Below are 72,089 nucleotides of genomic sequence, written 5' to 3'. Positions count from 1 at the left end.
TTACACAGGGCAAATATCTGTTCAAGTAAATATTTTAGTGATTGTTCTAACACTGGTATCACAGACATATTTGAGCATCTTTCAGGCTTTCTTTCAAATCAACTTTTTATTAAGAATCACATGCTTCCTATACATAGCCTCAAGCCTCAAATTAATTATCTACGTTGGTTAGGAAACTTTTGATTTCATGTGGGAAAAACCTACTCAAAGTGTCTTGACACAAAAAAGGTACTGATTGGGTCACAAGACTTACCCACAATCTAGCTGATTTTAATTTGGTTTGACCCAGAAATTTTAGATATAATTGGGGTACCAGTTCAATGGCCAAGCAGCTTTTTCACACCATCCTTCTCTGCCTTCAGACTTTCTTTATACTGTATTTTTTTTTTTTAAAAAAAATGTCTACAGCAATGACAAGCCATTAATTCCCCAGTACCAAGATTCACGGAAAAAATTCTACTGTGGAACTCTCAGCAAAACACCTGAGTACCATAATGATTGGACAGGATTATATCATATACCTACCTATTACAGAATTATTAGGTGAATGTAGATTGATTTAACGCAATCTGGACCCACCATAAGCCAGGTGCAGAATCAAATTCACCTGAACTGAATGGCTGAGAACATGGAAAGTTGGAGAAAAGGTCATTTCTTTCCCTTTTTAAAAATTATATGTGCATGTGTGATTAATTGGTATTACTTTCTATGATATTTTTGCAGGTATAGAGATTCTTCCCCACCCTTCCTCTCTCCCCACTTTCCCTCCCCTCCCCTTTTATCACAGTAATATAGTCTTTCAGTAAGAGTTACAAGTTTAACATTCTGCTATTTAAGTGGATCATGGCAAAGGCAGAAAATTCAATATCATACTATCAAGGTATATTTAACTGACTCATTGAGAGTCATTTCTAAAGAAAATTTAGGGCCAGAATTTTGGTACAGTGAGCTAAGCTGCTGTCTGTAACAGGGGCATCCCTGGCTGGAGTTTAAGACTGCTCCAATTCTAATTCACTTGACAAATGCAACTGGGAAATAAACCAGAAAATGACACAACTACTTGAGTCCCTGCTGCTCACTAGGGAGGGTCAGACGGAGTTCCTGTTGCCTGGCGTTGGCATGGCACAGCTCCCAGCCCCAGTCTCAATGGGCATTTGAGCAGTGAACTAACATATGGAAGATAGGTGCCTCTTTCTTTCTCTCTCTCTCTCTCTCTCTCTCACACACACACACACACACACACACACAAATAAAGCTTTACAAAAATAAATTAAGGACATCCAGAAAATGTTATTATGTAGTAGATGAATTTGGGAATGTGAAGTTTCCCAAATCATTTTGCCCTTTCCCCCTAATCTCAGTGTTTTTGAATTTCTGTGCCTCTGTAATAACTGGTATCCTGGTAACCAACAGGTCTATGCTAGTATTCATAGCTCTGTTATACAGCTCTTTAGTTTTGGTATACTCTTGTCTATAAACTCAAACAAGCAACTGGGGAAAGAGAAAACAGGGCAAGCAGAGAGAAAGTAGTAGCTGTGTGACTTTGTGTATATGTCTCCGTGTGTCCTACTGACACAATGGTGAATACCTACCGTGGCACCATCAATGTGCAATGTTCCTTGTATATTTCTCACCACCACTGTGAGTAAAGGATCTATCGGAATCTAGATCTACTTGCTCTGAGGTATAAGCCCTAGGTATACAGCTATATAAAAGAAAACAAATAAATACCATTTAGTAAATCTAGATACGCACTATGTCACTTCTTTAGCATATAAGCAACCTCAATCTCTCACACTCTGTCTCTCTCCCTCCCTCCCCCTTCTCCCTTCTTCTCTCTCTCCCTCTATCAGCATTATTTCTCTTACTAGATCACGAAGTGAAACAATTTCACAAGTGAATTTCCTTTCTTCACAAAGAAAATATACTGTGAATTATTCTTATTAGAGATTGAGTTAACACTGAATATAGTACCTTATTCATTAACAATAAATCTTACAATCCAACAAAAAAAATATAATAAACTGTCTTCCACTTTCTGCCACATATTTACAGGAATATTAGTAAGTTTATTCTCACTTAAAATATTTTTCCAATAAAAGCTGTTTAATACTGTTTAGGGTGATTATGCCATTTACTCAGTATTCATTCACAAATATTCATTTTTAGTAAATGTGATTTCAATCTTTGTGTCATCAAAATACAAAGGTACTTTATAAAGCCTGGAAATGCAAAATTAAAAGAAAAGTTTGTTTAGACATCCATGCACTGCTTTCTCATGATACAAATTCCCACAAAGCTTTTACTGTTTACATGGATTTCAATTTTTTGCACCAAAATTAACTTGTCTTATAATTTCATCATTTCATAAACTTTCTGAACACTATTAATCAGAAACATCATTAAAAGGCTTGACTTATACTTGAAAAATGGTTTTAATTATCTAAGGCATGTTAGATGAACTAACATGAAAATTGAAAAGAGTTGACCATCTTGATCCACCAAAAGGCAATTTCTTAAAATAGCATAAAATGCACATATGACATACATGTGCACACATATACATGCACATACTTATACAATTACATGTTGGTAATTAAAAGTACACTACTACAGTGTGGAAATCTGTAAATGCCAATTTTGTTATGGTATATGTCATGCTGGGGCTGATGTAAATGACAACAGAGGTCACATTCAAAGCTACAATAAGAAGGAAATAATACACTATAATCCCTTTTATTAGAAAAAGCACTTGGAAACTAAACTTTATTGTTTCCACTGCATGGCATTATCTTCTTTAAATTCAAACCTGCCAAAGTAGTTTTTGTGGTTTCTTTTCAATATACTCTCTGAATGACCCTAAATAACCCCTGCTAACACCCTCAATTTCCTTCCCTGTCAAAGCTGATAGGCAGTCAGCAGTTGATGACTGGGTGACTTTCTGACCCCAACAACAGAACAACAATCTAGTTTTCTGAGCATGGCCAAGCTGACAGAAAGGAATCATTCACATTTGTCTACTAGAGACAAACAGAAACTACCAACACATATCACAAACCTCTTCCACTACTAATGATCTAACCAGAATTGGACTTGAATGAGAGACCCATATTCTGCCAACTATGTATGTGTGGTGTTATGTGCGTCTGTATGTGTATGTGTGGAGTTTCTCTCCCTCTCTCACACTCTTTCTCGCTCCCTCTCTCTCCTTCAATATATATGTGCATGTTTATTATGCTTATATTCTAAAAACATAGTGCACAGTAAATATTTTCAAGCAGTACCAATCCTGAATGAGCCTGCCTCTCTTGCAGAACATTCCAAAAGAATAAAGTCCTCTGCATACTGTTAGTCATGAGACCTTAGAATATCTATGATTTCTAACGAGAAGGAAGCACCAATCAGGTTCCATCAGCTTAGGAAACTGCTGACCACATGATGTTTGCTAGAATCACATGAGTATGCAATGTAGAATAATACGTCCTATCCAAAGTTTCAACATGCAAAGATGTACAGATGCATGCACAGTGTTCCTGTCTTCTCCATTGGAAATGCATCATGGCGCTTTCCTAGTCCATCACTACCTTTTCCATTTACCCTAACATGCCACATGCCGCATTAGGCTTTATGGACATTTTCTGGAGAGTGGAGAGTAGGCATACCATGATTCTAACACTCATTCAATTTCACTGATATCTTAGTCTAGGCAAGGTTGTGGCTGACTTTATTATTTAACAACCACTGTAAGTGGACAGAGGGTATAAAAAGCTGTATGCTGTTATTCTTGGAATAAAAGAGCTAAAAGTCTATGACTAAAACTTGTATCTGATTTTATTTAAGAGCTGTTTGAAAAAACTCTTTCATTAAAGAACAGGCCCTTAGGAAACTGTTCATTGTGTAAATGACATTTTTATATTTCCAAGAGCATTAGGCTACAAATAAAAACAGATTGACACAAAAAGCAATATTACACCATTTCAACCCCTTTAGAGTTCAGATAAAGATGGACATAGTAAGAGAAATATGAAGGGAAAGGGTTTTCATATACCAAAACCGACAGGGGAACTGATGGCTGAAAACACAGTATAGATCCCAGTTCTTTATAGCAAAATTATAGATAGTGAAAATGCTACCTCTACAACTCTTATAAAAAACCAAAAAGACACTACATGACAGCCTCTATATAAAATTTAAATTAATTTCTTATACTTTAAAGGAGTAGCTTATGAAAGTGACAAAGCATGATATGCTTCTATGGAACTCCTTTCAACTCCATTCTGAGGCCAAGCAGTGGATGAGAAAGAAACCTGGAGAATCACCATGAATACAGCCTAAATAGGAGAGAGTCCATTGAAAAATTCTAGGCAAAGCTCAAGGTGAAATGGTCAAATCTAGGATGCCTACAAACCATTATCAATGATTCAGCAAATGAAATCAAGAACTAAGCTCAGGCAAGGAAACCCTGCATTTGGGGGGGAGTTCCACAGTGAATTTTATTTCCCAAAGTGATAGACTAAACACAAACGTAAGATTTACTATGGATACTTAGAGGGAACAGAATTCAATACATCAGTAAAGTTCCATTCAACAGTGAACATCTCCCATTCTGTTTACTGCAATCTTCCATGATTCATTACTCAAAATATATTTTGGAAATGCTGAAGTATTACATGTGATAGAAAGGAAATCATGAAAGCTCAAAACCTAATGAAGGATACGAACAGACGATACAATGATAATCATGCACAATGTGATATGAAAAGGAATAGCATGGCAACCAGAAAGCTTTTTAAAAATAGCAAATAAAAGGCCTATAGCAAGCAGAGCTGACAGGGTCAATTCTCATTTAAGCTCCTTTCAAGTGCTTTCTAACATAATTATTTGTGTCATGAGATTAATGTGAATTTTCCCAACAACCAGCACCTGAGTCTTATTTTCTGTTCCTGTCCTTGGGTTACTATAGTCCATATTCTGTATTCCAGCAAAAATTGAAGCAACTAAAAATGTATTGCTCTCTCCCATCCCAATTACTTTGCAGTATAGTGAAGGACTAGTGAATCAAAAGAACATGAAAGCTTTACTCAAATGGACTTGAGCTAACTGTAAAGTACAGTGTTCATTCCAGAATCTCCTGGCAGCACTAGGCAGAAGTTATTTTCTAAAAGGTTCTGCCTTAGACACAGAGTCAGCTGGTTTATCTCCCTTCCCCTCGTGCTCTCCTTGGAATTTTCTCTGGAATAATGTGTTCCTTAAGAGATGACTACTCAGGCCCAGCATGGTGGCCTAGCGGCTAATGTCTTCACCTATAAAGCACTGGGATCCCACATGGGTGCCGGTTCTAATCTTGGCAGACCCTCTTCCCAACCAGCTCCCTGCTTGTGGCCTGGGAAAGCAGCTGAGGACAGCCCAAAGCCTTGGGACCCCGCCACCCCATGGGAGACCTGGAGGAAGTTCCTGGCTCCAAGTTTCGGATCAGTGCAGCTCCAAAAGTTGTGGTCACTTAGGGAGTGAATCATTGGACAAAAGATCTTTCTCTTTGTGTCTCCTCCTCTCTGTATATTTTACTCACTGTAAAATCAGATACAATATGTTCACCATGATACAGAAATGATGAGGAAATAAAGAAAAGGTTTATGAAGTATGTAGTACGCCTCATTTCAGAACCACTGGATGGGCCCAGCACATTGGCTCAATGGGTAAATTCTCAACAGGATCCCATACAGGTGCTGGTTCCTGTCCTGGCTGTTCCCATTTCCCAACCAGCTCCCTGCTTGTGGCCTGGGAAAGCAATCAAGGATGGCCCGAAGCCTTGGGACCCTACACGCTCTGGAAGTGGTTCCTGGCTCCCAGCTTCAAATTGGCTCTGCTTTGGCATCGTAGCCACTTGAGGAGAAAACCAGCTGATGGAAGATTTTTCTTTCTGTCTTTTCTTCTCTCTGTAAATCTGCCTTTCCAATAATGTTTTAATTTCCAATTAAAAAAAGGAACCATCACTGCAAAAGGGACTCATCATCTTTAAGAGCTCAGAGAACTCTTGATTAGCTCCACACGCTGTCCACAGTTGCAAAAGTTTAACAAAATTCAAAAAAAGTATTCTGTAAGAATCAACTGTTCACATAAAACTTAAAATGTTTAATCTTGCATATTATTGATTTTAAATTGTCTTACATACCATATCAGTGAATTTCATAATGTACACACTAAGTATTCATTTGCATGCTTTTTGAACAACCTATTGCTAAAGACTAAAGCACAGTGAAAAAAATTTAATGTCACCAATAACTAATAAATCAGAAAAGTCAAGAAGGGTTTTTACAGTGTGGGCCTTTAACCTAGCAGTTAGGAAGTCCATACCTCACCCCTAGCCCCTGGGTTCAACTCCCACTCCTGCTGCTAACTATCTTTCCAATAGCCTACAGTCCTGAGAGGTGACATTCAATATAAGCTAATGGGTGGTGCTTTCTGGAGTACACAACACAAAATATTAAAAGAAAGAAAATTTCCCATGAACACTACACAGCATAAAAGAATTTAATAAGAATCTAATTTCAATAAAATAAAATCTCAGAGACAGGAAAATAAAACATCAGTTTCAGATAACAAGGTAGATTAATAAAACAATAAACAAGGATCAAAACAATGCACTGGTGAAACTAATGAACATTAATTTTCCACAGCACAGACTAAACACAGATTGAAATCTAACCACCAAAGAAGAGGAAATACCCATGATAGCTGCAAGAAATCCAAAGAAAGAAGATAAATAATAAAGCAATCAGAAAAAAGAGCAGTAGTGTGCGTGTGTGTGTGAGAGTGAGTGAGTGAGTGAATTAGGCAAAGACAACAAAATCAGGAAAACTTAAAAATTACATGTTAAGATACTTCATAAAGTTCAAGAAACAATGGAATTAAAAATATTTATTTTAATGCAAAAATGTTGAAATGCTCAAAAGTTCAAGGAAAATATGTACAAAAAAAACCTTTGTGGATTTCAAAAATTTTACACTGAATTAAATACATCCTTAAACTCAATTTATCCATAAGCTCTAATCAGACTGTGTGTGTAAAATGATGAGAAAATTTCTCTGAATAAATAACTGATTCTAGGGTGGGTATAGCAATTAAGATAACTACATCCCATACTGACATACCTGATTCCAATCCCTAGATCTGGCTCCTGCAAACCCTGGGAACAATGAATGATGGCTTAGATACTAGCCTGCCACTCACATGAGACTCTTGTACTTAGTTCCCAGCTTCTGACTCCCACTTTAAATTAGGACTAATTACTCCCGGGGTAAGTATTTGGAGAGTTAACTAACATAGCTGAGACATCTCCATCTCTCAATCTCCCTGACTCTCAACTAAATACAGCAAAATTTGAGAAATGAAGTTGATTCTGAAGGAGCCACCACACGGTTGGGGGCAATGAGAAGGGACATAAGGAGCCCATGTTGTGGATAATGCTGCCATCTGCAATGTTGGCATATCACATGGGCACTGGTTCAACACCCAGTTGCTCCATTTCCATCCAGCTCCTGCTAATGTCCTAGGACAGCAGAGGATGATCACAAAAGTAATTGGGCCCCTGCTGCTCACATGGGATATGTGGATGAAGCTTCTAGCTCCTGGCTTCAGCCTGGCCTACCGGTCATTATTGCCATCTGGGGAGTGAAGCCATGGATGAAGTTCTCTGTCTCTCCCCCTCTCAAACACTGGGTTTCAAATTAAATAGATTTTTTTTTAGGTGAGGAAAAAAAAATCATGTGGGGACTCATATTGAGGTGTTGAAATATTGTGTCACTGGCTTTCATGGTTAAAATAATAGTCATCATTCAAACACTGAGCAGATTATATAAGAGAGAATGGAAGAATTCGTAAGGCTCACATCAAAATTCTGCAGAGTGATGTTCAGTGCCAGATGCTACTGTTAGAGTGATGACAAAGATCTTGTTTCTTTCCTCAGGTCAAAGATGTTCCACATGGAAAGGAATAAAGAGCAAATCAACAATTTACTGATTAGTCTCCTGCCATGGCAGTCAGGAGGGAAGACTCTAACAGAGGAGTTTCCCTGGAAACTCCCTGGGTCTTTTACACACAAGAGTGGAAATCCAGTCAATCCATAGAAAACAAAGTAACAGTTACCAATCAGAGGCAAGGACAAAACCAATCAGAGGGTTGACATTGTAATACTGTATTGCCTGCTCAGGATCAAACTAAAAAACCCCTCAGAGGTATGTGGACCAGTACTCTTTTATAGGCAATTTTTACATTAACAAAACAGACAAAAAACTAAATGTTCCCAACAGCAACCTCTGAGAGGAGGTAAACACTTTTCTCTACTCTAAAAGGGAATCTCTACCTTTTGAAACTATAATTTCAAGAGTGACGAGACCTTATCGCCTAATCACCTGTTTAACTCCTTAAAATGATAAAACATTTACAATGTTCACTATGAAACAAAGGGTAATTCAAGTACATGACACCTAGCCAAGTTGCCCTTCAGAACTGGTCAAAGTCTGTCAAGCTGGGGGAAACTCAGAAACCTTGGCAACTATTTGTTTCTGCAGGAAAAAAATACCTGAGGACACAAAATTCATTTTAAAAAATGAATAAGATTAAAGATCTCAGGAATCTCAACAATGTGATAAAAGCATTAATTGTGAAAATTAAATAAATAGGGCCCGGCGCAATAGCCCAGTGGCTAAAGCCCTCGCCTAAATGCACTCAGATCCCATGTGGGTGCTGGTTCTAATCCCGGCAGCCCTGCTTCCCATCCAGCTCCCTGCCTGTGACCTGGGAAGGCAGTTGAAGACGGCCCAAAGCCTTGGGACCCTGCACCCGTGTGGGAGACTCAGAGGAAGTACCTGTCCTCTGGTTTTGGATCGGTTCAGCTCTAGCTGCTTCAGCCACTTAGGGAGTAAATCATGGGATGGAAGATCATCCTCTCAGTCTCTCCTCTCTGTATATCCGCCTTACCAGAACTGATTCTTAAATTTGTATTTAGACAAATAGATTGAATTACCTACTTAAAACAATCAAGGTATCCAATTTGCCAAAGAGTAGAACATGAGAATTTCTTTCATAATGACTGAGGCTTAAATTCAAAATAACATACTCATTCTACCAAGTTTAAATATAGGTAGGAGGGGATTATTTTAGGTATGCTGTTACCTTTTATATAATGAAAAGCCTATGTGACTTCATAGCACAGGGGATACACCATAAATTTAAAAATTACATAATTCATGCTATCCTGACCATGTTTCCACTTGATCATGTAGGATTTCAATAAATATCAATTTGATTCTTCCCCTACTATAGCCTCACCTTTTCCCAAAAGTAATTATACTAGTTTGGGGCATACAAATTGCTAAAGGTTCCTTTGCATGTATAAATTCCTTCAACAATCGCAATAATTATATGATTCAAAAAAAAAAAAAGAGGCTCAGAGAGGTTATGTAAGGGAAAGGAAGGAAGGAACTCAGATTTAACTGCATTGCTTTGCATTATGAAGCATCTTGTCCTCATTGAAGCTACTGATATCAGGGTCTAAAAGGAACTGACCTACAGCAAATGCTCTCACCAACAGATCTATTAATTCTCCAGTACTCCCAGCAATTGAAAAGCTGTATAAATGATAATCCTGGTGCATGTTAAATTACTCTATGCATTACCCAAACATATCACAGATGCCCATGGAGTTGTACCTGTAATAAAAAAGGACACAGAATAAGGTCACAAAAATTAGAGTCATTACACTGAATTTATTGTATACCACTGCATTTGCTGATTTAACATTCTATAAGTCATCGTCTATATGTATGAAAGGTTTCATTTTGGATATTGGCACATACATATATGCATATGTGTTTTGCGCATGCCGGTAATTTCATCTACTGCATGACATGGATGTATTTTTGCTCGAAAATCTTCTGAATAATCACCCGGTGGGAGGTGCGCTAAAGATTTTCTCAACCTTGGTGCAATGAAATTAATCACATCTCAGAATTATCAAAACTACGCAAGTAACAGCCTGGGAATAATCTTGCACTATTCTTGTCAATTTTATATCCAGGTACAATAATCTGGATTTCTCAGGGTTGCTACAAATTGACCCATGCACCTTAGCAAAAATGGGACAAGAGTCGCTTCCTTTTCCATGCTCTGAAAGTTCAGAAATGAGAAAAGGTGGAGGATAAAAGAAAAAAAAAATGTATACACGCTTAAGTTAGGGCTAGGGAAGAGAAAATCTCATTCCCTAATTAACTCTTTCTCAACACTTCAGTACAGGAAAGAGTGTTTCCTCAGCCTTTATGCCTAGCTGAAGTAGAAGAGGTGACACAAAACTATCCACTGGCTCTGAAGAAGAGCCGATATTAGAACATTACAGAAACAATACTGTAACCCAGGAAACAGACCACAGCCTGCAGTTACGAGCCCAGAGGAGACTAGTTTTTCAAATGCAATCTATTGAGTCAGAAACATTTCCTGTCATACTGTCTCCATCCTCCAATTTGTCACCAGCATGGAATAAGTCAGTGAAAAACACCTCAACCTCACTTCTGCCTACAAAGTGACATGACACAGTAGGTGACTATCTATATACACTGTTCCACTGTAGTGGAACATAGAAAGAAGAACAAGTTTTATCTTCTAAAATACCTTTTCTCTCATGCCCCCTGGCTCAGCCTGCCTTGAAAACTGAAATTAACATGAGCCCCACAATATTTAACACCGACTTTAGATGTATGCACATTTCATCAGAGTTAAGGCAATATATCACCTAAGATGTATAATATCTTAGCTAACTAAGTTGTAGAAACAAATTTACCAGGCAAGAGGCAGACAGCACAACTCTTGAATGACTATTTAACACTGTGGAAAAAAAAATAGACGAAGGACATACCCAGAAGACAAAATTCTGCCTAAGCTGAGACAAAAGGAGGTTCACAGAATTCTAGAATCGGAATGAGCCCAAGTCATAGAATATTTTCAAGGGATCATATATGCATGGCAAACAGACACATGAAAATGCTCGCCTTGAACAGCCATCAGGAAAATGCAAATAAAGACCACAGGACACTAAAAATGGCGATCTTCAAAATACCTAAAAATATCAAATGATGGTGTTAATGTGCGGAGAAAGGTACAATTATTCACCTCAGGTAAGAATGTAAAGTGCTACAGTCATCACTAAATACAGTATGAAAATTGCTCAGAGGTCGGAGAAAAGATCTGATCGACCAATACGGCACAACCTTCCCACTCCTGAAAATTGACTCAAATTAAATGAAATTAGCATGAGAGTTAGCTGCACTCCTATGTTTATTGTACCTCAATTCAAAAGAGCTAAGATATGTGACCAACACAGATACACATCAAGAGATGGAATAAAATATTTTGTATATATAATACGGAATACTACTCAACCACACACACACACACAAAAAAAAAACCCAAACATTTCTGTCTTTCACAACAATATATACATAGCTGGAAAACATTATGGACAAATATTATGTTTTCTCTGATAATACAAAACACACAAAAATGTAGGGAAGAAATGGTCACTTTGGAATAGGACTGCTGTTTTTGGCCTATGCATATACTCTAGCGGAAATGTGATTCTGTGGGCATTTTATTTTTCACTTGTTGAATATCCTGATTACTTCCAAATTAAGCCTGTGTATATAAAGTGCGTTAAAATTAGCTCTGCCAATGCTGCCAGAAGGAAGGAAGAAAGCAGAAGAGCAAGGGAAGTGTGATCATCTTCTTAAATTATACATAGAGAATGCATAAAATATGTCCTTTATATTAATAATAATTTAAAATTTGTAACAAAATAGAAATGCACAATTACACAGACTGAGACAGAGATTGAGAAAGACAGAGTCCGAGGTCTTTCATCCTTTGGTTCGTTCCTCAGATGGTCCTACATAGTTACTCATCAGGAGCCCAAGTACTTGGTCCATCTTCCACTACCTTCTAAATTCATTAGTAAGAAGATGGAAGCAGAAGAGATGGGATTTAAACCAGAGCTCCTATATGAGATGCCAATGTCCTTAGTGGCAATTAAAATGCTACACCACATCAGTAGTGCTATCCACAGCTGAGATGATTTCATATGTTTAAGAAAGTCTTGACCCAAAACTATGTTAAATTGTTTCCTATGCGTTCCACCTTTTAAAACTCATTCTAAGTCTCTAAAGAGGCCCAATTTAGGAATTAAGTCAGGACCAGGAATGATGCCTCAGTGATTAAATCCTCATTTGAATAGACCAGGATCCTACATGGGTACTGTTCCATGTAGCTAGCTGCTCCCTTTCCCATCCAGCTCCTTGCTTGTGGCCTGGGAAAGCAATGGAAAATGGCCTAAAGCCTTGGGACCCAGTACCTGCATGGGAGACCCAGAAGATGCTCCAGGCACTTGGCTTCAAATTAGAACAGCTCTAGCTGTTGTAGCCATTTGGGGAGCACACCAGCAGATGGAAGATGTTTCTATTCCTCCTTCTCCCTGTAAATGTGCTTTCCAATAAAAATAAATATTTAAAAAGAGAAATGAATCTATCATGAATATTTCTATATTGCAAAGCTATAAGAATTCTTTATATTGGAAAGTCAGATTTACACAGAGGAGATACAAAGAGAAGAATCCTTCCTTCTCTGAACTCCTCAAGTCCCAGCAATGGCCAGAGCTGAGTTGATCTGAGGCCAGGAGCCAGGAATTTTTCAACATCTCCCATGTGTGTACAGGACCCCAAGGCTTTGGGCCATCCTTGACTGATTTCCCAGGCCACAAACAGGGAGCTGGATGGGAACTGGGATGGCTGGGATGGGAACTGGGACATAAACAGGCGCCCATATGAGATACTGGCATATGCAAGGTGAGGAACTTTAGCCACTAGGATATGCGCCAGGCCCAAGAATTCTTAACAGAGAATTAACACTAAGATATTTACACTAGGAGCTGTTGCTGTGGTATAGTGGATTAAGCTGTCAGTGCCTGCAACCTGTATCAGACAGACAATTCAAATCCCTGCTGCTTCACTTCCTATCAAGTTTCTTGCTGATATGCTTGGGAAACCAGCAGCAAAAAAAAAAAAAAAAAAAAAGGGCACATGTACCCATCTGGAAGACCACCATACGGTTGGTTCCTTGCTCCTAGCTTTGTCCTGGCTGAGCCCTGGCTATTACAACTATCTTTCAAGAAAAGCAGTGGATGGTAAATATCTCTATGCCAATCACTTTCTTCCTGTTACTCCGCATTTCAAAATCAACAAAGAAATAAACACATATGTAGTAAATGTTCCTGTAAAAGATGCAGAGCATACAAGGAAACAATACTAGATTGATGTAAGCAAGATTTGAACAATTCAACTGGACAAGAGGCAAGGGTATGTATTTACAATTGCTATGTTATTTGTTAATTTTGAAAAAATAACTAGAAGTATGAAGGTCACCTGACAACTGATAATGTATTTTGAGGTAAAACTCTAGATATAAATGTCTTCAGCAAAAAAGTTATTAAGCAGAGTCTTCAGACATTTATCAAATCAGTCAACGTGTCACTTAAAACCCATGTTCATTTTACTTCACTTTTTTCCACCGTCTTACTTTGCATATTTACTGACTGTTACACTCAGGGAGCATGTACGTTTGGAAAGGAATATGATAACCCCAGTGAACTATAGAGTGATGCTACCTAGACTTAGCTAACTAGGCGCTTATGAACTTGTATGACAGTTGTCAGAGAATATATGCATCCAAAAGAATAAATCAATGACAGCCTGTACAGAGGTCAGTTACAGCTCTTATCTACTCCATCATTAACTTGAAGGGGTCCTAGAAAGTTCACTAATTGAACACTGTTACAGATTAACTAAAGCAAAAATAGCTACCCAAATCTCAATCATAATTCAAAGAAATTTTGACAGAAATTATACATGATATACTGTAATTTAATAAGGAATAATTCTGCATTTAAAAAGAAAAAAAATCCTGCACACGTGAAAATGTGGGAGTCTTAAGAAGCCCTCAGCAATTTATATTGGTCAGTTTCAGAATCTGGTATTCAGATTTGGGCATCATATTGCTAGAACATAACAAACATCAGAAAATCCAAACAAGCCTGATCATTTAAAAAATCATGACAAGTAAAGAGTATCTGAAAATATATGGGTGAAAAAATCAAAGAAATGTAAACAGGTTGAGCAGGCTTATAAGCGCCTATCTAAATGATTAACATGCAGAAGAATACAGATGCATATTTTATGTAGCTCCTGGAGTAGAATCCGAAAAAATGGGGAGGAGAGGGGGAAATCTCAGTTCAATGTAATGAGCTTCATGGCCAGAACAGAAAGATCACTTGCATATTACTGAATGTCTTTCCTCTGAAAATGTTTAAGTAGATAAAATTACTACCTATCAAGGATATAATGATGTCAATTTTTGCACTCATTTGAAACTAAAAATTAGATCAGATGATATGTAGTTTCCTCCAAGAAGAAATGACTTTGTGATTCTATAAGTCTAGGATTTCAACATGGTAACATTTTTGAAAATATCCTACCATGAAATTTGATCAGCAAAAGAATCTTAGGGGTTTGGTTTTGGGGGTACAGATTCCGTTTGTGAATGGGCTATTGTTAATTGTCAACTAAGAGTTAATCTTTAAATGAAGCACTTCTAGAAAAATATTGAAAGTTCAGTGGTGAGAAAAAACATGATTTTCTCTAACAATATTTGACTTAAAGTTTGTAGAAATATATGAAAAAAACCACATTAAAATTCTGCATTTTCAGTTATACTACAAAGAAAATACAAAAAGAGATGACCTTCCCTATAATTTCACTCTTCTGTATCCAGAGAGTTAGCAAGCATATGCAAAATCGCATTTGCTAAACATTAGGTATTGGGCAAGAAATTCAGTAACAGGACTCCCATATTGTACTTTCAATGGAGCAAGAATATTCTGCACAAATACAAGTTATTTCTTTTAATTTAGCTATTCAGGAGAATGGGTAATTTTTATGTCTATAGTAAGTTCTGAGATCACCTGATAATTATCTAATATGATACAAGATTGGGTGTGTTGATCAAATTCTGATCTACTCTGAGATCAATGGTAACTCATGTGGAAGTGATGCAAATAGCCATGAGAAGGATATTGTGATTGAGAACTCTATTCAGTATGATAGCTTGCAGGCCTTAGCTTGCAAGTTCAACATGGCTTAGCTTGCAGCTTCAGGTCTGAGTAGACAGTACTTGGAATATACTAAGTAGATCCAATAGAAGCACTGCTGCCATACAGTATCTAACAGTACAAGGATTCCAGTCAATTTCTATCTCCTTAATGCTTTAGGGGACATTTTAATTTTCTTTTTTCCTATGACGTCAATCACTTATTATCACCAAGATGAAAATCCAGCCATTGCTAAATGGAGGAGTTTTTATAGGAGTGGGTTGTATTCATTACCAACTTTGGAGAAGGCAGAAGCACTAAAACCCAGCAGAAAGCGGACTATCTTATAGGTAAGAACATGGATATGCACTCAGACGATGTCCCAGTGCACTGTTTGTATTCATTCAATTTAAGATAGTTAAGAGTGGATGAATGAAAAAAAGTGAATGAATGAGTAGAAAAGATGAAGTAGTGATTCCTACTGCTACTATTTGTTACCAAAGAGCTATCTCCTTATGATAGTCTGATTAGTGACATCCAAGTGAGTATTTAGATAAGCAAGATCATTTACCAAGTTTTATACATTTGCTTTGTACTTATTTTAACGGAGAGAGAAAGCAATATGCACCTCAGTGATACTGATTCACTACCCAAATGATTACAATGGCTAAAAGGCAGTTGAACCAAACCTGGAAGCTGAGAACTCCAGCAAGCTCTTTCACTTGGGTGGCAGAGATCCTTACCCAGTTATTGAGCCATCATTACTGTTTCCTCAGGTGTACATTACCAGGAGTCAGCAGCCATCTAGAGGCAGGCCTTGAATTCAGGCACTCCAGAATGGGATATGGGCATTTAAAGCAATATAATGATGACTAAGCCAAATTACCTGTCTTTTACAATGAACTTTTTAAAATTTTCATATAAATAGTTCTGTAGGAGACTCTTCAAAATATTAAGATTTACCTAATATCTTTCAATATCCATTCTTTTCAGTTAGAATGCTTTATGAAAACGTTTTTTATATAGATATAGTCAAATGTAAGCTGTATGGCTAGTCATACTTCTTGAAATCTACCAGCTGGAAAAAACTTAAAAAAATAATCTGCTTGGCTTTCTGTTTAGCTTCTATCAAGTAACTTTTTATCAGCATCCATTTATGTGCTAAGAGTGATTATATCTAATTGTCTATTGAGAGTAAACACATGTAATCATATAATTACAATGTGCAGTTACGTAATTATGATGTATAATTAAGTATATACCACTGGAATGATGTTGTAAAGATCTTCAGAGAACTGTTAGATGCACATCAGTTATTAGAAGCTCTCAATGTATAATTTCAATGTGTGCATGTGCACATGTGTATAAAACCATACCTCCAAAAACTGGCGGAACATGAAATTAAAAGAAGTTTATCTTTATGCAAAACTAAATTTTAAAATTCATAGTTTTCATATCAAACAGTTTCCATAAACATTGGAGACCTATTCTTTATATGATTCCAAATATTTTATATCAAAAAGTCTTCTGTTTTTATAAAAAGAAATGTTTCTTGAGGGGCCAGTATTATGGTATAGTGGGTAAACGCATTACTAGCAATGCTGACCACCCACAGAGCTGCCAAGTCCAACTCTCAGCTGTTCTACTTCCAATCCAGCATCCTGAAAATGGCTATGAAGCAGTGCCAATTGGCCCTTGCAACCCATGTAGGAGAAATGGAAGAAGGCCTGTCCCCTGCTAACTCAGCACTGGCCACTGCATCCATATGGGTGGAATGAACCCACTAATGAAGCTCTTTCTCTGTGTATAAATCCTTCTCTCTGTAACTCTTTAAATTAAATATGCTTATAAAATGAGGATTTTTAAAAGATTTATCCACTTAAAAGTAGGAATGACCCAAAGACAAACAAGACAGGAAAGACAAAAAGACAGAGGGAAGGACCTTCTCACCACTGGTTAATTCCTGAAGTGCTCACAACAACCAGTTCTAAATACTGGGTGCAATTAACCTGTAGAAATTATTCTCTGATTTCCTCAAGATTTCAACAACAAAAGACCACATTTTAGAGCACACACTCTCTAACAAGGTCTGTATGGTGTTGAAACTGTGGAGCTGCATGGTGACTGATTTTCAAAAAATGCCAAATTTTGTGTTCATGATCTACTGTGATGATACACATTACCACAAGAACTCTAGACTTGCTATAAAAGGAAACCAGACACCCATTTCTCCAGAAAGTGATGCTGAAAGAGATCCTACTGCTGTGGAGAAAAGATCCTTCTATTGCCAAACACTTTCTGTACAAAAAAAATATATATATATTTTAGTGGACCTAAGCCCCAAGAGATGGCATAAAAGATGTTAAATTTCGACAACTCCTTTGCATGTTCCATTTCCTTTCCATTGTTTCATAAATGGAAATCATGGTAGTCGACTTTTATATTTAGGTGAAATATAGCCTTTTCACTGAATCTAAAGTAACAGGCAAAACTGATTCATCTTTGACAGGATTCTGCAAACTACATAAATTATACCATCTTGCCTCATCTGCTCCCAGCAAGGTTTTTATTACCTGCAAATGGCCAAACTCCATCGTCACAAACTTAGGGAATACATGTCAGACCAATAGCTAAGGGATGTTTGGCTCATTGCTTGCTTTCTCTGGAACTTAGGTGAATACTGATATCAATAAGATTTACAACTATCATATTGGGCCACACTGTGCTTACGCCCTGTATAGATTCACATTCCTCATCCCATATATTTAGAGCAGCAGTAATTATCAATAGGATATTGTGGTGCTTTACTGTATAATGTATAGAATTTCTTAGTGCCACAATCTCAGTGCTAACTTTAGTTCATTCTATCCAACAAAATGGAAAATACAGGTTTCCATAATTTGCTGTGCACTACATGCTAATACATAACCCACTTGCTGAGAAATTCATATTTAAGTTGTCCAATCATTATGGATCACTTAGTACTTTTCAAATTTTCACAGGTCATTCTGTTGGTAAACAATCATTTAAATAAGCACAATTGGCCATATATCTAAACTAAGTGATTTAAACCTCGACAGAATCTCACATTGTTCCTCTAACCTGCCAGTGTGACACTTTCACAATTATATTCAATTAATGTGAGCCTTTCTGAATATGTGTTCACTGTAGGGAGATAAAGCTCCTTTTCATCTAACAGCAGCAATAGTCTTGTATTGTGCAATGACACAACCCTGTCATTTCATATGGCTAATTAACCTCATCTTATTTTCTTCAAGAAGGGAAGCCAGAATGTATACAGTTAAAGTATAACATGAACTCCTAATCTAGCTTTAACCAAAGGGGCAATTCCACAGGAGACCAACCCATGAGAACAACCTGCTACATGTTTAAACTAAAGGTGTCCTGCAAGGGTCTCAGGCGTAGACCACGCTGCCAGGGAAAACAGTACAGCAATGGTATTCTCAAAAGAGAAGTACCAGAGACAGTTATTGTGAACAAGAGCATTTATTAGCAACCAGGCACAAGCATATATAAACTAGAGCCAGGGAAAATAAATCTCAGTGTAGTAACAACATTTCTATTGGATATAAGTATCTATCATATATTATAAGCCTAGCCAATCAGTACAACCATCATGTACTTTGCGAGGTGGCACTGTGTTGTCCACCATAATTGATGTAACCCAACCACATCCTGGAGTTATTACAAGATTATCACAAAATTACCACAAGATGGGTGTGGGTAGAGGTAGGCAGAGGGAGGACATGACCAAGTACCTCGAAAGTACAAAAATCACTAAAAGAGGTTGAGGGCGGAGGGAAATACCTGGAAGGCCCTGGCCTCCTGCCAACTGCATAGGTCCACGGGGTCTCAAAACAGGAGAATGGTCTCTAGCCATATGCCAAAACCAAAGTGAGGGGCATCTCAATGAAACCATGTTCCCACTTTCCTTTGCATAGGCCAAGGCAGCCAAGACCCATCCTGGCACTTGTTCTCCCACAGTGCCCCTCTCCTTGATCCCCTCCAGTGCAGGATTAGATCATTGAAAACACCTGTTAGTTTAATCTGTAGAAGGCAGTTCTGCTCATTGAAAACTAAAAATTAAAATAGGTTTTATGTCTTACCAAAGCCTCACAGGGACATTTCAAATAATAGACAAATCATTTAGTAATTCTTAAGCTCCCTGCAAAAAATACTTACACTTACCATACTGACATAAATATTTCTATCACAAGTCCAGAGAATCAATCTAGATCTATATTTAGCCCCATCATTCTTTACTGTGTTGGCCAAAGTTTGCCCAATGGGAAAAATTCACTTACACAATCAACATGTGTCAAACTACTATATAAGTTTAGATCAATTACAGATCTTTCTAAGCACAGGTTTTAAATCACAGTGTCTTCAATGTGCCCCAAGATTATCCATTTCTAATATGTGTTCCAGTGATATTAATGATACTTGTCTACTGACACAATTTTCCTATAAAGCTTGACTATTTTCCAATGTGATTCTTCCTGTATACATTATCACCAAATGTATATGAGAGGTTCTTGGTGTGTGTGACATACATTTTGTCACAGTTACTATGACAAGGTGTTACATGTTTGTTCATTTTGACCATCCAATCCATCTGTTGGGCTTTTGGTAAATTAGTTTTATAGCTACCTCATGACAAATAATGTTCAACACCTCTTTTGGATGCTGATTACTACCTTTTTGTATTTTTTAGTGAATTGTCTAAATTCTATGCTCATTCAGAGGGATAATTTAATTACTGATGTAAGACACTTTGAATTTTATGAAACTTTCTTCAGAAGAATCTGCTTTAAAAGTATTTTCCTAGGGGCTTGGCGTGATGGCAAGTGCCCGGGATCCCATATGGGCGCCAGTTCTATCCCGGCAGCCCCGCTTCCCATCCAGCTCCCTGCCTGTGGCCTGGGAAAGCAGTTGAGGACAGCCCAAAACCTTGGGAACCTGTGTCCACGTGGGAGGCCCGGAAGAGGCTCCTGGCTTCGGATTGGCTCAGCTCCAGCCATTGCGGCGCCTGGGGATTGAATCATGGGACAGAAGAACTTCCTCTCTGTCTGTCTCTCCTCTCTGTATATCCGCCTTTCCAATAAAAATAAATCTTAAAAAAATAAAAAAGTATTTTCCTTCTGTCTACAGAATGTCTCTTTATTTCCTTAATGCCATTCAAAATGCACAAGATTTTAATGATGACATCTAGTTTAAAAAAAAATTCAAACATCATTAGCTAAGAAAAGGTCTATTCATACGAAGCCAAAAGTAGTTATACTATACTAGGCATGTTATTACTTAGGGCTTACCTTTTAAGTCTAGTATTTTTTCAAATATATTTTTCCCAATGAAATCAGCTATGCATATATTAACTCATCACCAACTTTTCAGCTTTATTGAAGTGCAACTGATATAAACACTATAAACCAAAGGCACATATGATGTCAAAGGTGTGTATGATGATTTGCAATGACAATAATTACTAAATGGTTACTACAATGCAGGTTACTAAAATCAATAAAATTAATGTGCATCACATCATATTTACTTTTTCGTTGTATGTGTACTGAGAAGAAAATGACTAGCACTAATTTTTAAAGACACTATTCCCAATCCATTATCTTTGCAATTTGTTGAAAATCAGAGGAATATATGTGTGTAGATTTCCTACTTGATTACAGTTACCTTCACTTATCTAGATGTGTATTAGTCTGACAATATCACACTAACTTGATTACATTTAGATTATGCTTTCAAATCAAGAACTACAAGCTTTGGAATTTCTTATTTTGAAACTGTGTCAGTTCTTTCAAATCCATTATTTTGCCAAGTATTTTAGAGTAACTTTGGTATTACCTCTAAAATAATCTAAAATATTAATTGTGTTGGTATTGAATCAATAAATCAATGTGTAAAGAAATAACAGCTTAGGGCCCAGCGTGGTGGCCTAGCAGCTAAAGTCCTCTCCTTGAACACGCCAGCATCCCATATGCACACCAGTTCTAATCCCAGCAGCAACACTTCCCATCCAGCTCCCTACCTATGGCCTGGGAAAGGAGTCGAGGACAGCCCAAAGCCTTGGGACCCTTCACCCATGTGAGAGAACTGGAGGAAGTTCCTGGCTCCTGACTTCGGATAAGCACAGCACAGCACAGGTTATCCACTTGGGGAATGAATCATAGGACAGAAGATCTTCCTCTCTGTCTCTCATCTTCTCTGTATATCTGACTTTGGAAAACAGCACACAACACAATCTGTTTAAATTCTCTTTGTTACTTTAGCAATTAGTACTTTTTTGCCATGAAGGCTTCACCTTGGTAAACATATATCTAATTAACATTTTTTTTTAGAAGTGATGGGGCAAGCACACAAGTCTGGCTCCCCCATTAGAATTCCCAAAAGCAGTCTACTCCAGGACCTTTGCATTACATTTCAATAGATATTTTGCATCTGGCAGCCATTGATAAGATCAGACCTAACCTTACTGCATTTCCTCCTATCATCCCAGGGGGCAAAACCCATCAAGTATGAAAGTGCCTAAGAAAAGTTATTGTAGCCTGTGCCCATGTCCCCATGTATCAGAACACCCTCACCTCTCAGAACATTCCAAGACCTTAAAATCTATAAAGTCTATAATTAGACTAACCAGTTGAAAAATTGGGCTTAGCCATGTGCTTCTTATAAGTCTGTACACTGGTAACTAGTTACTGCTCTGGATTTATTTCTTAAAGTCTAATTTGGCTGTGAGTCTAATCCCCATCTCTTCTTTGGCCTGCATATCCTTCCCAACAAGGACAGTGGTAAGGTACTATCTAATGTGGTACAGATTTTGTTTCATTTCTGTAACTGAATATGAAGTTTGAACATCACTATACAATTGGCATGTCACTTGGTACACAATTTGTATTTTTAAATATAGTTTTATTTTGAATTTTGAATTATGTGGTACAATTTTATATAGGCTGGGATTTCCCCCAAAATTCCCACCCCCTGACAGATTTTCCCCATTTTACTACAATGGTACAGTCTTTCATATGGAATCATAATTCTATCAGTCTCTTATTTAAGGCTACACAATTTGTTTATTGGCATTATTATATAGTAAAGTCATTTTTAGAGGCGATAAACTTTGGCAAATTTCAGGGCTTTTCCATGGAAGCAAATGCATCAAATAGCTGTTATTAATTTTTTATGTCAAAACTCTCAGGTTCTTACTGGCTTGGCTACCTAGGCTAATACTGAATAGGAAAGCTGACAGTAAATACAACATGTTTGACCTAAAGAAAAACTATTCAGAATTTAACCATTAAGTATGATATTAGCTTAGGTTTCTTTGTTAGAGCTGTCTTCATTTCTAAGAGATTCTATTTGGTAAAAGACTATTATTGTGAATAGAAACTTATTTCATTGTATTTGTTAAGAAAAATATTTTTTTCATTTTTCATCTGTGACTTTAAAGAAATCCATTGAGAGATTTTGAAATATGGAACAAAAGTTGCATCCCAAAGATAAACTCCACTCCACTTGGTCAAAATATATATTACTGTATATTGATGAACTTGATTTATTGTTTGTATCAGTCTTGTTTCTATGATTATGTCAGCTACTGATACATAATTTTCATAATATATTTCTCCCTCTTTCAGTATTTAAACTAATGGTGACAATATAAAATGAGCTGGGTGTAGTATTTTCTATTTGGGATTGAGGTATTTTTTCTTGGCAGATTTTTCAGGATCTTATAAATAGGTATACAGTCAGGTGCTATTTATTTTTTAGTGAGTATTATTTGTTTCTTTCAAAGAATAGGAATACATCACTTTCAACTAAGCTGGCACTTTGTGTAAAATTAACTGCATTATTCATTTAACATATTTGAATGTCTATAGCATCTTAGGTAAAGTTTTGTTACTGATAAATAATTTGTGTCTTCTCATTTTGTCTGGATTACCCTGACTAAAGGTTTAGTAAGTTTAGCATTTAGTTTTAATTGATTTTTCCTACCTTTTTTTTTTAGCTTTAGTTGTTCTCTTCAATCATTATTTTCTTTAAAAATGTTTTTTCTTATAATAATTTCTAAAACCCAAAGATTGTATCATTGGTTGGAAAAAATTTCTACTTAAAAAAAAACTATTATCACACAATGTTATGACACTTCCTGTGAGACATGACTTAGCATTTTTCCTCCATCACAAAAGGAGACCTATTTCTGATATCCTCATTCCTCCTGGATATTCATTGGTCACTCATGGAAAGAGTTTACAAATGTACGAAAACAGGACCCAGTGTGGAAGCCTAGCAGCTAAAACCCTCACCTTGCATGCACCAGGATCCCATATGGGTGCCTGTTCTAATCCCAGCAGCCCCACTTTACTTCCAGCTCCATGCTTATGGCCTGCAAAAACAGCAGATGACAGCCCAAAGCCTTAGGACCCTGCACACACATGGGAGACCCAGAAGAAGCTCCTGTCTCCTGGCTTCAGATCAGCTCAGCTCCAGCCGTTGCAGTTCTTGGGGAGTGAATCAGTGGGTGGAAACTCTGTTTCTTCTCCTCCCTGTATCTGACTTTCCAATAAAAATAAATCGATCTTAAAAAAAAAAAAAACCCACAAGTATGGAAACTATTATTTTATCTAAGAATTTCAAGTATTCTACTCTTTCACAGTAGCCCATAAAAGGCTTTTCCTAAGCTCTTCCGGTTTTTGCTAATTTTATTTATTCTACTCAGTTGTATGGTATCCCACATGTTTTCCACAGTGATTTAATACTTCCATTCTGTTTCACCTTTTTCTCCTTTGAATACACTTCCTTAAATTTCATGTTATTACGCTTTTGATAAACCTCAATGATCTGATGAATGGATTCAAGTAAATTCATGATTTAGTAACTTATCTTTTTTTCTGCTTATTTGTTTTTAGGTTGCAAGCAAATCTGTGGTTTTCTACTTTCTGAACATAAGCAAATTGTTTCATAGTAGATTCATCATAAATAAGGAAACCCTCAGTCTTCGAAGCAAATATTCGCAAATACCGAAATGTCATAACTACCAATAAGAGAACGTAATGATTCACATTTGATTGAGTTCTGCATTAATTAAATCATTTTTGCTAAGATCTCTCTCTATACGAACATTTCATCTTAGTTCAGATATCTGCGTGGATTTCCTACTACAAGTTAATTTAAGATGCATTTTTGAAAATGACTATTCTCTGATAAGCTCACTATCTTCGCACAAGAAGAAGTTAGGAGAGCTACCTCTTTTGCATGGAAAATTGTGAATTTTTTGACCAAATATAAAGCATCAAATGTAATCATGTCTTTCCCTGGCACATAGCCTGGAGGCTAATTTCCTTGCCTTGCATGCGCTAGAATCACTGATGGGCATTGGTTTGTGTCCCAGCTGCTCCACTACCTGTCTAGCTCCCGGCTTGTGGCCTGGGAAAGCAGCAAAGGACAGCCCAAAGCCTTGGGACCCTGCACCCACACAGGAGACCCAGAAGAGGCTCCTGGTTCCTGGCTTTGGATCGGCTCTGCCCGAGCCTGTTCAGCCACATGCTGAGTGAATCAGCAGGTGGAAGATTTTACTCTGTCTCTCCTTTAGTCTGTAAATTCGATTTTTCAATAAAAATAAATAAATGTTTAAAAAAACTAATTATATCCTTGGTTCAAACTAGCTTTTCTATTACTGCAGGGGATATAAACACTACACTTCAATGTATTTCCATGATAATGTTTTGATGTTGGATTATATATGCCGACCTGGGGATTGACAAATATACTTTCGGTATGGATACTCTGAATTTGTAAGAATGATTATAGCTTCTGATTTAATTCCATCCAAAGAAATTCTTATAATTGTTTTCCCATGTAACTTTCTTCACAGATGTTCTAGAGATATGAAGCATTGATCACATGTTGCCCAGGCCTTTGAGAGTAAAAGCTGTTCTATTCAAATATTTTTGAGTTTCACTTAACAACGCCATGGTTTGCTCAAGCTCTTTCAGTCACACCAGCTCAGTTAGGCTCCACTTTTGAATTTAAAACTGGGTCATGGGATGAAAGTACAGACAGTATGACCTACTTAGTTTATCAATATGAATATGTTCTGTTCCTTGCCTAACCCCCACTGAATTTCTCCCAAACTTAGTAATATTTTTAAAAGATTAAATCACTACCATTATGGCTTTGCCAGCTAAATAAATTTACAAATACGAATCATTGATCTGTGATCATGAATATTTTTACTCAAAACAAAATTCATGCATACTCTCCAAACACAGGAATCATCCACAGAATGCTCTGCTCTCAGTAATCTCATATTACTAATTTTAAATGTAACATGAAGCATGATCCTTCCCTGAAGTAGTGTATGCAATTATAAAAAAAGAAAATGAGACCTATAGACAGGAACATAAAAGCATAAAACATAATTACCACCACACTGTCATGATAGCAAGTGTTTTGAGGATCCAAACATTTATATAATACTCTAGGGACAATTCTGATACAGTACATGACCAAATCTGGTCTTTAGATCTATTTTGTTTAGTAAAACAATGTCCTTTTTATGTATAGCATTATTGTTTTGATTGTATTCTACCTTTTTCAATTTTTCCAATTCTCTAAAGCATGCATGTTTACTGATTACATAAATGAATTTCCAAGGTTTACCAAATGTTAACGTCATATCATTGGCCCTGACGAATTCATGAGCTCACATGCATTTTCCTTCCCTTTGTCCTTTCCTTCTTTTCCCCTTCCTTCTCCACCCTTCCCTCTCCCTTTCCCCCTCTTCATCTCCCTGTTTCCCCCACCTACTTTCCTTCCCCTTTATTCATCCCTTATTACTTTGAAGCAAATTGGAGTCATAATAAACATTTTACCTGAAAATCTACAGTGTACATCTACCAAGAACATACAAGGACAGTCTTTGGAAACTAACACTTACATTATTTGAAGTTAATATTAAAGAAATCTCAAAAAGAAAATTGTTAGTGACTGTACCAATCAATTCAGACACAAAAGATGATAGTAAATATTGACCAATTAATTGAATCTATTTCAGACTATTTGGCATTAGCAAAGATCAAGTTTATTTTCTAAACATGAACCTAGAAAATTGGGCAATTGTTTCTATGTGTTTGCCATGCAACAGCATAAACCTGAAATTACTAAGGAAGAAAAACACAATATGCTCAATAAGAGTGCCATGGTTCAACTTAGAGAAAACTTTCTTCAAGATTATACAGAGAATCCTACACAGCCATTTAAAAGAATGAAATTCTACCATTGCAGCAAGATGGTCCCAACTAGAGACCATTATGCTCAGTGAAATAAGCCAATCCCAAAGGACAAATATCATATACTCCCTCTGATACAAGGCAACTTTCATTTAAAATATAAGATTAATAGATGTATAGGTAAACATGTCTATTCATATATTCATCTAGAGGAACTATATAATGGAGACAAGCATAACGAGAAGTGAAAATACATGGCATTAGGCATCTCTACTCCTGAATAAAAGATGGGTTCCCAATGAAACTGTTAAATACGTCTTGACAATAGGATGCTGGGCTTTCTACCATTGTCTATACCTACAATGCCAGGATACACTCTAATAGTAAAATTATGGACTTATGACTGTTTTTGATAGGCTATACTAATGTAATGGTATGGGGAAAACAGTGTGTGGGAGACGGGAACTCAGGAGTGAGGGAGGGGAAATCCTTGAGCCTATGGAACTGTATCACTGAAAAGCTTATGCAGAGACTGATGATGTTCCTTTTTAAAGAGGCAGAGATCAGAGTCCAAAGCAACTAGTAATGCTCAAAGAGGAAAGTCAGAATATTCTATGCAAGAGGGAATTAAGCAAGAAATTTCCTAAGTCCATGGAGGTATCTCTTTTAAATTATAATGCAAACTTATACAAGAGTAGATGATAAATGACCAGAAAAATGGGAAACTTAGAAATTTTCAGAGCTTGATTAAGTTTGGAATCATTTGAGTGCCAATTAGCAGAAGCAAGTAAACCTTTAATCAGAGGGATGTCCAGGGAGATAGTACAGTACAAGTGGTTCTGGAATAAAGGCTGACTGGGACTTCCTGTAATATTAGACAAGATCATTCTATACTGTTTATGACTATACTTATATAAATGTGATAACATAAAATACTAACAGAATAAATTAATTTTATCATTCACATACAGGAAATAATGCACAATAGAAACTCAGGATTCATAGCAGGCCAGTTCCAGTAAGCATAGGAAAGCCATCAATGGAAGATGGAGTCTCATCTCTGTATGTTCCATGTCATACTGTGACTGAGAAAACTCAAACAAGGTCTCTACTGTGATTTTATGCTTCAAGAGTTAACCTGGACCATACTATTGTAATAATATAGGGGAAATCAGTAGAGGAGGGGATAGGATTAAGGGAGGGGAGAAAGGAAATCTCAGAGCCTATGGAACTGTATCATAAAATAATAAACTAAACAACTTAAAATAAATAGAAATGAAGCTGCTCAGACCTTGGGAAAAAAAAAAAAGTAACCTGGATCACAGGGCAAGTGTGTCATGGGAATCTCTGTTCTAGCAACAGAGGCCACATTGTTCTGGATCACTTCAAATTATTACACAATATTTTATAGTATTAGAAAAAATACGTGGGGAATAAATGAGTTGAGTCAGGTCAATGTCATTTAGTACTTGGTCCAGAATCCAAGAATATATAAAACAGGCATTTAGAGGACCAAACTGTCCTTAAAGTAACTGATTAATAACCAAGACAGAATCCTATTCTTTCCCAGCACTGTGACATAGTGGGGCTAATCTTTACCTTAGGCTCCAATATCCCATATGGATGCCAGTTTGAGACCCACATGCTGCACTTCTTATCCAGCTCTCCGTTTATATGCCTGGAAAAGTAGTGCAGGATAGTCAACTTGTTTGGGCAGTTAAATTAGGAAAGAATATACCTCAGTAAAATAAATGCCAAATTTAACAAATCCACTTTTTATAACATTTTCTATAGTGAAAAGTTGAAATTTTTCTTCCTAGATAAGGAACATGCCAAGGACACAACTTTATCCACTTGACTCAACATAGAACTGCAAACTAGCCAAAGGAACCAAGAAAAAGAAAGGAGGAGGTGTTGGTAATGTGGCAAAGCTTACACAGCCAGCATCTTAGAAGGGTACCAGTTGATTCAGTTCTGCTTATGACCTGGGGAAGCAAAGGAGAATTGCTTACTTGCTTGGGTCCCTGCCCCTATGTGTAAAACTTGAAAGAAGCAAGAGTTGTTCACAAAGTAGGTAAGACACTTCCTGTGAAACCACTGTCTTCCCAGAATGTTGGTTTCAGTACTAGCTACTCTGCTTCCAATCCACTCTTGTGTACACACACACACACACACACAATTATAATGGAAACAGTGATTTCTATGCTGGGTGGGTAGGTGGGACTATAGCTAGGAATTAAATGTTGAAGATAGAGAGTAATGGTTAATAAAACACAGTACAAATAAAAATAGGATAACTATATCTCACAATGCACTATAATGTTCTATACAAAGAAATGGAAAAGATTGGGTTAGACATTGTGGCATACTGGGTTAAGCCACCACCTGCATTCTTATCATTCCATTAGGTACTGGCTAATGTCCTGGTTGCTTTGCTTTCAACACAGCTCCCTCTTTGCTCTTAATATTTTCAATAATACACAAAATAAGAGTATTATAAATGAACATCCTTATCTCTTCCAGATCTGAGGAACTTGCTTTTATATTTTCCCCATTAACTGTTAATATTTCCTATTAACTGTTGGTTAATGATTTCCATAAATGATCCTTCTGTACCTAATTTGTTCAGGGTTTTTATCATAAAGGGGTGTTGGATCTTGTGAGATGCTTTCTCACCATCTGTTTCAATTATCATATGGTTTTGGTTCTTCATTTTATTGATGTGATTTGATTGATTTGAGAATGCTACATCACCCTTGCATCTCGGGTATTAAATGCCACTACATCGTGATGTTACTTTGAAACAGAGTTGGTAGTGCATGAGTGGGTATGCAATTCTTCTGAGATACCACAAATCTTCAGCTGTTTGATAGGACCACTGATTATCTATAATACTGCTTGTAAAAGTCCTTGAATTTCTACATTTGTGCTCTGTGAAACTTTGTTTCGAGATGAACTTCAATGCAAGTTCTATATATTTCAATACAATACTTCTCACAATTCAATCACGTGAGCATTCAAAAACATAAGGTTAATGCTCTGCAACGAGGCTTTGCACTATTCTTTCCTCAAAAAAAAAAAAAAAAAAAAGGTTGACTCAGGCCAAGAAATTAAATAACTTCACAATCAGTATCTTTTTAGTTTCCCTTATTTTTTCTTTTTATTATTGGAAAGCAAGTAGCAGATTTTTGATAAGCAAGTAGCAGATTTTGCATGTGTATAGGCTTACTCACTCACACTGGGTCCATGAGGGCATCTGTTCACAGTAGGCAATAAACCATCAATTTTGTATGCAAACAATTTATGATGCAACTAAACTCAGCCACAAATTAAATTGATGTTTGTATGTATATGTGTCAGAAACACCTTAAACCTCTAAGTTATAGCAAAATTTTAAAAACTCCCTAAGGGTAATCAAGAAAAAGCAATTTTACATAATAAGTTATTCAAACATAAATCAATTTATCTTGCTTTTTTATAAACAAAGTTTTTAAACAAAAATTACACATGTTTTTCTTTAAAATTCATGACTTGCTATTTCAGAGCAATCCTGATCTTCAATCAAAAAAATTGATCACAAGGTATTCTTCCCAGTCTTACCTCTCTTGGGTAATCAAGTGAAACAACTAAAATTTTTTTAAAAGTAGAGTGAAGAAATAAAAAATATAGAAATTTTTACAGAGAAGGTGGAAATAAATGCAGATCCAATGAATGAAGTGGGTCAGAAGAAAGAGGAGAGAGAAAGAAGCAGAGGTTTCATGGAAAAGAAATGAAGGTATATCATCAAGATGGAAGAATAGGAGTTTTATACCATGAAATATGCACTAAGCACCTCTTTTGGCCATGGCCCTCAAGTTAGAGTACTTTCGTGAGAGTCTGAGAGTCCAGTGGAAAAATTCCAGCACAACATAGGAACAAGCATTCAATGCATCACTGACTGGGGCAAGAATCACAAAGTGACATAGACCATATCTCATCGAGCCCAAGCAGTCCAATTCAGTTCCAAGAGATTCCTCTTGCCTATAGTTCTCCCTGCAAGGTGAGTAAGTAACTCGATTTTCCTGGTTGGATACCGCCCCCAAAGAACCACTTCTTAGTTACCTTTTCTAGAATAATGAAGAATGAACATAACTGAGTGACTGCAAAAGGCTAGGAGCACATCCAGACAGATAGAAGCTCATAGTAATCAAGGCTCAAACTTCAGCAAGCCTGGATGTCTTATTCTTTTACTCTTCAAGGGGAAGAATTTGGATACCTTATTTATGGCCACTACCAACTTTCACACAAGGGCACTCCATTTTCTGCATACCTCATCTGATGGCTGTTGGCTTCCTGTGGACCTTACTTAGATTGTGAGTGAGAGACTTTGCAATGGGATCTTGAGCATGGCAAGTCTACTGGGTCAATTGTATAGGATTGGGATAAAGTATGGTTGGACACTTCCCTAGGAAGGCTCTCAATATCCAGAAACGAAAGATCGATACTATAACACTACATAAACACAAAAGGGTCATAAGAAACAAATGTTCAGGTAACTACACCAGAAAATCTAAATTTATGTAATTTAACTGATGAGGGGAAAAAAAATATGCATTCTTGAAACGGCTGACACTATGGACCAAAATCCACTAAGAAAGCTTAATTCTTTCAGAGATAAATATGTTTATAACCAGAGAAATGGAAAGCAAATAGAAGCACCTTGATTGGCTAAAGTTGAACATTTGTCTTATTTGGACATTTTTGGTAGCCTTTAGGCTTTGATTGGCAGAAGGTCCAACAATGTTGGAATTGGCTGAGTCACCCCTATCAATGGTAGAGTATAATTCAAAGACCCAGTACCACAGCACAGAGGGTGAAGTTGCCATTTGTGATGCCAGAATTCCATATCTGAAGGCTGCTTCATATTTTGGTTGCCCTGGTTTTCATCCAGCACCTGTAAATGCACATGACAAAGCAGCAAAAATGGCCCAAGTACTGGAGGCTCTTACACACCTGTGAGAGATCCAGAGAGAATTTAGTTTTCTGATTTTGTTGTTCATCGACTGAAGTCACAAGAATGTCCCTGTGGACATTTGAGGGTGAACCAGTAAATAAAAAAAAAAATTGTCTCTGTCACTCTGCTTTTCAAATTAGAAAAAAAAATCTTAAAAAATGTTTATTTTCTAATTAGGCTGCAATTAGTTTGTTTACATGTTACTTTTATTACTGTTTGCTAATTAAACAGGCAGCATTAGGCCAAACAGCATAAACTCTCAGTATTATGAACAATGAAATGGTAACAAATAGATAACCTAGAAGAAATGTATAGATTCCCAATATTTAAGAGGAAAGAATTCTCCCAAACTCACATTACAAAATCAGTATTGCTCAGATACCAAGAACAGATAATGACAACAGACCAATATTGTGGCATAGTGTGTGAAGCTGTTGCCCGTGGTAATATTTTCCCATATCCTAGAGCCTGCTTAAATCCTAGCTAATGTACTTCTGCTTCAGCTCCCTGCAAACATGTCTGGCAAAGCAAGAACCTGCCACCCACATGGAAAACTTGGATGAAATTCCAGCCTCTTAGCTTTGACCTGGCCTGACCAAGACCTGGCCATTGCAACTGAATGAGGAGTGAACCAGCAGATAAAAGCCATCTTTCGCTCTCTGTAGGTCCGTCAATATGCCTCTCTGTAATTCTGCCTTCCAAACAACTCTTTTAAAAATGAAAAGGAAAGAAAGTTACAGCCTAATAACCAACATACCATAAATGTTTGAGCAAAGAACTATGAAATTTAGTTAAGTAGCACTATAACTAATTAATTTCATCATAGGGAAATTTAATGCAAGAAATAAAACAGTGGTCAACATAAGCAAATCAATAAATGTAATATATCGTGCTAAGAGAATAAGGGATAAAATCACATGATTGGGCATGGCATGGAAGCCTTGTGGCTAAAGTGCTTGCCTTGCATGTGCTGGGATCCCAAATGGGTGCTAGTTTGTGTTCCAGAGGCTGGGCTTCCCACCCAGCTCCCTGCTTGTGGCCTGGAAAAGCAGCAAAGGACAGCCCAAAGCCTTGGGACCCTGCACATACATGGGAGACCAGGAAGAAGCTCCTGGTTCCTGGCTTTAGATCAGCTCAGCTCTGGCCATTTTGGCCACCTGGGGAGTGAAATCAGTGGACAGAAGATTTCTGTCTTTGTCTCTCCTCCTCTCTGAACATCCGACTTTCCCTTTAAATCACACGATCATTGGAAACTCATGAAAAATAAGACAAAATAACCTCCAAATATGAAAAAGTTATCACAGACACATAAAGGGGTGGGATTTGATGCCCACATCCTGTAGCGAAGTGCCTGTGTGAGCTCCACATGCGTCTTCATCTGCTACGCACTCTGAAAGGCAGCAAATTATGGTTCATGTGCTTGTATCCTTACCCTCCACGTGAGAGAACCAGAATTCCTGCTAGATTCCTAGGTTTTAACTGGCCCAGTCAGAGTTATTGTGAGCATTTGAGGAAGGAATTAATTTAAAAATATACATCAACAGTACAGTGTGAAATAACCTAATGCCTGTTATATCAGGATCATCCTTAGTATCAAAACATCAAAATACAACAAAAAAAGAGACAAAAACATGGAAGAAAGAGATCCTTCATATCCAGACAGTGAAACTCAAATGGAAACTATCATTAAGAAAAACAAGATGGAATTCCCCAGAGTTCCCAAATGATCCAGGAATGACACTTGAGTACCTATGCAAAAGAAATGAAATCAGGAACTGGAAGACTTATTCTCTCACTCATGTTCATGCCATCATTATTTATAACAGCCAAAATGTAAAAACAACCAAAGTGTCTGTTAGTAGAGAACTGGTTAAACATAATGTGTTATCATTACATGCCAAATATTTTTGCAGTCTTCAAAAATAAATATGCACCATTTACAACAACATGAATGAATTTCAGGCAACGTAATGCTAAAGCAGATAAAGCAGAAACAGAAAAATACTGACTGATATCACTTACACATGAAATGTGAAACATAAAAATGTTGAATTCATAAAAATATACAGACTGGGGAATACCAGGAACTGGGGAAGCAGAAAATAGAAAAATGTTCATCAATTCAGTTGTATTATTAGAAAAAATATGAAAAGCTAATGACCACAATGGTTAAAATAGCTTATGAGATAGTATATGCTTGAAATTTGTTAACAATAATCCTTTTTATAAAGCACAGTTTTTAAATTTAATTTTATATTAGATTCCATAAGGTCTGGGATTTTCCTACACCCGCCCCAAATTCCCACCCCAACTGATTTCCTCATATTATTACAATTATATAGTCCTTCATAAGCAGTCATAAGTCTATCAGTCTGTTATTTAAATGTGCTGACACTGCTGTTACAGACAATGTCAGACAGTTCAGCATCCTATTGTCAAGATACATTCAACGGTTTCATTGTGAGTCCATCTTTGATGTGGAAGTAAATATGCATGCTGCATTGTACCTTCACATCTGAATATGATAGTCTCCATTATGCCATCACGATACATTCCCTTAAAAGAGACGCCATGAAACAAAGTCAACAACGGGGATGAAGTGAAAAAAAAAAATTACAGCAGCATGGAGTCAAAAAAACATGACACTGAATAACCAACACCTGGTTGAATAAATGAAAAAGAAAACACAAAAGCCTCTAGGGTAAAATGAAGTCACTGTGTGATCCAAAAGGCAGTGAAGAATTTGACAAGAAAAAAGAAACTATTTGGAAGAAAACTGAAACTAAAGCTTCAGGCCTGGAGCAATACCCTAGTGGCAAAAGTCTTCATTTGGCATGTGCCAGGATCCCATATGTGTGCTGGTTCTAATTCTGAAGGCCCCGCTTACCATCCAATTCCCTGTTTCATGCCTGGGAAAGCAGTCGAGGACAACCCAAAGCCTCGGGACCCTGCGCCTACGTGGGAGACCTGGATGATGATCTGGGCTCCTGGCTTTGGATCAGCTCAGCTCTGGGAATTGTGGCCACTTGGGGAGTAAATCAATGATTTAAAAATCTTCCTCTCTGTCTAGACACATGCACTATAACAACAGTATGCAAAGGGTTACTGATCTTACAATTTGCATGAAGGCTGCCTTATATCAGAGAGAACATACAGTATTTTTCTATTGGGGATTGGCTCATTTCACTGAGCATAATGGTCTCTAGTTGGGACCAGCTAGATACAAATGGTATAATTTCATTCTTTTTAATGGCTGAGTAGTCCATGGAGTAGAGGTACCTCTGTTTCTTTAACCATTCCTCCCTGGACGGACACCTAGATTGTTTCTATATCTCTAGAAATTGTAGCATGTGCTGCTGTAAATATAGGATTACAGATCCCCTTTGGGCATATTCCTAGTAGCAGGACACCCGGGTCATATGACGGGTTTGTTTGCAGTTCTCCAAGCAACCTCCATACTGATTTCCATAGTGGTTGTGCTAGCCTGCACTCCCACCAGCAGTGAAGGAGGGTACCTTTCTCCCCACATCCATACCAGCAGGTGTTGTTAGTAGCATTCTTAATACAGGCCAATCTCACTGGAGTTAGGTGGAACCTCAATCCTAACCCTAACCCTGACAATAATTCTTAAGTGCTCTCAACTCCCCCCCAAAGCTATTTAAATCAGGTGATATAATAATTAGCTCTATTGTGATACTAGCATAGATATATGTGTATTTGTGTGTGTATGTGTATATATATATCATGCTTAATAGCTCAAATATATACTTTATTTTTCACACTTCAATAAAGCTAAGAGTATGAAAGATAAACAGGCCACAAATGAAGAGAAATCAAAGTAATGAAAAAAGAAAAAATGAGAGACTAGTAGAGGGGAAATATACAGAAATCCAAATATTAGTGAAAACAAACGCAATGTACACTGCACAACTCCAAACCAAATTACTTTCTTTTTGTTTTGTTTTGTTTTGTTTTGTTTTATGATATGGTTCCATAGGATCTGGGATTTCCCATTAGTTCCCCTAATTCTTTCCTCCCACTGGTTTCCCCTACATTATTACAATAGTAGAATCCTTCAAAAACAGTCACAAGTCCATCATTCTGCTACTTAACTGTATCCTGATATTGTAGTAATTACTTCCAAATCAAAGATGGACTCCCAATGAACGTGTTAAATACATGTTGACACCAAATGACTTTCAACAACCTTCCCATATCACGAAACATTTATCTGAAAAACACACTTCCCACAGCTAGAGCCCTGTGAAAGAACACCAAACTCACTACTAAATGCACACTTTAAACTGGCAGGACCTTGTGATAACAAAAAATAAGTAACTTGTCAGGTAATCAAGAGATTGAAATAATGACTGTCACAGTCTGAGCTCACAACTTATGATACTTAAGAGTAACAAAAAAATCACAAATAGCATATACCTTTTGAAATAAAATATCGCATGTCAAATAAAAGTACTGATGAAATAAGGAATAAAAAAAAATTTGAAAATTTTCCCTCCAGAAGTGTTTCAATTGGTGAAAGGACAGAAATAAGAATGAGTTTTAACTTCATTTGTCTTTTCATATAAGGTCTTAAATTGTATTTAAAAAACCCAAATTAACAATTTAAAAACTGAAATTCTGAAAACGAAATAGTTATAATTGTCCTTCCAATGGTGATTTTATCCTTTTGCAAATTAACTCACAGTAAGTTTTTTTTAAATATACATTTAAATGTTAGTTTACAGATCATTAACTCCTTTGCAAAGAGAGAGTATTAAACATTAGAACCACTATCCTCCAAAGAGCAATTCAAAATGAGGAAAAACCATTGTAGAAATTAATGAAAAACCAAAATTGGATTTAGCAAAAATGTAGTCGCAAATGTCCAATTTAAAAATCTTATATTTAAAGAAATGAAAGAAGCTGTGTTATGATTAATAAGTAAAAGAGGATTGTGGGAAATAAAGAAGGAAAAGAAATAATGATGAAAAGCCACATTTCTAAGGAACTTGAGAGGTTGGTATTCCTTTTCTTGATCTGAGGCACTTTATCACTTCAATGACAATAAAATATCTTAACCATATTAATACTTCAGATAAGTGAGCTTTAGTGAATGAGGAAATAATTTTTAAAAAGTTCAAGTCATACTACAAAATAGAATCAGTCCATCGTAACATATATTTGTTAAATGCCATTTGTCAGAAGTTTGGGTCATCTGATAAAGCCATAACTACTATCAGGAAAAAAATATTCTTCATGAGATACAATCTACTTCATATGGGCAAAGTGACTACACGTTGACTCTCTTTTCCTGGAAATTTCCTATTTTTGCCAGGGTGCAGGAAAAGAGACTTTAAGGTCAAATCATGCAAAATATCTAAGTGTAGAGGGGACTCAGGTCACATGGTATTAGATTGATAGAATAATGTTCATTGAATAAATCATTTTTCTTTACTTCCCTGAATCCATTGCAAAATAATCATTTATATAGCAATCTACACTAACTGTTAGTATATCTTTTCAAAACAGATTCATATAGGGGCCATAGTTCTAGTGCAGCCTGTAAAGCGGCCTCCTGCATGCCTGCATCCCATATGGATGCTGGTTCATTTCCCATCTGCACTTTAAGCTAATGGCTTAGGAAATGTACTGGAAAATGGTTTAATTGTATGGGCACATTTCACTCACATGGTAGACCCAGATGCAACACCTGGCTTCTGCATGGCTCAGGCCTGGTCATTGCATCCACTTGGGGAGTGAATCAATGGAAAGAAGAACTCTATCCCTCTGTAACACTTTCAAATCAATATCCTTTAAAAAGATTTATGCAGTCAGGTGCTCTCAATATCAAGTGGTGATTTTTATAAAACATTACTGTATTGACTCTGCCTCCTTCCCTGCACTAGTTTTCCTTCCTTCCCCCTCCCGGAAACTGCACTTTCTAAAAACGTTAGCTTCAGATTTTTTCAGAGGAACCTAGCTTAAGTCATGGACCCACAAAATGCTAACTCATTCTTTGAAATTCAATATATGTATTTAGAAAGCACAAAATGGGAAGGATTAACCCTATTATCCCCATTATCCATTCCCCATTGCTAAGGTCATTTGAAAACATAAATTCCAAGCCTGCCATATCTTACTTTGTTCATGGTGACTGTATCTCCATCTTTATCAGACTGAGCAGCCTCAATGCAAAGGTTACCATATGTTCATCTCTCCATAGAATGTCTTTGCTACCAGGCTTCCTTGATGCCTATTTGATGCCTGAGTAAATGTCTGATCATCAGTTGGTTTAAAATCTTTGACAAATTGCTCTATCTACTTTCTAAGCTCCCTGTATTACTTCCTTTTGGTTGTGATCAACTATCTGCCCAACAACCTCATATTTTAACCTGTGTGAGTGATTTTTGTTCTAACTCATTAGAGTATGTTTTCCAGTTACTGCTTCATCTCATTTGGCGGCCACTCCTTAACTTCCTGATCCCCAGTGTGTTGAGTGGCTCAGTTTTAGTTCCTCCTTGTCTGGTGTGCCTCCAAGTCAGGTATGTAAATACCTAAGCCTACATCTCATGCCCACACACAGTTTCAACAATTCCTGATCAGGAAACATAAGAAGAGTTAGAAACATGGAATCCATTGTTCAAAGGGTAACTCCTGAATATTCACTACATTCCCCAAATACCAGATGTTCATGTTTCCTTCAGGGTTGATCTAGGCCACACAACTTAATTTCTGTCTCACTTTAACTGCCTATCTCCAAAATTACCATAAAACAGACTGCTTCAGCCTGACGGGGCTAGAAACTGATTGCTAAGAATTATTAAACCATCACCTGCTTGTCTCAGTATATTACCTACTTTCCGAATTCTAGATGCAAAATATCTTTCACTGTATTGAAACTCGAAGATGGCAAGCATGTTTGAAAAACAACTGTCTGAGGACTTCTATATGGTGTAGGGGGGGTGAAGCCAGTGCCTATTATACTGGTATTCCATATAAGTGTCAATTTATGCCCCTGATGTTCCACTTCCAATACAATTTCCTGCTAATAATCTGGGAAAGGCAGAAGAAAATGGCCCAAGTATTTGGGCCCCTGCCACGCAAATAGGAGACTCCAATGAAACTCCTAGATTCAGGTCTGCAGTTTAGGCCTTGTGGCCACCTAGCGAATAAACCTGTGGTTAGAAGATTCTTTGGCTCTTCATTTATTTCTTCTCTCTGTAACTCTTTCAATATAAGCAATTAAAAAATAAATAGAAAAAATAAAAACAATCCTTATTTACTCACAACTTTATCAGTATCCATTGTACTCCTCAGTTCTCTTAGAATTGATCACTCTCCACAATTACATTTTTCCCCAGACTTCAGTCCATCCTGGTTTTAGCTTAGTAGTAAATAACAGCATGAATTTTCAGTTTGCTTGAATTGTGACAGATGCTGCTGAACTCTTCCTCAAAATACAGCATTAGACAAAATAACGCCTTCAAGAATTCTTTCTAGAAATCAGGGAACAGCTTTGTGCTACATTTTCTTACACTTAAGCCACACTCACTCAGATTTGTTTTTTGAAAATTAAGTAGTTCTTTTTAAAATGTCAGTTTTATGCAAGTCCCCAATACTGTATCATCACATTTCTTTCTCTGGATTTTTTCTAGATCTGTTCTGTTTCCTAAACAAAACCAACTTTTACTAGTTTTCTGAAAATTTAATGGATAAGTTATAGTATACAGACATTAGTGAGGTGATAAAAGATACAAATTGACAACACCTTAATAAAAACTACTGATATCTTTAAATGATAGATGGTAGAAGCCACTGTGTATAACAAGGTTGAAATTAGCTGGTAAAAAAGCAAAACCTTCTTAAATTCAGATGTAAATATTAACTTTATAAAGACTAATCTAGTCACTTCTATTTTTTGAAATTCATCATCATTTATTTTACTCAAGTACATTGGAGGCCTAGCTGAAATAAATGTAATTCTGAGTCATCTGAAATGAGTAACCTCATTATTCCAACCTCACGTATCAGATGCATAAAAATCAACATGACACTTCAAGTTTCAACAGCAATAATATGTGGTTCAATTCTCATTCAACAATGTTCATTACTAATATGACACTGATGGCATATTGATCTATTTTGTGCAATTAATCTATCTCAACTCTTGTATATTCCTTATATAAAACAAAATATACAAGGCAGATACATGAAAGACAAAAATGAAAAACTGCTCAGGTTCCCTAGCTAGCAGAGAAATACAAACCACACTGAAGTTTCACCTAATTCCAATAAGACTTGCGTATGTTCAGAAAATATCAACAGCGCCTGCTGGCATCGATGTTGGGAGAAACAGATCCTACTTCATTGTCGGTGGGAGTATAGAAAAGTACAACCAATATGGAATCAGTGTGGAGATTGCTAAGAGAATTGATCTACTGTGAGTCCTAACTACCCTACCTCTAGGAATATACACAAGCGAAATGAAATCTGCATGTGAGAAAGTGAACTGTAATCCTATATTTGCAACAACACAATATACAACAATGACAATACTAAAACAACACAGACACCCATCAACAAATAAATGGATGATGAAGCTCAGGTAACATCTACTCCATGGAATAGTACTCAGCTTTAAAAGAAATGGTATTCTACCTTTGCAGCAAAATGGTCCCAACTAGAGACCATTATGCTCAGTGAAATAAGCCAATCCCAAAAGGACAAATATTGTATGTTCCTTCTGATACAAGGCAACCTTCGTGCAAAATAGAAGGTCAACAGATATATATATATATATATAGATAGATGGATTTACCTATATATATATTTTTTTCATCTATAGTAACTGTATAACAGTCTAGCAGTGAAGATACATGGCATTATGCATTTCTACTCCTGAATAAAAGATGTATTTACAATGAAACTTAAATACATCTTGGGAATAGGATGCTACACATTCTACCATTGTCTATACCTACAATATCACAGCACAGTTAAATAACATAATGTTGGACTTGTGACTGTTGCAGAAGGACCACATTACTGTAGTAATATGAGGAAAGAGTGGCGGGAGGGAGACTAGGGAGTACAGAAGGTGAAATCTCTAAATCCTATGAAACTATGTTGAAAATAAAAATTAGTTTTCACAAAATATGGTACAACAAAGCATAACACATAAAATAAAAGGTAGAATTTTTTTATACATAATATACATGCCCTCAGTTAAGTCTGGGCAAGGTAGAACCTAGAAGCTCCATCTAGATCTCTTCCATGGGTGGCAGTGAAGCAAAAATTTGGGTCATCTTCCACTACTTTGCAAGGCACATTGGCACAGGGCGACATCAGAAGTGAAATAACAAAGTCTTGAAATGGAACTCCCATATGGGAGGGCAACATTGAAAGTGGCAGCTCTTCTTGTTTTTGCTCATATTTTTTATGTTAATATATTGCTAGCTAGTCTTGATTTTGCTCTTCTTGTTTTATGTTAATATATTGCTAGTCTTTAAAAAAAAATTATCTTGCCCTATCTCCAAGAATGTATTCATGAAAATCTCCCCTCTTAATATAGCCTCCTCTTCTGGCAAGCTGTAAAAACACAACCACCCTTGAGATTTTGATCAAATATTATCCTCCTCCACAAAGCCCTCACAAATCACTCTAATCTGTGAATTGAGAGCATTCTACATTTATAATCATATGGAGATTGAGTGTACGCATTCATTAATAGTGTGTACCTGGTATCTATATTAAGTGCTCCTCTCAGTATCATTTTAGCTTAGATGTTTGATGACATCAGTAGAGATAATATGTGACTATCATAACTATAAATACATCATCTACTTTCAAATCTTTCTTCTTTTTGTAGGTTTCTGTGTACATGATCTATCCCTTACCGAAAAAAAAAAAAAAAAGAATGTGTTTCTAACATGGATTGAGATGCATTTACTGAGTTAAGCAATGGTGGGTTAGCTGATCTGTTTCATTAAAGTGGTTAAAAGTCTCAAAATATGGAAAACACTGTCTTTAAGGCTACTAATTATGTATCACATTAATAATGATCACAAGACCTTCAATTTCTTAATTGTGACCTATCATTCTCAAGACTTATTCACAGTTTAAAGGTTAAATTATAGTGTGCAGTGCGCCCATTTGAGCTCCGACACTTGATTACAAAAAACAGATCTGAGCATGATGCACCTTCATCTTCAAGTTCTAATTTGTTTCTTGCCTTTCCTGATTAACAGTGATATCCTGAAATAACTACATGAATTTCTTCTGGAAACAGTATTGTACCTGGTAAAAGACAAGGAACAGAATCTCCTTTCTAATTAATTGTATTTTTGGAATAAATAAAAAAGGCTAAATGGAAATTTAACCATCAGCTTTTAATTTTCTCTCAGATCGTATTCAATTTTCCACATCTATCAATGAGCTAAAGTAACAAAGTTTATTGGACTGCATTAAAGTAAACTAATAATAAGAACATACATCAAGACATATGTTACAATTAGTTACCAGCTTTCAAAAGCAGATATTAACCAACATTTTGGAACAGTAAATATAAGGAGCCTAAATTATCAAGGAAATGCTAAACATTCACAATTCCTCATGTGCAATTAATTGCATGAACAATCAAAACGGAAGTGGGGGTGAGGGCAATAAGGAAAGCCTATACCTAGACAGAAATAACTATTGTTGTGTTTTATTGTGTTAAAGGGTCTGGATACATAATGCTAAGTGAGTGCTAAAATGGAATTGGGTGTCTGATTCAGGAGGTTAAGCCAATGCCTGTGATGCCCACATCCAATATGGGAGTCAGTTCAAGGTCATAGTACACTGTTTTTCCATTCAGATCCATGATAATTTGCCTGAAAAATCAATGGAAGATCACTCAAATTCATAGGACCCTGAACTCACATGGGATAACTAGATGGCATCCAGGACCTGGCTTCTGCCAGCCCGAGCCTTGGCAACTGAAGCCATCTGAGGAGTAGAGCCGTAAATAGAAGATAAAGGTATCTCCCTGTCTTTCACTGTCTAAATTCACCTTAATATAGTGTATATTTATTTAGAAAAAGAAAACAGTATTTAGATGTTATCATAAAGAAATATTAAATACTCAAGTAAATACATTTACCCTCTTTGAACATTATGCAATGTGTACATTTTTCAAAACAACATTATGGGCCTGGCACTATAGCTTAGAGGCTAAAGTCCACACCTTATATGTGCCAGGATCCCATATGGGTGCCGGTTCTAAATCCGGTGGCACCACTTCCCATCTAGTTCACTGCTTGTGGCCTGGGAAAGCAGTCGAGGATGGTCCAAAGCTTGGGACCCTGCACGAAGGTGGGTGCAGGAAGAAGCTCCTGGCTCCTGGCTTTGGACTGGCTCAGCTCCAGCTGTTGTGGCCACTTGGGGAGTGAATCATTGGACGGAAGATCTTCCTCTCTGTCTCTCCTCCTCTCTGTATATCTGACTTTGCCATAAAAATAAATCTAATTTTAAAAACCATCATGTTCCACACATATGTACAATTTGTTTCAATTTAAAAAGCACTGGAATCTTAAACAATCCACATTGAATTTTGGATCTCCCCTCTCCATGTTTGTAATACAAAGCCCATTAGGGAGAATGAATACAGTAAACTGCATCATCTATGAAGCTCTGATTTTCTTTCTTTCCATTACCTTGTCGTTCTAATATAACCATCTTTAAGCAACTTGAATTTGCGAAGCTTGAATTTTATTTTCCCTTGTCCTTTATCTCACTTTTCTTTTCATGAATTCAGTGTGGGTATGTTTAGTAATAGTGTCAAATTAGTAGAAAACTTGAGCTCTAGCACTTTGACAATGATATAACTGTCACAATGGGTCTACTTTCAGTATGTACTGAGCATAATTAGAATCAAATATCTACCTCTTAAGTGTTTCTCTTGGGTTCACACAACTTGGAGAGCTCTCAGGTCATTAAGGCATATCAATTAGTAATGATTTTTCCTAGCCCCCAAGAGCCAATGAAGCATACATTAAAGGTTGAGATCTGCAGTCAAAAATCTAAGTGCACTATTTGAAAATGCCTTCTTCGACACACAGAACAGTATTATCTGAGAACCAATTTGCTTAAAGTTTTGTATTATAGTCATTAAGAATATTTCATTTCCTTAGGTGAATGCCCTATGAACATTTCCACACCTATTAAGTAATATTAGTTATATAAAGATTTGGAAAAATATGAACCATTGGAAGTAAAAATGGCATGTCCAAGAGCCAGAAAGAAGTAAATGTTATCACTTGTGTGGCCAGTTTAAACCTTATCAGCATAATCATTCATTGAGAAGTCATCATGACCCAGAACAAATTACTTCCTTTAAGCACAGAAATATAGGAACAAGGAACCAGGGGAACAATAAGAAAAAAGATTCATCGGCTCAGCATATTACAATGTCAACACTTCAATATCAGACTGTTGGACGTGTAACTGTTGCTGAGGACTATAATTTAGGGGAAAATAATACAGGAGGAAAGTGGCTGTGGAAGGCAGAATCCCTGTTCCTATGGAACAATGTCATGAAAAATTTTAAAAATAAGATAAAATCTGTGAGGGTATCCAACATTAGCTATCAGTCAAAAAATTATTTTAAAAAACCCTCATATACAGTGTTTGTGGATGTAATCCCTGCTGATTTAGTTGCTTTGATAGCCCTGTTGTTTCCTGGTCAAAATGTAGCATGAAAAATGAATTTCCAGTGATCCAATATGCCTAACTAAGGCATAATTACAACAATGTACACTTTGATACAGAAAGCAAAGGGGGCAGTTCATTGACTCAAGAGGTGGCTTATTCTCCACCCCCAAGCATGGGCATCTCATATTGGCATCAGTTCATGTTCTGACCGCTCTACTTCCAATCCAGCTCTCTGCTTGTGGCCTGGGAAAGCAAAAGAAAATGGCACAAAGCCAATCCTGACGTGGTGGGAAACCCAGGGAAAGTTCTTCTCAAACCTAATAAAAACAATGCTAAAATTCATATGGAAACATTGACTAGTAAATATAATCTCTTCTGTGGATCAAGGAAATTAGATCTGTACTTATTACTATATACAAAAGCAAATCAACATAGATCAAAAACCTTTAAGACCTGATACTATGAATTAATTGGGGAAAAAACATAGGGGGAAAACACTGCAAGACAAGGGGATGACTTCTTGGATAAGGCTCAAATCCCAAGAAAGAAAAGTGGGCAAAGGACTTCCATAAACAATTCTCAAAAAGGAAATACAAATACCCAACAAATATGAAAAAAATATTCAACTTCACTAGCCATCCTGGCTTCAGATTGGCTCAGCTGGTCTTTGTGATATTCTTTAACTGTAAAACTGTACTTAAGTTAAAAATAAGTAAATCCTTAACAAAATGCAGTCAGCGCTCCTACCTGGATTCTGTATCCATTGTTTCAATCAATCAGATCAAAAATTTTTGGGGCAAAAATTGTATTTGTGCTGCATGTACATAAAATCTTTTTATCACTATTTCATAAACAATGCAATCTAAAACCCATTGAAACAAAATGTATGGTAACATTTTAAAATGAGTCCACCTTTTTCCAAACCAAAAATATGTAAATGAATATATAAGATATTACCAAAAGGACCATATTAATGTTGGTATTCCATTGTCTTAAGTATAGTTTGCCTTTATACACACCTGACATTATCTTCACTGTAATTTAAACGTATGACCAATGTCTAAGAAGTTTCTGTTAGAAGTAGAGTCAGCAGAGATAGCTTTACTTTTAACAGAATCTACATTAGACTCAACAAATCTTCCTTGCTGATGTACTTTAGTACCTAAACTTTCCAAAATTTTAATACGTGAAGAGATTGATTTGGAACTTCAATTTATGATATAAATATTGCATATAAAAAGGTAAACTTAGTTCACATAAGCAATCTGATTAAATAAATCATAAATTTCTACGAAACCAAGTGAATAAACCCTGATAAAGAGGGTATTTCAGGAAAGAAAGAATATTTACCTTATTTATGTTTACATTTTGCATTAGTTTTAGACAAGGTTATCTTTGAGTAACCAAGCATGAGGTATGTGATTCAGGAGGAGGCTGTGTGCTACGTCTTCAGGAGTGCTTTAGATTGGGTCATCCAAGAAATAAAGTCTACAGGATACACACACACACACACACACACACACACACACACACACACACACACACACACAAAGGGTCCTTTAAAAGGTTCATGTAAAAATAGAATTAAATGTCAAAGTAATTTTAGTGCATAAAGGCTACAGTTTTCAAAGTACATTCATGTATGTATTTTTATATGTGTACAGATACATATTTTGTCTTTTGCCTATGCATATTTATATCAGTACAGGGCAATTCATTCCAAGGAATTGGTTCATGCAATCATTGAGGCTGGGAAATCCCAAGAGCTGAAGGATATAGGCATACTAAAGATCCTGAAGGCGTCAGTGCTTTAGTTTCAGTTCAAGACCTAAAACCTGAGCACTGGGAAAGACAATGAGACATAATTCTGTTAGAAGGCTGGCAGAATTAATACCCAGAGAGAACCAAAGTTTTATTTCAATTGAAAAGGCTAAGAAAACTAATATTCCAGCTCTAAGGGTACCTAGCAGAAATCAAGGGTAACCTTTTAGTTTGATGCAGGTCTTCAACTACTTGGATGAGGGTCACCTGCACTATGAGGGTGGGGGGAGTCTGCTTTCACCTGCCACTTTAACTTACTCTCATTTAATAACAGGCTAAGAATAAAATCCAAAATAATGTGCGACCAAATATCAAGAAACACTCTATGGTCATCTCAGTTGGACATCTAAAATTGCCATATCCCTTTTTTCTCATAGAATCCGCTAATGTTTAAAAAAAAAAAAAGGAAAATTAACACTGAGAAACTAGTAGGAATCTTATGCTGACTGAAGGTAAATGCATGGCTCAAAATGGAGAAGCACTTTTGTGTGAAAAAGTAACCATGACAGTATTTTATGATTGAGCAGCAGAATTAGGTCAGGCAGTAAATTTTAGGATAAGTGGAGTTGTGTCTTTTTGATCATTATAGTTTTGGTGACTAATAACATACCTAATTAAATAACTTGTTGGCTCATTAAATAGATTAACGAAAGTTCAGAAACTTTCGAGAAGCTAGAAGGGTATCAGAAATATTTAATATGTGAGAAGGCAATACATTGAGATAAAAAAAAAAACATCAGAGCTAATGATATAAAATTCCAACATGGCAAGAAGTAAGGTATAGAGGATTTGGGACGGGGATCTGCTGAGTATAAATGCTATTTTTAATATACTACCATTCATAAACACTTAATTGAACTGAATATATGAGTATAAAACAATAAGCATGCTCTCCATCTCAGTGTTCTTGTTACTATTGATGTTATGTGATTTTTTTGTTCCCCATCTTGACAGTCTCTTGATACTAGCTTAACCACTTTTTGCTACAACAATTAAAAACTTGACACAAAAAATTTTATGAAGGCAAAAGTAGCATTTAGTTAATTTTGGTTCATGATCAGAGAATCCACTGTCTGTCTGTTGAGGACAGGAGATTGCAATAACAGAATGCATGCAGAGAAATGATCACACGGGTGATAGAAAACAGAGATGGACCCAAATTTAGGGTTTCAAAATTCCTCTCTCAGGGAGCTACCCACCACAGGCCTGTCCCTGTGCGCTTGCCCCATCCAAAGATTCCATCACCTCCTATCGGCCCGTGGGGACAAAGTCCTTAACACGTGAACTTTAGAAGCACCAAACTAATATGCAAATAATCATAGAAACTAATGGTCTTCCCTTAGTGTTATTTATTATCGTTGATGATATCATCAGCATAGTCAGTTGAAATTTATCCCATAATTGAAAACTGGATTTAGCTTCAAGCACCTAATCTACTTAACTTGATGTGCCTAGATTCCAGGTATCATACCTTTCTGTTCTAGTAAATTTTACTGCCATCCAGGCTCAAGTCCCATTTTGTTGCATATTTTGACTTCCTGAAATCAAATATTTGCAGGTTAACAGAACTGACTTACAAAGGGGTTCAAGTAAACAATGGTCAGTGCTTTTCCCTCACCTACTGATGGAATGTAGAACCACACATTCCTCCCTTAATGATTGTTTCAACCAATTATTCCAAAAATATAACAGATGTTGGAAACCTAGAATATTCTAGGCAGTCTTCTATGCACTAAGAATATAGTGCTGAGCTACCAAAAAATAGGTCCTATAGTGAATCTCAACTCCCAATATACTGCAAACACTATAGCAAGATTGAAATTATCTTCTATGCCAAAAGCTGGCTTGCATATACTTACCTATCCAATTATGACAGCACAGTGACCCAGCAGACCCACTGAAAATAGTCAGCAGTATTTAATAATTTTATTAGCATTCCAATGTTCAAAACATCTTTTCTCTGTTTTTATAAATATGGTTTATAGTCTTCCTAACCTATATTTTACTGTAACCACCACCAGATATACCATAGGTTTTCCACGACTATATATAAATTTTTAAATGGAATGTAAATTTGATTTCATCCTGTTCTTTTCAAATGCTTTTGGCCCCACCTACTTCAAAGAAGCCATATTTCTATATTGAGCAACATAAGCAAGACAGAATAAATAGAGATGGATTAAAAGAGACAAAATCCATAGGAAATAAGTGGTTTAAATAAAATATATGGTGATGGCATAGGGTGCCATAAAGTTTTTATTGCCACTTACTTCAGAAGAGCAGCATAACTCACGCCTAGTGCTGCCACTTATAAGTAATGTGGTCACTGAAAACTCACTGCAGTAAAAACTTCAAATATTTCTAACACCACATATTATACATGTAAAAACACACCAGTAATTTAGTAACTTTTCTAGTTGCCTTATCCCTTGTGCTCTTTCTTGATGCCCACTCTTAATGGAACAAATTCATTTTTAGCACAGTGTGTGGCTGATTAAACAGAGAGTTCCAATCATTTTTTAAACAGGACTGCAACAATTAATATACCACAACTAAAATTGAGTGTCTAATGTGGTAGACAATAAATACTTTGGATGTATCTTCTCTATGTTAGGTTCTGCTAAATAAGCGAATAGTTTCTCATATACTGCTTCAGGAAGATAAGGTTTCTCTTAATTGGGTCATTTGGGACTGTTGACCCTACACTGCAAAGTCAAGAGACCATCGAAGATCACAGTGGCCAGGGGCCTTAAATTCTGCTGGTGATTTTTCACCTGTATTCCAATGAACCTAAAAGCTGACACGTGGTTGGGAGAGATTTACAAAAATCAGGCAGATTTAGAATAGTCCTATCTTTAATCTCTGTTAAATGTGGGAGTTCTATACAAAATTATATTTGAATAAAAATTGTGCTGAGAAAATGTATGCATAAGCAAATACATGTAAGTCTGTCACAGAAAAATCATTATTCTTTACATAAAATGCTGGATAAAGATTTTTTAATTGTAGTAAAGCTTCTGAAAAGCAGCAAGAAGCACATAAAGGAGTTCAAGGAATATGCTACAAAATAATAGCAATGTTGAAACAAAAATAAAGTTTGAAATCAATTCCCTTATAAAACTTAACCTCTGTCCACCTAGTTCCAAAGATAGTATTTACTGTTGCTTTGCCTGACCTTGGCGCCTGACTGTCATTATATCAGTGGTGATATTGATCAAATGAGCAAACATCTACTCCAACACCAGCAGAAGCACTCTGTGTCTAAACTTATTTTTCATTAACCCTTCACCAGTTTTACCCTAACATGAACTGACTCTCAAGTTATACTCCTTGAATCATCTCCAATCTTTTTTACTCACTAATTGCAAGGCATAGCTTGGATTTAAATGAACTATCTGATTAGCTCTCCACATGAATCAAAATCAACACAAAACTGCCAGATGTTTATGCCTCTTATACTACATATGACCCATACTATATACCATAAGTCACTGATTATAACTCCTCCTGGTACATAAAGCTGCTTGTTCAGTCTCAAAAATTATGTGTATGTATGTGTTCATATATATAATTTATGTATATTATATATAATATTATACATAGCTAAAGAGATAATACAACAGGGTGTGAATATTTCGTACAGCTTTAAATCATAAAGAGCTGAAAGTTTTGAAACACCTGCACACAAAACTTTTGATCATTAAAGGTGGTCAAGAATAGTTGGATGAACAGCCTGGCTGCCTGATTTTTCAGGGTACAGGGTGACTACACAACATTTTGCTTCCCTTTAACTCTCAAAGTATTTATATCAGAACTACGTCCAGAACTGTAGACACCAGACAATACCCTTTCTTTTTGTTCTATGTAGATTGAATTATTTTTATTATTAATTTATATAAGGTGAAAAAAATTATTTTACAATGCAGGCTTAGGGTCAGAGTGACACTTCCTACCTTAACCTGCCGCCTCCTCTGTTAACTTTTTAAGTTTCCAATGACATACTACTTTCATTTAAAGCCTATTAACTAATTTTTTGAACATATAAGATTGATGAAAATGCTAGAAGGATTAACAAAAACAGTCACAACGCTGGAGAACATTTCCAAAACTGACCAAACAGACCAAGATTTCATCATTACATATGCTCTGAAGGATATATGAGATTCACAAACTAACTAAAAAAGTAAGTGTGTGAGTGGAAATGTTGTCTGTGAAAGCCACAGGTTCAATCTGTAAAATTGAAAGGAGTCTGTACAACAAGGCACTTTATCATCCATACAATAGGCTGTAAATTATTTACATGACTTCTCCTCTGCATTAGATGCTACCGGCCTGTAGCGTGTTGGTATAATACACCATTTAAGTAACAATAGTCATAAGATACAGATGGAAAGCTCTATTGTGGCCAGTGTGCTTCCTTTTTACTTAGTTTTCAATATGAAAAATTGCCTCTAAAAATCAAAAACTGGCTTCTTGAAACATCAAGTCTAATCTACAGGATTTGTCATGCTGTAGATGCTGTAGCTCATCAATTTCAAAAGCATTTCATTCATTTGCTCCATATTACTAAGACTGAGGTTTAGCTGAATAATTAATGAAAAGAGAAAACTTTTATGTTAACTTGCAACCAGTCATCATGGTTTTTAATCCTACGTTTTTGGAAAATAACTGAAGCATTAGCCAACAAAATCAAAATGATATTAGGTGATTTCCTAAAATGTCTGTACATAGCCCACTGATGCTTAAGGGTCAAAGAACAGGCCTTTCAGCTTTAACTATTATAATAGCTTTTAGTAATACAAATTTGGGAACATGAATGCATTTTCAAGTGATGTGCATGTATAACTGTGAGTGTATCATTACAGTACCTCAGAATGCTTCTGAATTATATATATATATATAGTTAAACTTCTAACTATACGAAGGGACTATACAATTGTGATAATACAAGGGAAAATGGTGGGAGGGGAAAATAGGGAAGAATGTAAAGGGGGAGGAGATGAATCTCTATACCTAAACAAATGTATTGTAGGACGCAATAAAAAAAATCAAAATCAAAATATAAAACCAGGTAGTCATTTAACAAAAGATTTTTTAAGAAAAAAATTACCCAAATTAAATATCATTGTGTGCTGCTCATTATGTATAATATGGTCACTAGCTTAACAGTCATATTAGTCCTAAAATGTACATATTATAAGCACAATGCCCTTCCCCCAAATTTATATTGGTTGTTCCCAAACTAGCACTTACCCTTCTGTCGGAAAGATTATCTACAGATGCACAAGTAATCATTACCGATTTTTTCACTTGAGATGTAAGGAACAAAATCATATGGCTAGTCAGGATATGCTAAATCCATGCTTTCTATTAAATAACTGGAGCATTAGCAAATCCAGAGAGACAGGAAAGTGACTGATGTCTGGGCACCTTGGCTAAGGTATCAAGAAGCAAGCAAATCAGCAAATGTTAAGTAATCAAACAAGATTCAGGGTCCAGAAGATTAGTCAACAAAATCAGCATTAATGAGCAGATTTGAACCTCCTCTTCCACAGAGATCATTTGTATTCTGTGTTCTATAATTTCTAATGTATATTAGGAACCTTCTATTCATAAATCAACCAATACCAGAAAGAAGTCAAAGAATTTTAGCTGAACTTTGCCCAAATAAAAGCTACAACCAATATACTATGTCTCACAGATTCAAATAAACGCACTTTTATTCCCAAAGTTCCTAAAATTAGCATGTCTTTATTAAAAATTTTTTGATTAACATGTAAGTATAGTACATATTTATGGTGTTTAATATATCAGTTCAACATGTATGAACTGGATAAAACAGGTCAGGCAACCCTGCTTTCATTCTATAATTTTCCTACGTTTAGAGCATATCAGCAACTCTCCTCCACTTTACTCAGCATATTACATTAGTGTGAGTAACTGTCACCCACATCACACTGTGGAACTCCAGACTCTCCTACTTCTGTTTGTGGGTGCCTATTCCCCAACCTTCCTCTACATCACTTAACCCATTCTTGCAGTCCTGTATTATTCATTATCCTAATTTTAGAAACCTATTTTTAAACTTACACAAAGGATAACATATGGAATTTATCTTTTTGTACTTTTTAATCGACCCATCTGCCCACACCCCACCTTGCTTTGGCTGACAAATTGTGATTCAGTCATAACGTCAGCCCTAGTTTTTTTTTTCTTTCTGGCCTCTTCTTTATAAAACTAATTAAGGCATTCATCAAAAGAAAATGTGTCCTCTGAGTCCAAAGCCTTTGCCATTTAAATAAGACAAACATTATGAGAAAATGAAACAAATACTTTAAAAGTACTAAGAAATAAAGTATCACACAGAATAAGTGTACATGGCCACTGATGTATAAGAGTGAGTGCAAGTGCCTGTTGCATACCTCATTCTGATGTAAGGCAAGGTTTAGATGTTCTGATTTCCCAAATTGCTGAAATGTATTCAGTAGCTAGCTTCCTTCTTCAAACAGGTGTCAGTATATATAGTAGTGTTAAAGCAACAACTTCTCATTTCAATCATGAGCCCCTGGTAAATCAATACATTTCCACTGTAATCATTGGTGTTCACACACACATACACACAAAAAATCTTTAGAACAGGATATAAGAAGAGGTTTAAAAGAAAAGGATAATGTACCTTCAAGGCTGTGATAACATCTACTTACCCAGAAATATCCTTTACACTTAGCAGTACAATGACTACTATGATTTTTGCCCCATGGTATACTTGAGAGGCTTTCATCTATCATCCTGAACTCCTGACAGTCTAATCAATTCAAGCTCAGTTCACTTTCACTCTTGGTTGCCTGGAGGTTGAGGTCTCCTACCCAGATGATCCATATTGGATTGTCATCATCATCTTTTTCAAGGACAGGGATGAGCCTTCCTGTGAGTTGACTGACCTGTAGATGCTAAGGCACTTCAACATGACAGTCACCTCACAAAATTACTACATATTGTTAATAAAATCATTTTCACATCAATTTAAGCAAACAGATTTTTCTGGTGCTGAATTACACCCTCTTCTATCTGAGGAATGGAACTGTTTTATGAAATTAGTTAACTTTATCCCATTTGTTTCTTTGTTGGTTTGCTTGTTTCTCCTCATACAGAAATAAGAATTCGGTGATTCAGGATACAATTATTTCAATATATTTGCTGATTTTTTAGTCACACTCCAAACAATGCATTCTTTGACCCTTTACCAAAAGTGAAATGGAAGGTTTTAGGAAATTTATATATTGTACATATTACTGTGTTACCAGCACAAAGGCAACATTTAGATATGTACATTTTTGTGTACAGATATGAGTATGTTAATTATCCATAAACATTTTGTATGCACATTTTTCCATATATGCATACACAATTTTATGCAAACTTTCCTAGGTATTAAAGCAATAATTTCTACTCCAGTAATAAGATATTGTACCATGCTAACTGAAGAAAGATAATGTAGAAAACAGTTATATGATGCTCTTAAGTGCCTCTACCACAGGTGCAGAATAAAATTATATATACCATTTAAAAGAAAAAAATGCTCAGCAATTTTTATCTCTGTGCTGTGTGTGTGTGTGATATGAAATTTTCAGCAAGATTTACCACCTAATCTGTGTATCCAAGGCTAGTTTTCAACCAATCAATCAATGTTGACCTTCAACTCAGGCCTAAACTTTTTCTGTTCATCTCATCTGAAAAATATCAAGAGAAAATCCAGTCTGGAGGGAAGAGAAAGACAGTGTATCTGCAAAGAACTATCACTTTGTAGTTCTGCAAGAAGTGTCAATGTAACACACTGCTACTATTCAAACTCTTCAACTCAAAACAAGCATTTTGAAAATCTGTCAAGACGACTTGAATGACCCACATGGTCAATACCTAAAGACAGAATAAAAGGATAACACAAAGCATATTAGCCATGCAGCCCCACCTACATTTGATATGAGCTCAGTCTGTCTAATGGTTGGAATCAGACTGTTTCTTTGCTTGTCAGTTTTATAATACCAGCTAGAGGACTTAACAAGAAGGAAAATTCATAATTTTAAAGGAAAATCAGTGAAACACTCCAAGTTCTGGGAAACGACTCATTTTTCTTAGACAGTTGGTGGATTTTACACGACCCATTTCAATTTTTGCTGGAAATGTACTTCTACCAAATGCTCAGGCTGTTTTAGTTGCATTAAGGGCTTCAGGTTGACAAAAAAAAAGTAGCAAATTCAGTTATGTCTGCCATGAGGTCTTGGTTTGACCACAGACTTGCAGAATAATTAAGACCTTGGAAATGTGGTTTGCTGTATAATGTAGGAGTTGCTAAAAATAGCAATTTAACACTGAGTAAAAGGTGGGAAATATGAGTACCCCTGTAACTATTCTCTAGAACCAACGTATTTCATACCAGAAAAAAAAAAATTGGAAAAAAATACATGCTCTGATATGTAACAAAAAAGTGACATATACAAGTAAGTGTAAATGAATATATGTTTAAAAACACACACAAATTCAGCCATTACCAACGAGGATAAAGTTCACAATGAGATCTATTGCACAGACTCAGGTACTAATTTCCTACCACAGATATCTTATATCTGTTCATGTTAGAAGTTCACTTGGATGCTGTTCATGATGATTAACTTTAGTTGCCAAATGGAATGGATTAAAGAATATCTAGAAATTTAGCAGAAAATTAGTTTGAGGGTGACTATGACGATGTTTCTACATGAAATTAGCGTGTGAACCTAAGTGGACTAGGTGGGGGAGGTCTTTCCTTAATGTGAGCAGGCACCACCAATCGGTTGGTGAATCTGAAGAGAATAAGTGCAGGCAAAGTGGTCTCTTACTGAGAGAGGGGAAACATTGAATCCCTGCGTTGCACTTTAACTGATCACCTCTGGACGGCAATAATTCACCCCAGTGACCCAATGGCGACTTGCAGATGTTATGAGGTTGACAGATACACCCTCAGCTTCCCTGCATCTGATGGTCTTCAACTTGGACTCAGAAATGTTACTGACAAGTCTTAAGACAATGTGTCAAGGGACTTCTCAGTTACCATAACTGTATGAGATAAATCCCCTAATAAATTCCACTACATATACCAATGTACTCTGTATCAAACACTAAAACCTGAACAATCTCTTATACCACAATGGTTATGAAAGAGAAAACCTAATACTATATTTTTCAGACAAAATTTTCTCAAAATTAAATACATATTAATTTGCCATGTTTCAGATTTATTCATTAGAAAGGTAGAGCTGAAAACACACACACACACAAAGAAGACAGAGAGTTTATAATCTTCCATCCACTGTTTTACTCCCCAGATAACAATAGTGGCAGGGACGAATACAGGCTGAGCAAGTGCCTCATATGGTTGGCAGACACACAGGAACATCCAGTTGCAGGAATTAGGAAATACAAGTCATTGTCCTGTCCTATAGTATGTAACAGGATAACTAAAGACTGAGTGCTTGAGAACAGGAATCAAATCTTAACTGTATCTGTATCCCTAATGCTTACACAGGAGATGGAAGCCAAAATGTAGTAAACAATTTTTTAGGGAGAAGTTAAATTTAGATATACTGCTGTTACTATAGAAAAATTAGATAATCACAATGAAATTATTCCCATTCTATGGATGAGGAAACAGTATCTATAATAAAGTGATTTGACCAAGGTCACATAACAGCTAATTGGACTCTGAATTAAATGTGTAACTGGGGTAAATATGGTTTACTTGAAAACCACTTACTGACATGAAACCACTGTGCTTGCAGTTATTCCTGAAGGATTTATGTGAACTAGACTTTAATCAAGGAACCAAAGCAATTGTTTTTTTATAATTATAATTCTTCCTGAGCTATGATAATTAATGCTGCTATTTTCTAATTCACTCTCAAAGAGTGTCTCTGTTCTGTTTTCACACATTCTCTTCCTTTTTTTTTTTTTTTTGACACAGGTCACATGCATATGTCTCACTACCTGAGCTAGAATGATAAGCAAAAGTGAATCTTGTGTCCATTTCTCCCTATTTCCACTTGGCACTAAATGAATCTCTTTGCTTTCATCCCGAAATTGGATGAAAGCAGATTTCAGCTGCTGAAAAGGATAAAAGCTCTCCTGGAAAAGATATGCCTTTCAGCTAGTGAAAAGTGAATGATTGATATAAGGCATATATGTGTATATATATATATATATATATTCTTTTTTTTCATTCTTGTGTAACAGATAAGTATCCAAAACTAAGAAAATATGAAGAAAGGTGATGATGTATGGATGAATGGATGGACTGACAGATGAAAGAAAGTAAGGGATAAAGATAAGAATAAAGGAAGGAAAGAAGCAATCATTTTAACAGGAAGAGGTAGGGGCTCTTTCAGAAGTAAAAGCTATCTTATGACTACAAGATATAAAAGAGTTCAAAACAAGCAGACAATAAATGTCACTCACACTTTTGTGTTCTCCCAATTTAGGAGCAACAGAATTCTACGCCAAATTAGATGTTGGTGAATTTTAAAACCAGACTCTTGACATTTTAAAGTACATTTTATGGTTCATTAATATGTATTTTGGATCTTTTAAATGCATATTCTGATACTGGATGTAAACACATATTTGGGGAATTTTTGAGGAAAAGAATTGAGGCTGCTGTTCAACCAGGTATGCCCTCTTGCCTCATATTCCAAAGTTACAATAGGCATTTAGGGATTTAAACATTCACCAAGTATTCAGATGTTGCATTTCATAGTGTACTCCACCTGCTAAAACTGACATTTTGTTGAAAACAACTAATGCACTTAGGGAAATACTTCACTTCTCAACTCCCTGATTCCCTCTGCTCCATCAGGAAGCAAGAAGAAGCTACAGAGGGAGTAATCTGCCAAAAACACATGCCAAGCATGGGGAAGAAGTGGGAATTTGACCTCTAAAGAGTGAGATTCTTGTGACTAAAGTACTTCAAATAAATACACCCTTCTTGCAAAATGTCCAGCCAATGGGTCCAGCAAGAAAAAGGCAAGCCCCAAAGGATGCTAGCTAGATAAGCATGTTCAGAGTCTCCAGTATCAGTTTGTCAACAAAACAACCTCTACATGGTGTTTTGTTTCATACATGCTCTCGCAATTTATAAATTATTAATTTATACAGGATTTATAAAGAATTCATTCATTTATTGGGTCCAAGCTATAAATCAGAAAGTTTAGATGTATTATGCACATCTTATGAATTTAGGAGATATCTAACCTACTTAGAATCTTTCAGCAGCATTAATGTAATTATGGATTGCTACACAACTTATGCCACAATTTTGTAGCTTGGAAACTGTTACATCATACTTCATGATATTATGAGTCAGGATATTATGGAGGGCTAGGACTTCCAGGTCATTCAATGGTACTCATAAAAATAGATTTCTCTACATAGCGCAAAGAAATCTGGCTTCACTTACAGAGTCAGAAACTTGGAATGTATTCATGGAAGGGTGCATTCATCTGGGAGTGTCGACTTGTGCACCTACTTGTGGACTTTCCAGTGGTGCAAAGTCAAAACAGATAGACCATGAATCTGGTGGCTCCAAGTGAACACAGAGAATATTCCAGCAGACTTAAAATATGTCATTTTCTTATAATCTAGTCTTGGAAACTGACAAAACATTTCTCTATACATTTTTGTTAAAACATCTGTGGACCATCACTGTAGCCTCTCAATGGGAAGAGTGTTCAAACTTCATGTCTGTCTTTAACTTGTCATAATGTCTCCAAAGCTTTCATGTTTCAAAGAAGTTATATCATCTAACTGTAGCATATCATTCATTTAAAATCTAGTTTATAATCATGTCTCTATTGAGCCAAAGTTAAGCCTCCAGTCTGGGTTAAATGGCCCTCCTCTGAATTTCTATAATACTCCACTGACATGTTTTTTTAATATATTGATTATTTAAAATTCATTGATTTATTTTGAAAAAGTACGTGTGCTCCCCTTGTGCTAGTTCAATCTCCAATTGCCTGTAACAGAGAAGACGTGGATTAAATCCTCAGCACTCCAATATTGGGTTCAGGTATCCTAAGCAATGTTTTCAAACAGTGTGCCAATTACCTGCTGTTATGTATATCTTTTTTAAAAATTGGACTTGACTATGCATTATATGGCTATTTGTTCTATCCTACATTAAGCTGAAATATAAATTCCAATAGGCAAACACTGTGTCTTTTGTTTCTACAACTCAGACTTTCAATAATGTATCTAATAACTAGTATAGACTCATTAAAAGTAAGGGTAAAGGCTAGAAATACAGAATGATGGAAATATAAACTGACTTATAAGTAAATCAAGATAAACTCAATGTTTCCTGATAACCTAGCATTCATTAACACAAGAATTAGAGGAAATGAAGTGCACATGAAAGGAGAGCTAAACCTCATTTATGTTATCAGCAAGAATCTACCAGCCTTAAAACCTTGGAGTCTAGCATTCACTATGAACACAGAATACTCATGAAGGAGGCAAGACACAACAGCATTCTCCAAAAATAAATAAATAAATAAAATCAATATTTCAAAGATTTACCAAAATATATCTAATAAGTGAATCATCATTCTAGATTATCAAAATTTCATGAAGTCTAGTGGCTTCCTCATTAATAATTCTACTGGGTCTTTTTTTAGAAAAAGATTCAATTAAATGGAAAGTATCATATTTATGGCAAAATGTCATGTGCACCAACATGTCTCTCTGGGTTCTGCTCCATCGTATTTATCTATTTATCTATCTATTCATCTGTTCATCCATCTATCCATGCATCTATATACACACACATACACACATACATGTATATGCATGCATATGGCTTCCCTGGAAAAAAAAATCCAGGCTTTTAACATCATTGTGATAAAAAAAATTCAATATTTTCTATTTCTGCATGGTATTGTTTCCTGGTAGGGCTTAAAAACAAAAAGTCATGACCAGCATTGTAGCCTGGTGGTTAAAGTCCTCACCTTTGCATTTGCCGGATCTCCTATGGGCACCAGTTCTTTTCCTGCCTGTTCTACCTCCAGTCTAGCTCCCTACTTTTGGCCTGGGAAAGCAGTGAAGGACACCCCAGGGCCTTAGGGCCCTGTACTTACAAGTAGGAGACCTGGAGGAAGCTTCTTTCTCCTGGCATCAGATCAGCTCAGCTCCTACCATTGTGGCGACTAAAGGAGTAAAATCAGCAGAGGCTGTCTCCTCTCTGTCTTTCAAATAAAAATGAATGAATGCTAAAAAAAAATAACTGAAGTCAAAAGTATCCTAAGAAATTAAATTTCCTCTCTTTCTCTGATGTCCGATATCTAACTACTCAACTTTTCCAAAAAATACAAGAATGTGACCTTTTATAACCTCCATGTCCATATGTTAGTCAAATCATTATCACCTCTCACCTGGATTATTGTAGCAGTCTGAACACTGTGGTTTTGCATGGATGTTCTGAAAGCTCACCTATCATTTTGTTCTATCCTCTCACTTGCAGAGTATTTAAGGTAGGGGTCATGTCCTTTCTTTACCAACAACACCCTGGCTCAGAGGTGACAATTTGTCCAAGGTCTCCCATATATTAGTATCAGAATAATAACTGAAAGGTAGATTTCATGACATATAGTAATCCATTCTTTCCTCACAATAAATTGGCTAGTAGCAACTTATAAGCAAAGCATACTTGTGACTTTATGAAATACCTTTCTTTCTTTTGATACATTCACTGGAAAATTTGGAATTTAATCACGGAATATTTGCATTAGTATCAACTGATCTCAAAGTTATCTAACCAAATTTTTTTGTACTTTAGTTACTTTCTCTTATAAATTGACCATGTTCAATGTCCTTCACATTGGGAGGTATTATTCTTTTATTAGTTTTTTTTTTTTTTTTTGCAGATCAGCAACTAAAATGTATTTGTTGTTTTAAAAGTACTCCATGAGGCTTCTCTATAATAAGCAACAAAGAGCACAAGTGAAAAAAACCTGACAGAAGGACAACCCAGCCTGTCTTATCCCACCTATACACTAACCCACCAAAGTTAGACTTGAACCACCTTCACTGGATCTAAGAATTCATGAAATCCATTTTTCAAATACCTTCTATAGAAGTCTTCTACTATTTAGTGTATACCACAGAACCACAGCATCTGTTTTAATTATTAAAACGGCACAATCACAAACACAACTTATACTCACCGAGTCTACATTTAGCATTTTAAACAAGATACCCCAGATGATTTAAATCTGCATTCAAGTTTGAGAAATACTGATTTCTAGACTGTCACAAATGGTGTTTAAACAAGGTTTAAATGCAGAAGTACAGAAATTAGGTCAGACTTCTGGATATATAAAATACATATCCAGATACTTACCAAATGTTTCAAGTTTTCTTGCATGTTTTGCTGCTTGCTAAATCCCTGAGTCCAGCACTATACAGAAATAGGGTAGGCAGTCACTTCTGTTGGATAGTTAATGGGTCCTTAGGAAATATCCTTAGCTTTAAGTTTCTTTCCTACCAATTCTACCACAATGACTTTTCTCATCACTAAACAGTAGTGTAAATGTAGTTTGGGGGAAGGTTATTGTATTAATTGATTATGGGTTATTAACAAACAAAAAAATTTCAGGACAAATCAACCTGTAGAAGAGAAAACCACTAGCCAAAAATGAATGGGGGCATAATACATCTGAATGAAATGCCCCTGGAGTCAAAGACGACACTGGGGAAAAAAATCAAGGAATGGGGAAACGACACTATAAGCACTCTTGGGTTACTTGATCAGGTTGCGTGCAACAGGTTCTGACTATGTCTTGTACTTATAGTCAGTACTCTACATCTAGCAAAATGAGGGAGGAGCATAATCAACTCATGTCTTAGTGAGAGGTATTGAGATTGGTCCAATTACTCCTTCTTATTCTCAACATACAGTGAGGTTTTTGTTCCCATTCATCTCATCTTTTTTTCCCTTACAAACCCATCATCTTCATTGGTGATTTCTTTCTTCTTTTCTAGGTAAATGCTGCAATGCTTCGATATTACACTGCAGCAAGGCAGTACAAGGAGATTTGATGATGCAATGTAGAACCAAGGCATTATGTCTGTGACAAATGTAATGCTTACTGGACCCAAAGCCCTAAGGGCTCCATTGTCAGAGAGAAACGTTAAACTGAGGAATTCATCCAAATAATTCAAGCCAAAATAGCCTTTCACCTGAATGGTTCAGGAAGTGAAAGCAATTGAAATTTATTGGGTTGGATAGTCCAGATAATTAACTCAGTTCATCATTTTCATTTTGCTAGTGCAGACCTGGTTTGATTAACCAAACTACATGTAAAATAATTAAATATCTAGACTAAGTCTATAATCCTTCCATTTTTTTTTGAATTTGTATCTAAATACCCAATGGCACGTAGGCCTTGGATGATATGAGAACTTTCATCATGATGCCATAATGACATCAGCACTCAGATATCTCAGATACATAATGGTATCTCAACAGATAACTAAACATTTCACTGATACAGGCAATTTTATTCTTACAGATCTATCCAATGAAGCAACCTTAATCTTCTTAAACACATTAAGATACCAGACAGACCTACATAAGATGCAATGCTTTTTAGCCTAGGAGCATATTTTGGGGGAGGGTGGTCAGGGAAAAGTTCTGCTGCTAGAAGGAATATAATTTTTAGATATGACATTATATTAATTGTCTTTGGAGCAGGTGTTTAATCTGGCAGTTAAGTCACCAGTTATGATGCCTACATCCCTTACAGTACTGCCCAGGTTCAGGTTCAATCTCTGCCCCCAACTACAGACCCCTGATAAGGCAAACCCTGTAATGTAAGTTGACCATGGGTATCTTGAGTTTTGGCTACCACTACAGGAGTTGAGCAACTTGAACATGTTGTAGCTCTCAGAGTCAAAGATCGGCTTGACTTCTATATTCTCCCTAGACCTTTCATCAATAAATGGTGCCCAGCTCTACTGGGGATATCTTCTTCACCTACTCTTAAAAGAAGTGTATGCTAATTTCATTTGTAACTACTCCCTAGACACACCCAAATAATGCATTCACTAATAGTCAACTTGATACCTAAAACTGACCATCACAGTGATGGGAGGAGAAGGAGGACATCTTCTTGTAGCCCCTTAAAAGAGGCTTATGGAATGAATGAAATGGGGCATGAGCACTAAAGAGGTGAACAAAATAGTAATACTCTTCTCTTAAGGTCCAAACCACAGAGACATCTCCTTTGTTGGTGCCATAACTGCTATATTGGAAGCTCCAGTCCCTGTTTTCCGATGCTACTATTATCTTAAGAATTACTTAATTCCCCATCAAGAAGTTGTCAGGTTTATAATTTCTCGTTGCTGGGAATCTAATGGAGCAAAAAGTATTTGAGATAGTGTGTAACTGTTGGCAATAGCTCTTAAATGAGGATTGAGGTAGCATTCAACGAAAAGGAGATATTTCAGTCCAGTCACTATTAGACAGCTGACATAGATAGGTCCATGGGTAAGCAATTGCAAAGGAGCTTATTCAACCTCAGACATGAAAGAGTAGGATAGAATTTCCCACTGAAATAATTTTCCAAAACATGAAAAGGAGTTCTGCTTCACCTGAATATTCTGTATATGGAGTAAAACTTACAGATATCTCACTGTGTTACCAGTACAGGTACTTAACGAGAAGTAACTCAACATTCATTAAAATATTGAGGTGTTCTATTATTACTATTACTCCAAATTTTCAATGTAGAAAGACATAGATAGGTTGTATAGATTGATCAAGATAACACAGTTTATAGAACACCTGTAATTTGAACCAAAGCAGTCGAGCTTCATAGATGTTCATCAAACCACTAAATTAAATTGCCTTACAAACCAAATATCAAAACAGAAACTTCTTTCATTTGACTTGCATGTTTTCTTTCTATGTTTTCTTTCTCAGCATCATTGGAGCACATAGGCTCACCCAGGGGAATAGTCCATAGACATTAAACAAAAACTATTGAACTTTCATACTGGGTAATACAAGAACCAAACACTGACTCCTCTGAATGAAGGGGAAAAAAGGAAGGCACACATTAATCCTGACACTATACAACAGAGCATAGTATCTCCTTCCTAAGAGGTTGCTATGTACCTATCACAGGCACACAAGATGTTCTAGGAAGCACAAAACTGTGACTAGGGCTGGCACTGTGTCAGATTATGTAACCAGCTGTGTGGTTCGAGTTATGTAACCAGCTGCCAGTTCGAGTTCTGGCTACTCTGCTTCCCTGCTAATGTATGTGCCTAAGAAGAAAGCTGATGTCTGCTCAAGGATTTGGCCTCTCTCACCCACACGATAAACCACAGGGAGTTCCAGGATCCTGGCTTTAGCCTGGAAACCAGTCATTGCAAACATATGGGAAGTGAACCAGCCAATGGAAGGTACATTCACTGTTTCTTCCTCTATCTCCTTCACACCATTTTTCCCTCTCATTCTGTTTCTGTCTCTGTCTTTGTTGTCTTTATCTCTCACTGTTAAATAAATGTTTTTGAAAATATCATGAAATATCATAACCATGCCCTGGAAACAGAGAGCATCAGTTGTTTCAAGTATTTATATGCCATAAGAGGACTTATTCAGGTCTTTTTAAGGGAGCAGGATGTATACAAACACACAGAAATCCACAGAGTGGCAAAGAGACCCACTCACTTATTCACTCCCCCAATGTATTGTACAACAGCTGGAGTTGGGATAAGCCAAATTTACAAGCTTGGAAAGCTACCTGTGTTTCCCATAACCACTTGTGCCTTATAAGATTAGATGTCTGTCACCTCATATGATTAGATTAGCATGGGGCTATAAGAGAAGCAATGGAGCCAAGACTTGAATGAAGCACTTTAAATGGGATAAGGTTGTCCCAAATAGCAGCTTAAACTTCTGCTTACTATGCCAGCCTCAAGATAATAAAGAAGGAAATATTACCTTCTTTTTCACAATAAATTTAGCTATATATTAACACTTATTCCAATTCTTTACTCACTTTAGTTCATCCTGATTTTCAAAGATTCTGTATTACATGTGTTTGCATAGGGCACTGCCCAATCCCAAATCCATGTTGAACTCCTAAGAGATCTCAAAACTTCTAGGTTTTTGAATCACCATTTTGAACTGCAGTTCCGCTATGTAACATCTATGTGACCTTAGATAAGTCATTTAACTTTGGAGTTCCATTGTATCTATCTGAAAAAGGAGGATTTCTGCAGGTAGCCCAATGAGATCATATGCATCAGAAGGCTAGAACAGTATGTGGCACAATGGTATATTCCTACTAAATATTTATTGAATTAAAACAAATGAATGAAGGTACTATTGATATATAAAGACAAAACATCAACTTGATTGCTTTCCTTTGTACCCACAACCAAAATGACCTTCATCATATCTGCTAACTTGTACTCTGAATCAAGCGTTTCCACGTCAGGGAAATGTGTTTTGATTATACATAATAACACTGTTTTAGACATTTATTACATTTCCCCCCGAAAAGAATAGCCTTAGTCATTCCATGATCCCTAAAAGTGCAGATGCTAAACCTGGTATGCATATGTAGATTTGAAATAATATCAGAACTTTCCATGTAATGTTTCTTTGATACGCTGACTCTTTTAGTCTCCTGTGATTCTAGTAGTGCTATTAACATCTTCTCCTAAAACAAGAGTTTCATAAGATTCATTAGAACACATGAGGCACAAGAAGTAAGACATGAGTAAAAGGTTATAATAAAAAAAAAGAAGTTTTTTTCTAATACTCCAGACATTTGCAAACTGTGACCCATGGATAAAATTTGGCCTGACATATCTTTATATGTGGTCCACAAGCTAAGATTTTTCTTTAATATTACCAAACGGATGACAAATAAAAAATAGTATTTCATGGCATGCAGAAGATATAAAATCTAAAGTTTATCATCCATAAATAAAGTTTTATTTCAACAGAGACAAATTCATTTAAGCACAGCATATCACTGCTTTGATGCTGTAATATCAAAATAAAGTAGTTGTAGCTGAGATCATGTCTCATAAAGCCTAGTTCTTATTAGCTCATTTTTTATTGAAAAAGTTTGTTGACCCTTTGTATATTCTTGTGAAAATTCGTAAGTAATTGTTACAAGACCCATTACTGAAAAACATCCATGAACATACCTTTGTACAAAATGGCTTTTGTCAACAAGAACAAAATCATCCTTGATCAACAATGTATCACGATCATTTTTTTCCCCATATGAAAGAGTGCAAAGTGAGTAGCCTTTTATAATCTTTCATTTTCTTTTAATTTCAGCAGATCTGAAAAGTTTCAGATTTGACGCAGAAACAAGTACCATTTTTAGAGTAACACCATGCCAGAATTAGTCTTTGGGAGGAATTCATGGTTCCTACTAATGTTAAACATCAAAGCTTCCAGCTCACCTACTTCTTATATGGCCTCAACGCCACTGATTAAATCTCTCAGCTACAACAAAGGCACTGCTTGTTAAAAGAAAAATAAGCAAATATTTGGAAGCACTAGTATTTACCAGCAACAAGAAACATAGCAAAAGTGAAAACTTCTCCCCCTGTGAAACAGGCACATGAGTCAAAAGTTGCTTGCAAAATAAAATTCCATACAAAGGATTTCATTTTTTAATTGATTTTCATTGTAAGCATTGCAGGTCAATTATGTACTTCTATGAAAGATAATTTGGCTCCAGGCATAATCAAATTATTCGTTATAAAAGTAACATTTTTGATTGCAGAATAGTTGATGGGAATGATACATCTTTCTAATAAATTGTCAATAATAAATTACACAAAATGACTAACTACAAGTAAATACAGCAGAGTTCTTTGTAGCTTTATTTCAGTGGATTACAGGGGAAATCATAGTGATTCAACTAAAAGGAAAAGTAGATTTAAAGTTTTGTCAGCTTTAAACATACTTTATTAATAACATCTACAGCAAAATATAAACTGTATATTTTGATCATGGAGGCTTCCATAATTTAGAAAATATGAGCTGAAGAAGACGACACTGAATCCCTAACAGAAGCAATGATTTCAACTATAGCCTCCAGGACACAATGGTGATACATGAAGTTATGCTTCAGATAGACTTTAGTTGCCCGAGTTGGAGAATCTGGATAGAATTACACTTCGGCATGTTGACTATGTGCATAAAGTGGCAGACTTTAATATTTCCAAATAATCATGTCTTTAAAAAAGCACTTAACTGGAAGACAATTAAGAACAGGTGTAAGAGTCCGATGCTCGACTATGCAGGATGGCATTCCAGCTTCCCCAATTGCTATCTGAAACCTTGAGCAAGTCAATTAACGTCTTAGTACTTAGGTTTCTTCATCTGTAATTTACTGATTAATAACCACCTCAATGGGCAATTCAGTGGATTGTGTACAAAACAAAACATAGGAAATTGCACCTGGTAAGCATTATATAAATGTTAGCTGCTGTTGCTTCTGCTCTTTATACTCCTCCTCTTCCTCAACTTTCTCCTATGCTTGCTCATATTATGACAAACCATCATCATCATCATCACCACCACCACCACCACCACCACCACCACCGCAAACAACAACAAAGATTCCTGAAACTTCTTATTCTTCACATACTGCTAGCTTTGCTTAGCACACATCTTCAAAGTATATCCTGCTTTGGGCTTGCTGGAAAAAACAGGATGCCCTGTAACATGCCTATGTTCTAAGGGATTTGTTTCTGGAAGACAATAATCATTTCATTTTGCTACTGGATAAACTCCTGCATCCCTCTAAAATTAATATTTTGAAATCCTGACTGCTCTTGTGATATCAGGGGGTAAGACCCCTGGACACAATAATGAGTTGAGAATGATGGAGATCTCATAAATGCTTTTAGTGATCTTATAGACAAGATCCCAGAGAGCTCTCTCACCCACCTTAGTCATAAAGGGACACAGCAGAAGACAACCATCTGTGATCCAGGAACTGCAATCTTAGAAGACAGCAAATCTTACACTGACTCAAGCTTGGACTCCTTAACCTCTAATTCTATGGGAATTAAAATTATTTGTTGTTTGATTTCTCCAGATTCAGGTAATTTGGTATAGCAGCCCAAATCAAGTAAGACACTTCCTTATTCACTCTAGCATTGGAAAATTACAGAAGTTGCATGGCCGTGAAAGAAAACAGAAAATAAAAAAAAAGGACACTTAATCCCCAAGCACAAACACATAACTTTCAACAGGGCTCCTGAGAGAATCCCATAGATGATTTCTATAACATTTAAGTAGCCAAGGATTTTTGTAAGCTCTCTCTCATGTAAGTCCTATAGACACTGGTCACCAGTCTGTATAGCAGCTTACTGCTAACAAATATCTTGCAATGACCAATTTGTCTTAGTAGTTTGTTTGGTTATTGGTGCAAAAGAAAGGATCAACTTGGAAAAGTCAATCTTATTATAAGATTTTTATCTATCAATAAGATAAAATCTTGGATTTAATTAAAATTTATCAGGTTGCTGATTTGCTTCAAAGAGGCTTATAATTGACACAATCTTCTGTCAAGTATATAGTCCTAATGTTAAGTGCAAAGAGCACAATATTGAACAAATTAGATATGTTCCTTGCTCTTGCCAAGTTTACAGTTGGGTTAATGCTTCAGTTTCATTTAGTAATTTAAAAAACAATGTTTAACCCTCTCTACATTTGCTTTGGAAATGCAACTGACCCAAATGCATAGTATGTCCGAAACCAGCAAGAGCCACCAGCCCTGACATATGGAATATACATGGCTACTAATTATTTTTCTCAGTGGCAAAATTTGCACTTTATAAGATAAAATGACTCATCCTATTGGCTGGTATATGACCGCATTGCACATTAGTAGCAGAACTGGATTTATAATACTGGCCTCACAATTTCAACCTTCATAAAACCTTGCCTGGGTCTATAATCCAAATTCAACATTCAATCTGTATCCTATTTCTTGCTACCTAAAATCAATTTAATTCACCTCTAGCATGAAATTAATTTATTCTATTAGATAAATTGGTGCTTTTAAAATCTACATTAGAGTGCAAGGAAATTTTTCTGTGTTCTATTATCAGTGAGGTAAATTCTAGCTCCATGCTCTATAAAAGTAATTATGTTATTTTAGCATGTTTTTCTTTGTTTCTCAACAGTTTCAGTGAATGTTTTGACACTTGGGAAGTCACACATTCAAATAACTGTACTAGAGAAAAATATCTAAAACTTGAAATTTAGAGGGACAAATGTCTGAGCAGCACAGTGGTGGTACATATTTTAAATTCATATTGAATGTCTTATATCACACAGAAAAGTCATTTTTTAAAAAAAAATGAATTTCAGTAGCATTTTCTAAGTAATCTCCCTATTTTCCCATCTCTCTCATATTCCAATCTACTCCACATACTACTACCAGCCTAATCCCAAAACACTACGTGCATCTTTTTCTCAATCCTAAGAAACTCAAGTAATATCTGGTGTCTAAAAACATGGAATATGAACTTCTGAATAGAAAGTTAAACACCTCCATCTTTTGATTCTGTTTTTCTTCCATTTCTCTACCAGAATCTAGATCACACAGCATTATTGTTTGTGCTCTGTTCTTATTAAACTAATGAACAAAAGGTAAGCATTGCTGCTCCTACATCATTTTCCTGACTTGGGGATGCATATGTATACAAAATGTATGCTTTATATTTATATGATCTATTAACAGAGATACACAGGTATAAAGTCTGTAGCTTGGATTTTACTGTATGGCAGCACAGAAAGTAAAATTTTCTAGACTAGCTGTGGGATTTTTCCCTGAATGCTTCCTGAGTTCATGTCATGAAAAGGGTAATTCTCCACTAAGTTCAAATAGGTTTTCCACGTGGCCAGTTTGCTATCTACACAGAACACAAATTTTACAGCATATAGTAGCCATTTCTATAAGTCATAAGAGTAAAAGAACAGGGCATAAAAGTCACATTATGCTCTCAGGGAATTTCAGAACATGTATACCTTTAGACAACAGTATGGAATATAAACTATATCATTGCTTGTTTCCAAGTCTTTGATTTCAGTCATTCTATTTTCTACATAAAATAAATTATAATAAATATTAATGTGTAAGACTCCAGTACTCCTCAATGACCACCAATCTTTTGCAAGGACTTTAATTTGCTTTATTTTATCACCCAAATGTTCGTAAAACAAAAACAACTGACACTATCATCATAATATTTCAAAGAAACCAGTGATATTTCTTCTTCTGTAGGAAAGTTGCATGTTAACTGTATTGTACTTTAGTAAAATGTGAGCTACAGTAAACTGAGGGAAACAGAAGAAAAAAGCAAGGAAGATACCATCACTCATTGACTATTGGAGTTTTAGGTATATTTGTTATAGATATGATTTTTATCCCAATATTTGCATTTAAATCCTGCCACACTTCACTACATTTTCAGTGTGTGCATTCTATCCAAAATGTTCACCAGTTTTGATAGTCATCATTTTGGGGACATCTACCTCAACTCTTCACAGGGTTTTATCAGAATCACAGCATTACGTGCTGCCTTTAATATCAAGGGTTGATGTAAATCATTATTGTATACCAGTTACTATACTTTATGCTTTCTTTGGGACAGTATATTTCTGCTAGCAGATATACCAAGTTCATTTAAGCATTTAGCAGGAATGGAATTTAGAATGTCACTTGTAATAATCTGATACATTAACTTGCAAGAAACTCACTGTTGTGTTGCTATCCCTGAAACACAGCCCAGACTCTTCAGCCACTCCTTAGTAATTCTCCATTAGAAGCCCTGTGAGAAAATGGATTTCATTTTTGTTTACTCCAGGAAACCTTAGAAAATTTGTCCCAAATGTTTTATTCTAAATCGCTTTAGTCCTCATATTCCATATTTTTGCAACTTACCCACTAGAACAATTCCCTCATGAGATTTTGTTTTTACAAATCCAAACACCTGCAGTGCTGGCATCCTACAGGGACACTAATTCGAGTCCTGGCTGCTTTACTTCTGATCCAGTTCACTGCTTATGGTCTGAGAACAACAACAGAAGTCATTGGGCACCTTTACCCACGTGGGAGACACTGAGGAAGCTCCAGGCTCTTAACTTTTGATCAGCTCAGTTTCAATTATTGTTGCCATTTGGGGAGTCAAACAGCAGGGGGAAGACCTCTCTATCTCTTCTTCTCTCTATAAATCTGCCTTTCAAAAAACTCTAAACCCCTGGATATGGGTTTACCCTCTGAGTTTTTCTGGAAACTGCTCCTTTTTGACAACTCAAAATCTTAACAGTCCTCTAATTCTACCTGTTCCATGATAGAAAACAAAATTTTGGCTATTTTTTTCAGATAGGGAAGGGAAAAATATGCACCCCAGTGAGGATGACCCAAACATTAATACAAAAAACTCTTCTATAATATCTAAGTCCATGAAAGTCATGGAGAAAAATACAGTTCATTTTAATATCTTCTACATTAAAAACCTTCACATTCATAAATTATGAATTTTGCTACTGTTTCTAAAGCTGTTTTTATCTTTGGTCTTATTGATTCAAATGAGAAAATATTCTGACCTGATTGGAGTAATTATTATGAAAAAGTGCTTCCTATTCCACAAATCTGAATTTTATATCAAACAAGTTGAGCTCAACAAATATATTTGCTAACACTTGATAAAGTCAGGAAGTATTAGTTACACAAGCATGTAATTAGTTTTAGGAATAGGTGTGCAGTCAGGGGCTTTTATTTGCTGTGGATTTCTTGTAATGCATCAGCACTTGATCTTTAATGTTTAAACAGCTGTGTATATATGCATATCTATTCATGGAGTGGAGTCAGTGAATATGTCAAGGGTAGACACATCTGTAAGTGAGATAAGAAAATCTAAGTGCTCAATGTCTCAGAGCTTGAGTCTCATGTTAGATTTTTTTGAACATTAAAATTATACACTCTTTAAATTATCGGACCATGATGAAAACAGGTCTTTGAATAATTATGTTAAATTATGACCCTTGGTAACATGCAAACCAAAGCAAATTTGCGATCAAAACTCTGCTTAATTTAAGTATCAGATTGCCTACGTGAGCACTTAGGGTAGCAAATTTTGCTTAGCACTGACTAGTTGTCCTGGCAACCAATAGTAATTTGTAATTCTGTAATTCTGAAGTGATAAAACCTGAGCCCTCAAAACTGAAAGAAATGACCTAAAAACTAAGGTGAATAGGTCAAAAAGAAATGCAAATATAACCAATGCAGTCTATTCTCACCTGGGAAGTTTCAAGCCTAAAGGGTTGTGCTGGTCAGGTTTCTTGTACATTTTAGTAAGACAAGAAAATGAGGTATCAAGTATTCCTCTGCAGGGGCTTGAAGTCTTCCAAGTTCAAAAATGGCTCTGAAGTGAGGCAACAAACTGCCGGTTGTCTGGAGGGAGAGGGAAGGGAAGAGAGGGGGGAGGAAAGGGGAAAAAGGAGAAGCGAGAGGAGAAAGTGAGAGAAAAGAGGAGGGGAGGCAGAGAATGAGCTGAATAGAGATAAAAGTGACTGTATCCTAGTTAGTCTCTTTTCCTCATAATGAAGCATCACTAAGTAGGTCTTACAAACCCGGTGTGATTGCAGTTATTCTCAAGCTTCCTTGCCAGTTGCTCTTCCACTGCTGCTTACTTAGTTTCTGCTTTGTCAGACATACCCACAAGTAAAGGAATCCAGGATATGAAGAACATTAACGCAATACTTCCTGCCTTTTTCGGGCCTGACAGAATCCCAGAGGCAAACAGGACTAAAATGATTTAGGTGAGAACAGATTGCTAAGGGAACAAACAGCATGATTGTTTTACTATGGGAAAACACAGCAGGAATTTCTTAGCATTGTCCAAGACTTGGAGGAAGGCATGTGTGTTCAACTTTGGCTGGCACAGCCTGGCAAAGAAAGGTACATTCTAAACAGGTACAAAATAGAGAAGACAAAAATAACCACGGAGGTGAAAGTAGAAGAAGGCAGATGAGAAATGATGCATTAAAAGTAACATA

Source organism: Ochotona curzoniae, unplaced genomic scaffold, assembly GCF_017591425.1.
Source record: "Ochotona curzoniae isolate NIBS_2020 unplaced genomic scaffold, NIBS_Ocur_1.0 scaffold_1852, whole genome shotgun sequence".
In the NCBI taxonomy this organism is placed as follows: Eukaryota; Metazoa; Chordata; class Mammalia; order Lagomorpha; family Ochotonidae; genus Ochotona; species Ochotona curzoniae.
The sequence above is the reverse complement of the archived record's forward strand: the minus strand, read 5'-3'. Positions refer to the sequence as shown.